The 72,089-nt window shown below is 35.2% G+C and overlaps 1 protein-coding gene across 1 annotated transcript; it reads right to left on the bottom strand.

Moving 5' to 3' along the window:
• Positions 1-30,423: 30,423 nt before the first annotated feature.
• On the bottom strand, positions 30,424-57,319 carry LOC138703491 (E3 ubiquitin-protein ligase MIB1-like). Its single transcript, XM_069831394.1, has 6 exons — positions 57,103-57,319; positions 54,202-54,330; positions 48,105-48,286; positions 46,044-46,239; positions 44,396-44,615; positions 30,424-38,925 (listed from the first exon to the last, which is right to left on the bottom strand). Exons 1-6 carry the CDS (start codon positions 57,316-57,318, stop codon positions 38,666-38,668), a joined length of 1,203 nt encoding a protein of 400 aa, XP_069687495.1. The 5' UTR covers position 57,319; the 3' UTR covers positions 30,424-38,665.
• Positions 57,320-72,089: the final 14,770 nt, after the last annotated feature.

The raw sequence follows: 72,089 nt of genomic DNA on the forward strand, positions 1-72,089 counted from the left end.
GCATTTCTTATATAAAGAATTGAAAATTATTATCCGCATATTACTAGTTCAGGGAGATAACTTAGCGTAAGATTCGTTAGCAGAAAGTTGACAATACACACGGTACATGACAAGTAGTTTTGTTTTTAAAGCCTGTGACAAATTTGGCCAAAGATTAAATGTTATTTGCATTACAGCAGTAAATAATTTGTACTTCTGAAAGTAAATAAACGACTACTGAATAATTTATACTTTTTCCTGAATATGAGATTTATGTTCCCACTATTAAATTAATATCGATACTAACAGAAGCATGCAACACTCAAATTAAATTCGTTTAAATTAGTCGTTCATGTGGGCAAAGGGAAGACCACAGCGTAGATAATGTGAAGCTAAATTCTCAATAGAACGAAACATCTCCAGAAACCTGCAAATTAAAACATTCACAAAATTGGAGATTTGACACTAAAGAAAGAAATTTAAAGAATGTCGTTAAAAGGCACAAATTATTTTTTTCTTTCTCGCAAGACCATACAAAACATTCCAACTATATATGATGGTAATCAAATTAAAATAATAATGGATATATCAGATAAATAAAATAAAATAAGTATTCTATTTTGATTCAAAGAAGAACAAATACCGTATATAAACATAGTAGATTATATTAAATTTGATGTGGGTATTAACAGGTATCAATTAGCAGTACTAACATGAGAACTAAGAATAGGGTATAACACAAGAAACGGACATAGAAATTGGAAGATTAAAAGTAAAATTTAATATTATGAGTCACAGAATCCTCAAAATTTAATTATGTATCAGTTACGGAGTATAGTAATATTAAGTTTACAGAATACACGTTAATTATTAGTATAAACTTGTTTTTATTTTCTAAGATTCGAAACTACTGAAACTGTAAAATAATGAGAAATGACGATCATGTTAAGACACTAAAGCACACACTGGGACTTAACTCTAGTTATAAATTCAGACAAATTATGAATAATATTATGAATTTCCTGAAAGAAATAAAACTGTTATTAGTAATTGATGAACAAATTAAGTTAGGAAAATAATGAACTGGATACTTCCATATCTTCAGATGGACATCTGGATCTTATGCTGTTCAAAGGGAATGCAGTGTTAAACATAAAATACAATGACGATGAAATTTTCTCACTTTGTTTATTATTGTAACCTCATGAAGTATTAGAGATAATTAGAATTTCAAATTAAATAATCATTTGCTTTAAATTTAGGATTTTACAGCGACTAGACACGGAAAACCTTTTTCCAGGAGAACACCGGAAAATTAATGACTCACAAAATATGAAACGTAGGGTACAAAATTCGCGGAATCGTTATGTGAATTGAAAATTGAAGTAACTGCTGGACCTAATTACGAACTCTGATACAGAAGTATTATTTCATTAGGTTAGGCAAAGAAGTTTAAATATTTTCAAGTAATTTAAATAATTTTAATTAAACGTTATTTTAGAATAATTTTGACAGGCTTAAATTTTCTTAGGAAGTCATGTTTTATTGCCTTTTTGTATTATTGAAATTTCTGATGTAGGTCAACTATTGAATCAAAACTGCTAAATGCACAAAAAGTTCTCGAAAAATATTTGTACTACTCAGGAAACTCTTAAATAATTACGGCAACTTCAATTATAATTTAAGAATTCATATGGTTCTCCCAAAGAACTTTCGCTTGCCGACTACATCTTACAATTATAATATTCTACACATATATTTCAACGCTGCTGGAAACTAAGAATTTGTATATGCAACCACAATGGAAAGTATAAAATCTCTTATCTGGTACTTAACTTCGTCCACTTCAGTGCGACTGCAGATACATCCAGGAAGAAAGTCTTTTTTTTCAGTTGGTTATTTTGCGACACATCAGCTGAACTTGAATCTAGGGATTCTCTTGTCTAGGGACCTTCTTGTCTTCTCAGTCATACGTCTCGCCTAAATTTGGAGCAGCAAATAGATTACACTTTATCACACGCCTTGAAACATTTGGAAGATAGTTGTATATTAAAAGTTATGAAATTTCAGTAATATGAACGGAATCAATTATCCATAAAAGTCAAATTTCCACATGAAATAAATTGACTTTCTAGCATTAGAAAGTATAGATATAGCTTCCTATTTCAAATATTTTCTGAATTTATAGAGCAAATGCAAAGGAAATATCCATTTGTTTTCAGAATTTAAGACAGCTATTGCTTTTTATTAGTAATCTGCCATACTCATAGCCAGTTGTATTTGTGTATCTTATCTCACAGTTCTGATTTTACGAATCCAAAGCAGTACCAGAAATATTAACTTCGATTTCTTTACAAGAATAAACAATATGAATAATTTCTGTAAAAGTAATTATAATTGAACATTAATCTTATACAGTTCACTCTGTTCTGCAGTAGGCCTAATTATATATCAACTGCAGCATAAATATAAAAACAAACCCCGAGTTATGATAGTTTCATACTTTTTTGCGTTATTGTATTTGCGAATATGATATACGGTATATACAGGGTGATTCACGATGAGTTGCCGCCACTTTTGGAGCTTATTTCCGAAGATATTTTGAATAAAAGTCATATAAACATGTGTCCTATTATCAATATTTTCAGACTTACATAAATTTCAACTTGCTTTCAAAATACTATTTTCCTTTAGTTTTAAGTGCGAAAGAATATAACAAATAGAGAATGAATTATTGAAAGCATCATTTCTTCAATTGGTCAGTTTTCTGAAACTAACTAAAGATTTGTTTTGAATTCCTTAGTTGCTTTGTACAGAAATGTTTTTCGACTTTTAACCACAAAATTACATTATTCTTATGCACATACCACAATAATAATTGTCACAAATATCGCCACTCGTGTAAATTCCTTGAGACGTAGCTACATTAGGATCTAAAATTGAACTGTGAAGCATCAAGTCGTTATATGTACTGTGTCTAAACTTGGACATAAGTGCGATTAATAACGCGTATAGAGTAGGTAAGGGAAATAAAAGACCAATTATTGTGAAATTGAACAGTTACTTTATCAAAGAGCACATCATTGCCAATACGCGTCAACTCAAAGGCACAAATATATTCATAGAAAATGACTTTGCAAAAGAAATTAGAGAGAAACGAAAGAAGTTAATTCCAATATTAAAAGAAGCTCGAGGTAAAGGATTTAGGGCAACTTTAGTAAAAGATAAAATGAAGATAAACGGAAACATAGTTAACGTAGAGTCCTTAAATAATCAAAACATTGAGGATTTATTCAGTTGCGGTAACAAGAACAGAAATAAGGAAATAGAGACTTGTGGAAATAGAGCATCATCGACACCACACGTAAACAGAAGAAGTGCATCACGAAACAGGAAGTCTAGAAGCGCAGAGAGGACTGATAAGAAAAGTAACTCATCAAGTGGGCAGAAGAAATCAGAAATAACAAATAGAAGAATTGATGAGCTTACGGGAGTGAATGATATTAGAGCATACCTAAGTAAACTAGAGAACACTGTTTTCACAGATCCCTTTAGAAGAAAGAAGAGTGAAGGACAACCTAGTATGGAAGAAGATGCAGGAACCAGTGAAGATGCTGTTTGGGGAGCTGAGGCACAGACTGAGAGAACAACCAGTGAGGGTAGGCTGAGGCGCGCAAGTGAAAACTCAACAAGGAGAAGCGATTGTGGATCAACCGGCAAAGTCAGCGATCAATTTATAAGAATGCCACATGCCGTTGGTAATCCGGAGTGCGCGAGAGGAAGTGCTACAGTATGGAGGAACTGTGCGTTACCGACCGATGGAGTAGAAGAAGGTGACGAACAGTTATTAAAAGGTAATTTGACAAATAGAAACTCTATCAGAAATAAAGTAGATTCAATCAAAACTATAGATACTGAACGAAACTACCTACTAAGAGATAGGCATCAGCAAAGACTAAATTTTCCTAAAATTAGAAACACTTATTATTAATTAAATTAGATAAGCAGACAGGTTTTGTAAATAAGATAGAATTACGTCAAAGTTTTAAAATAATAAAAATTGAAAATAGAGAATTAAGGTAGTTATTAATGTATTCCGATAGCTATATTACTCGTATTTAGTAAAGGTTCAGAAGATAATTTTGATTTTATAAATTGCTTTACTAATATGTTTTAATTTCAATAATACTGCATTTATAATAAATTTAGTAGGCATTATAATAGTAATGAATTGATAATGAGTACATGAGACACAATTATGAAACTAAATTGAGGTTGATTATGTAAGCAACTTGGCAAGTTTGTGTTTAAGCGGGTATGTGTAGTCTTCATTGAAGTTACGCAAACGTTTCTGCTGACAAGGAAATATTGTAAGAAATAAAGATTAACCTACATATAGAATGTATCGAGTCAGCTATTTCAGGTTCATGACTTACATTATGTCGACATCTGATCACATTTTTTTGGAATAATAAGTTATTATGTAAAGTAAGATCTAAATAATTACAATTAAATTGTGAAAAGGGCAGATAAATAAGGTTTAATGTCTTAATGGTTATCATTATTGGTTTAAACATGCACTAAAACCAGACGTAAGTGCAAGTTTGAACCAATAAATTATTGAGATTTGCGTTAAAATAATAAGTCTAGGAAATTGTATATTTAGTATGTAGAACTACATTTGTTTATAGATCTTTTGTTATATTATTAAGTTTTGTACTTGTGAACTATATCAATAAATCAATCAATCAATATATGTACTGTGTTCTATAACAATTTTATTGTTGTGGTAAGTGAGTAAGAATAATACAAATCACTGTTTAGTTTGAAATTAGAAAAAATATATTTACGAAGCAATTACAGAATTTACAACAAATTTTTAACTTTAGAATTAAATTTAAGAGATATACTTGTGAATAGTTCATTCTCTATATTTGCAACATTCTTTTGCCCTTCAAACTAAATAAAAGGAGTATTTTTGCCAGTAACTTCAAATTAGTGTAGGTCTAACTCTGTAATCATAGAGAATAGGATCCATGGTAATATTACATTTTTTGCTCAAAATGTCTTCGGAAATAAGCTCCGTAAGTGGCTGTAATTCGTCTTGAATCACTCTGTATATACCTCCCAACGTAACAGCAAAGGAATGTAACAGAAAAATTACACCACCGTTTTAAAGGCTATGCTCTTACATTCCTTACTTCTTTCTTGCAACAAAATTGTAATCGATTTAAGAAATAAAATTATGTGACATATTAACTGAACTTACCGATAATTACTAAGTGAGGAATAATGTTTCCTGCAATCTGGGCCCGAGGCAACCATTCCCTTCGTCTAGTTGCTCTGAATCTCTCACCAACAATCCTCGGCATAAAATAAGTAATAGTGTATCAGAATTCATGCCACGAATATAAAAGGCACAACAAAAAGATTCATTCAAAAATTATATTTTCACTAACACTTCAAGTTGTAATTGCAATTGTTATGTAACCTTCCATAGTATGTTTGTTAAATATTTTCGAAATAAATATAGAGTTAATTAAAATTTAGCAATAGAACTTAGTACACAGTAGCAAATGATCTCCTTTGTCAACGAAATATATCTAGTACAAATTAAAACTCGCATTGATGAAATTGCTATATAAAACAACTCCTTTCACATCTAATCTTTGGGGCATTACTAGTATTTACAGCTCTCACAATATGAAAATCCCACAAATTTGAAGAATTTACCGAAACATACTAAATTTTTAATGAAAACTTTTCATTCATCTCGACTATAAACCCGAAAATTAGCGATTTAATTGGAGTTAAAGTATTCCTACACTTTCAATTAATTTGTTTAATGGGACATTGGAGCCTGATTAGTTATTGTAACATTTCAAAATATATTTTTGCGGTATTTACATTTATTTATGCCCTCTCTTGTAAAATATAAGTATGATCAGTCATCCTTGAACCAGAATTTAATGGACACACACTTTTTTACTTTTTAAGGTCATATTTCGTAATGTGAAAAGTGCAGTAGGACCTGTAACTTTCACCATCAATACCACTACTATCACCACCACAACCAATATCAATTCTAGCAACTCTACTAAACACCTAATTACGATAGAAGTTAGGAACATATTCACAACTTCGCTATTATCCAAAATCTCTTTACAAAATAATCTTCAATGGGTACTTCTGAAACCATAGTTACTAGATATAGACATTCAGATCTCTCACCAAATTAGTCGTCTACATGCAACATAAAACTTTTACGGGCCGACTACTGCACTTTACCATTGACGAATGTAAAACGTGACCATTTTTTTTGTACATCAAAAAGAAAAAAATTAAAAATTCATGGTGTCATTTTCTAAATACCAGATTAATGTAAATATGAGCCATTCAGAGCAAAAGTGGTGTAAGTAAAAATTGGATAATGAGGTTTAAAGTAAAAATTATGTAAAATACAGCGCAAAGTAGCACTTAATATGTCGTCCTTGCTATCCACTGACTACCGACAGTTTAAAGGAATTGAAAATTAATTGCTATTTTGCGCTGTATTTTACAGAATGTTTAATTTAACCCTCATTACCCATTTTTGACTTACACCATTTATGCTCTAAGCGGCTATCATGGTCATTTCATAAAAAATTAAGAATATGTCAGTGATGTCATTAATTTTTAGGGCTTTGAATATAATGATGTTATGAAAATAAATTAAACTGCCAGCTATGACCACTATATCATTAACATTTTAATCATACGGATGACTGACAAACTGGTGGTAGTTACACGTTATAAATAATTTAAAATATTGTAGACACCCAATATGAAGCGTCATTGAAGCTTAAGGCAAACCATTGTAAACCTGAACCATATTTCAATATCTTAAAAACCAATTCGAATATTATGGGATGCTCATAAACACACTTCATTCAAAAAAAGAAATAGTTTTATATTCGAATGCAACGACTGAAATTCATGCGAAATTCATTCGTATTGAAGAAAATCTTATTCTTAATCCATCTCCCAAGTTTTATGACCTCAAAAAACTTATGGATAATTAAATTAATAATATTAATTTTTGTTCTGACGTTCGAAAATCGCTTGCTGTGTGTGGCGGTCGCAGCGTTCGCGAGACGACAAAACGATGAATAATCTCAGACAAACACTGTCTGTACGTCTCCCTGACCTGAATGCTGATTCTGTACGACGGAAGAGCCTACCTACTGAGCTCCTTTGTTCCAGTGAGTTATTTTTATTAAAAATTGACATGATATTTAAGTCAATATCGTGAAATTTTCACAGTGAAATCGATATACCCTAAATAAAGAAACCTGTTTTTTCGTTTACATAAATGAATTGCATTCTGCATTTTACATCTTTGAAATCATTTTTAAAATTATTTTACGGCGGGTAACTATATAAAAAATTATGTACTTTTTTCATTTTGAGAGCATTTACAAACTAGGCTTTCCTTTTTCGAAATGCATTGAAATCACTTTTCCATCTTTTTATATAGTAAGAAAACTTCAATGAATGAAGCCACGTTCTTTGCTAAAGCAATATTTTAAATGCTGACTGCTACAAAACTATGAAGAATATAAATATATAATATAGAGTGAAATTCATATCTATAACATAAAGAATAAGCTACGATATTTTTTACTTTTGAGACATCATGGTTCAAAAACATAATTTTCTGCACGTAATGACCCTACAGTTTTCCACTTCTATGCCATCACACTGACAAATAATTGATTATCAAAAGCATATCTAAACCACGAGTCTCTAACAATTCATTATGTTTTAATTTATATTTTTTTCCGTCAAATCAAAAGTTCCTAAAAGATGATAAGAAAGGCAACTGCAACACTGTCCTTTCTACTTTCATTTATCACCAATAATAATGCTTTTTACTTGTGTACGTTCATTTTCCTGAATTCAAATGAGCTCCTGGATATAAGTGTCAAATGATTTCATAATTTTGGATTTATATTATATTACTCCATTCGTATGAGTTCGAAAACGTCATGTTCGGATATTGGTTATGAAGGTCTGCTTATCAGTGCCAATCAAGACCAGTCCATCTCATCTTAGTCTTTACGATCACTTGACCACTGAACGAGATAAATTAATGAATGGTAAGTCGCCCTACAGTGTTAAAAATTACTAACGATTTTAGAAAAACCAGCTGAAAAGACGTGAATTCTCGTAATAAGCGTTAAATGTAGTGGCAATATCTGAAAAATTTCGAACAGGAAAACAAAGATTAATATATAACATGGAATCTGAACATTTTAGCATTACTTGTGATAGCAAAACGGAGAGGTGAGTAAAAAGGACGGAGTGCATTTCAAAGCGGATAATTTTAAGTGGAAAGTTGGGGTCAGTAACACATACTAGCTCCGAACTTACAGGTGTTTTGGATAATGTCAGATGCAAGAAAGCCAAAGTCTGTGGCATGTGAATTGTATATGTGGAGTTGAAGCAAATGTACTAGAGGTCAGAGTCGTGTGAACCTGGGGTCACAGGCGCATGCCCTAGGAGTCAGAGGCATATGAACCAGGGGAAAGAGGTGCGTGAACCTGGGTTAGAGGTTTATGTCCCAGAGCCAGAGGGGCATGTCCCTGGTGAAAGAGGCGCTTGGTCGGACGCCATTAAACGCATATCACGGAAGCGCTTGCCTGGATGACTCAGGCCATTGGCCCTGCCCTATTACCCAGATGCGCTATATAGCTCCGTGTATACATGCGCCATGACCCGTTATCCAGAGGCACGTAACACCAAGGTCAGAGGCGCGTAGCTTCATTCCAAGACATAAGCACGTAACCCCGTCGTCAGAGATGCTTGGCCCCGTCGTCAGAGGCGCGTGGCACTTTCGTGTCCGTCCTCAGAGGCGTGTAGACCCGCCGTCAAAGGAACGTAGCCCTACTCAGCGGAACGTAGACCCAAATCAGCAGAACGCAGACGAATATCAAAGCAGTGTAGTCGAAAAGTCAGCGCCACAAGACTTCTTTATGCGATGAAACAAATTCACCAGGTGTCAGACAAAGTTTTACAAGAGGTCAGAGTAGTGTGAACCTGGGCTCAGAGGCGCATGCCCTAGGAGTCAGTGGCATATGAACGAGGGGAAAGAGGTGCATGAACCTGGGTTAGAGGTTTATGTCCCAGAGCCAGAGGGGCATGTCCCTGATGAAAGAGGCGCTTGGTCGGACGCCATGAAACGCATGTCCCGAAGACCAGAGGCGCTTACCCGGTGACTGAGGCACTTGGCCATATGCACCGTGACCAGAGGCGCTACGTAGCTCCGTGTAAACATGCGCCATGACCCGTTATCCAGAGGCACGTAACAACAAGGTCAGAGGCGCGTAGCTTCCAAGACATAAGCACGTAACCCCGTCGTCAGAGATGCTTGGCCCCGTCGTCAGAGGCGCGTGGCCCCTTCGTGTCCGTCTCGTCAGAGGCGTGTAGACACGTCGTCAATGGCACGTAGCCCTAGTCAGCGGAACGTAGACTCAATTCAGCGGAACGCAGCCCAATGTCAACGCCGTGTAGCCGGAAAGTCAACGGCGCACAACTTCTATATACTATGAGACAAATTTACCAGACGTCGAACAAAGTTTTACAGGATGTCGGAGTAGTGTTAACCAGGCGTCAAAGGCGCATGCCATAGGAGTCAGAGGCATATGAACCAGGGGAAATAGGTGCGTGAACCTGGGTTAGAGGTTTATGTCCCAGAGCCAGAGGGGCATGTCCCTGGTGAAAGAGGCGCTTGGTCGGACGCCATTAAACGCATATCACGGAAGCGCTTGCCTGGATGACTCAGGCCATTGGCCCTGCCCTATTACCCAGATGCGCTATATAGCTCCGTGTATACATGCGCCATGACCCGTTATCCAGAGGCACGTAACACCAAGGTCAGAGGCGCGTAGCTTCATTCCAAGACATAAGCACGTAACCCCGTCGTCAGAGATGCTTGGCCCCGTCGTCAGAGGCGCGTGGCACTTTCGTGTCCGTCCTCAGAGGCGTGTAGACCCGTCGTCAAAGGAACTTAGCCCTACTCAGAGGAACGTAGACCCAAGTCAGCAGAACGCAGACGAATATCAAAGCAGTGTAGACGGAAAGTCAGCGCCACAAGACTTCTTTATGCGATGAAACAAATTCACCAGGCGTCAGACAAAGTTTTACAAGAGGTCAGAGTAGTGTGAACCTGGGCACAGAGGCGCATGCCCTAGGAGTCAGTGGCATATGAACGAGGGGAAAGAGGTGCATGAACCTGGGTTACAGGTTTATTTCCCAGAGCCAGAGGGGCATGTCCCTGATGAAAGAGGCGCTTGGTCGGACGCCATGAAACGCATGTCCCGAAGACCAGAGGCGCTTACCCGGTGACTGAGGCACTTGGCCATATGCACCGTGACCAGAGGCGCTACGTAGCTCCGTGTAAACATGCGCCATGACCCGTTATCCAGAGGCACGTAACACCAAGGTCAGAGGCGCGTAGCTTCCAAGACATAAGCACGTAACCCCGTCGTCAGAGATGCTTGGCCCCGTCGTCAGAGGCGCGTGGCCCCTTCGTGTCCGTCTCGTCAGAGGCGTGTAGACACGTCGTCAATGGCACGTAGCCCTAGTCAGCGGAACGTAGACTCAATTCAGCGGAACGCAGCCCAATGTCAACGCCGTGTAGCCGGAAAGTCAACGGCGCACAACTCCTATATACTATGAGACAAATTTACCAGACGTCGAACAAAGTTTTACAGGATGTCGGAGTAGTGTTAACCAGGCGTCAAAGGCGCATGCCCTAGGAGTCAGAGGCATATGAACCAGGGGAAATAGGTGCGTGAACCTGGGTTAGAGGTTTATGTCCCAGAGCCAGAGGGGCATGTCCCTGGTGAAAGAGGCGCTTGGTCGGACGCCATTAAACGCATATCACGGAAGCGCTTGCCTGGATGACTCAGGCCATTGGCCCTGCCCTATTACCCAGATGCGCTATATAGCTCCGTGTATACATGCGCCATGACCCGTTATCCAGAGGCACGTAACACCAAGGTCAGAGGCGCGTAGCTTCATTCCAAGACATAAGCACGTAACCCCGTCGTCAGAGATGCTTGGCCCCGTCGTCAGAGGCGCGTGGCACTTTCGTGTCCGTCCTCAGAGGCGTGTAGACCCGTCGTCAAAGGAACTTAGCCCTACTCAGCGGAACGTAGACCCAAGTCAGCAGAACGCAGACGAATATCAAAGCAGTGTAGTCGAAAAGTCAGCGCCACAAGACTTCTTTATGCGATGGAACAAATTCACCAGGTGTCAGACAAAGTTTTACAAGAGGTCAGAGTAGTGTGAACCTGGGCTCAGAGGCGCATGCCCTAGGAGTCAGTGGCATATGAACGAGGAGAAAGAGGTGCATGAACCTGGGTTACAGGTTTATGTCCCAGAGCCAGAGGGGCATGTCCCTGATGAAAGAGGCGCTTGGTCGGACGCCATGAAACGCATGTCCCGAAGACCAGAGGCGCTTACCCGGTGACTGAGGCACTTGGCCACATGCACCGTGACCAGAGGCGCTACGTAGCTCCGTGTAAACATGCGCCATGACCCGTTATCCAGAGGCACGTAACACCAAGGTCAGAGGCGCGTAGCTTCCAAGACATAAGCACGTAACCCCGTCGTCAGAGATGCTTGGCCCCGTCGTCAGAGGCGCGTGGCCACTTCGTGTCCGTCGTAAGAGGCGTGTAGACACGTCGTCAATGGCACGTAGCCCTAGTCAGCGGAACGTAGAATCAATTCAGCGGAACGCAGCCCAATGTCAACGCCGTGTAGCCGGAAAGTCAACGGCGCACAACTTCTATATACGATGAGACAAATTTACCAGACGTCGAACAAAGTTTTACAGGATGTCGGAGTAGTGTTAACCAGGCGTCAAAGACGCATGCCCTAGGAGTCAGAGGCATATGAACCAGGGGAAATAGGTGCGTGAACCTGGGTTAGAGGTTTATGTCCCAGAGCCAGAGGGGCATGTCCCTGGTGAAAGAGGCGCTTGGTCGGACGCCATTAAACGCATATCACGGAAGCGCTTGCCTGGATGACTCAGGCCATTGGCCCTGCCCTATTACCCAGATGCGCTATATAGCTCCGTGTATACATGCGCCATGACCCGTTATCCAGAGGCACGTAACACCAAGGTCAGAGGCGCGTAGCTTCATTCCAAGACATAAGCACGTAACCCCGTCGTCAGAGATGCTTGGCCCCGTCGTCAGAGGCGCGTGGCACTTTCGTGTCCGTCCTCAGAGGCGTGTAGACCCGTCGTCAAAGGAACTTAGCCCTACTCAGCGGAACGTAGACCCAAGTCAGCAGAACGCAGACGAATATCAAAGCAGTGTAGTCGAAAAGTCAGCGCCACAAGACTTCTTTATGCGATGGAACAAATTCACCAGGTGTCAGACAAAGTTTTACAAGAGGTCAGAGTAGTGTGAACCTGGGCTCAGAGGCGCATGCCCTAGGAGTCAGTGGCATATGAACGAGGGGAAAGAGGTGCATGAACCTGGGTTAGAGGTTTATGTCCCAGAGCCAGAGGGGCATGTCCCTGATGAAAGAGGCGCTTGGTCGGACGCCATGAAACGCATGTCTCGAAGACCAGAGGCGCTTACCCGGTGACTGAGGCACTTGGCCACATGCACCGTGACCAGAGGCGCTACGTAGCTCCGTGTAAACATGCGCCATGACCCGTTATCCAGAGGCACGTAACACCAAGGTCAGAGGCGCGTAGCTTCCAAGACATAAGCACGTAACCCCGTCGTCAGAGATGCTTGGCCCCGTCGTCAGAGGCGCGTTGCCACTTCGTGTCCGTCGTAAGAGGCGTGTAGACACGTCGTCAATGCCACGTAGCCCTAGTCAGCGGAACGTAGACTCAATTCAGCGGAACGCAGCCCAATGTCAACGCCGTGTAGCCGGAAAGTCAACGGCGCACAACTTCTATATACGATGAGACAAATTTACCAGACGTCGAACAAAGTTTTACAGGATGTCGGAGTAGTGTTAACCAGGCGTCAAAGGCGCATGTCCTAGGAGTCAGAGGCATATGAACCAGGGGAAATAGGTGCGTGAACCTGGGTTAGAGGTTTATGTCCCAGAGCCAGAGGGGCATGTCCCTGGTGAAAGAGGCGCATGCACCGTTTCCAGAGGCGCTACAAGTCCCGGGTCTTAAACTTGTATCCCGTGGATCCAGAGATGTTAGAAAGAAGGATAGAGACGCGTGCCTCTCATTGAGAAACTCGTATCCCTGTCATCAGATATGCGTCTTACCTCCGTCAGAGGCGGGTAGCTCCATCATCAGAGGAGGGTAGCCATAAGGTCAGAGACGGCAATACCTAAGTCTAAGGAGCGTAGTTCCATGGTCAGTGCTGTGCAGCCGCAAGATCACCAGCGCGTGCCTTCTATATGCGAGATGTGGCGAACGTGCCAAGGATCAGTAGAGCGTGTTGCCTAATCCCAGATGCGTTTGTCCCGATTGGTAAGTGACTCATAATTCTAAATGCGAAGTTTAACTGTCAGAGTGGCAATTGGTATATATATTTATGTAGTGTTGTCCTATCCATACGTTTGTAGAGCTGAATATTGACTATATACCGCGGTAGTATTGTAGTAATGGCATATTTTGTGTGCTAGCCGATATTGTTGTATATTTAAACAAAGAATACAGTTTGGGACCAGAGGTTAGGATTGTAGCTAGGCTAGTGTTAACATCCTGCATTATTTCTAATAGTGCTCTTATTTTGTAGGCTATCCCTTTGATTTTATACGACCTACGATTGGAGTAGCCTAGCTTATCATTGATCGAATAATTTTTATACGCTTTATTTTAAGACGCTTTATCAACTGCTATGATGACGGTCTGAGCGAGATGGTGATAATCCCAGCAAAATAATGAGTCCAGGGTCCAACGCCGATAGTTACCTTGCATTTGCTTTTAATATCTATGGGGGGGGGGGGTGGAGTGCCGGAATAACCTCAACCATATATGATATCCCAACTAGAATTTGGGCCCGGACCCGCTCTTTTCACGGCCAGACAAGGTGACTGTAACCCCACAAGAATTGTATGAATCAACCTTTAAACCTGATTTCTTCTATTTTATAAATCAATATGTTTAAATTATAACTCCTCGTTTTATCATTAGAACAGCAGCCTTCTTTAAGGATATGTAATTTTAATTCAAATGCACTAAAGTTTCCTGAAGAAATTTCAAGTCACTTACCTTAGTGAACTAAGGACCATACGCTTTGCTCCACCAGGTACGCTGGACTAATACCACATTTCAGCAACGTGCACTTCTGGCAAGCAGCGAAGTTCATCCAGCGCCTTGTAGACGGAAGCTACGTGAAGTAGGCTTAGGCCTACATGCTATGAACAAAAATATAATGAATAATTTAATGCTTTCCGTCACTGACTTAACATTTAATATATATATATATATACTTACTGGCTTTTGAGAAAGCCGGAGGTTCATTGCCGCCCTCACATAAGCCCGCCATTGGTCCCTATCCTGAGCAAGATGAATCCAGTCTCTACCATCATATCCCACCTCCCTCAAATCCATTTTAATATTATCCCCCATCTACGTCTCTGCCTCCCCAAAGGTCTTTTTCCCTCCGGCCTCCCAACTAACACTCTATATGCATTTCTGGATTCGCCCATACGTGCTACATGCCCTGCCCATCTCAAACGTCTGGATTTAATGTTCCTAATTATGTCAGGTGAAGGATACATTGCGTGCAGCTCTGCGTTGTGTAACTTTCTCCATTCTCCTGTAACTTCAACCCTCTTAGCCCCAAATATTTTCCTAAAAACCTTATTCTCAAAAACCCTCAATCTCTATTCCTTTCGCAAAGTGAGAGTCCAAGTTTCACAGCCATAAAGAACAACCGGCAATATAACTGTTTTATAAATACTAACTTTCAGATTTTTTGACAGCAGACTAGATGACAAAAGCTTCTCAACCGAATAATAACAGGTATTTCCCATATTTATTCTACGTTTAATTTCCTCCCGAGTGTCATTTATATTTGTTACTGTTGCTCCAAGATATTTGAATTTTTCCACCTCTTCGAAGGATACATCTCCAACTTTTATAGTTGCATTTCGTACAATATTCTGATCACGAGACAATCATATACTTTGTCTTTTCGGGATTTACTTCCAACCCTGTCTCTTTACTTGCTTCAAGTAGACTTTCCGCGTTTTCCCTAATCGTTTGTGGATTTTCTCCTAACATATTTATTCATAGGTATTAACGGTTTCGTCACTACATGCGACATTTTCAGATACCGTAATCGTGTTCACAAAGTAACTACCTCTGTATACACATATATGCCCTTGATGTCAAAAGTTAAAAGTTTAGCCTTAAATATATAAATATAAAATATAAAACTACAAGTCTTCATGATTTAAAAATTAAAATTGTAAATACGTTAAATGTGAAGACTTGCTTACATGTAAATTTGACTATTTTGTCATACAGATATTAGTTTGTTATATAATGAAAAACCTGATATCTTGATTGCTCATGTCAAATACACAAGTATTAAATTACAGTTCCGGCGTTGAAGCGTTTGTTTGAAACCATTAATGTTGATAGTAAAGGTGTCGCATTAGGGGAAATGTTTCGTATTCTCCATATGTTCTATGTTGAAGTTCATAACGTGGAATTGAGCGTTATAAACATATTTAACCTTGGTCTTCAATCTGGGAAGAATGTTGCATGAAATTATGAAGTTAGAAGATTTCAAAACTGAAAACAATTATTTACTCCTTCAAAATTAATTGTAAAAAAATATAAACAAAAATGTTTTGTCCATGAGTAACAATTCTGTTTGAAATTAGCATATTCATTCACAATATTTATATTTCAATGAATCTCATTCTTCTGTTCGCCAGATATTTCCATGCGAAATATTCCTCAAATGTGAAGCTAGAATTTGACTTCATAAGAAACCCGCTCTTTTTTTTTGTAATCGACACCAAAGTCGTTCTTCAATATGGGGGCCCAATTTTAATTGCTAAAAACACCAGCAATGATAACTTACAGACTGAATGATGACACGTGCAGTAGTTTCTTGTACTAAAATGTAGATGGATGAGTCTGGAGCCAATGAATGAAAGAATTAATTAATTAAGGGGAAACTTTAAAAGGTACGCGTCGTTGCAAACTAGTTTAGGGCTGAGAAAAAAACTGAAAATGTGAGTTCCAAAGCTGTTTGCCACTTATCTCACTCCCGTGTTTCGTTGCTCCACTGAAGGAACTCTACGAACTTCTTTAGGAGAAATGCCGAAAATGGACGTAACTAAACAGCCTGCAGTCAGCATTCCGGCCGCATTTATGCTATCGAGTTACGCTAATTGCTTTTGTCAATTCTGGTTTCTTTAGTTCACTTTTTATTTCTTCAGATTTTAATCTTACGCTCTTTGGGGAAGGAATTTCCTTTTTTAATTATTTCAGGCTAATTTAACTGTGAACTACGTTATTTTTGGGTTCACCGATATTTGCTGTAGTGTAGGTTTTGGTTTTCGAAGGCTAGTTTGTTTTTTTTTTAAACATTATATCAGAATTTGGCATCTATTTAAAAATTCTAACAACTTGCGACACCATAACACGTTAAACGGGGAAAATTTCTGTCATTCATTAACCTATTCCATGTTTCAATGCGAGAGATTACAGATTGCCGTTTCGCTATTTAAGCAATGTTGGTTTGCATTCGTACATAACAATTGGACAACAGAAAGATTTATTTCCATTAGGTAATTATTTTCTTCTGTTGCAAAGAATGAAATAAATTTCGACGAAACTAGCGCTGAGGTAATTCCCTTCGTACTCCGCTTATATGCCGCACATATACGAATCTCTGACAGGTTAGGTTTGGTTAGTCTAGGTTTTTATTGTGTCTTGCATATATGATCGAATGCATCTCCAAAAAATACATACGAATCCCCATAGCGAGTTGTATACTCCTCGTCATGTGGGCCTATAAATGGCGAGTTGTAAAGTAAATTTTTAGTACCCGATTTTTCGTGTTTTTTGTTTTTATTCTCTTTTTCAACATGTTGCAAAACCACTAAAATTCAGGATTTTTAAGAAAAAAGTCTATAAATTTGGGACAGAAGAAAATTACCTTATAATTTATTTTGTAAGTATGTTTACAATGCCAGAGTTAATAGCAACAAGTCATAAAGAAAGAAAAAAGGATAGCTACAAGTCAAAGTGAGACAAATGTTTGCATATAGAACCACCTGACAACTTAGCTATTAAATGTATGTTATTGAAACATCTTTACTCACGCTGTACCGTTCCGATGACAACGGCTCATGTCTTTCTACAAATGACACTTTTCTGCTATTTCATTAGGTGATTACTCAATTTCGTCATCTAATGATAACGTGTGTACGAAATACAGTTGATTTAATTTGGGTCACTCTGCTCCACTTGATAGACGTCCGGGAATGCAGATACATTCAGACCCATCGTGTGAACTCATTCAGGAATGCAGAAATTCACAACTGTTGGAAGAAGAAAGAAGTCATTTTAGAATTAAAGGTTCTCAGAATTAAATTTAATAGTATACCCAATATCACCATGTTATGTCGACACAACCCGACTTTCTTAAAATGTTACTGAAATATAATATAGTCTTCGACATCTACAAACCGTTCGTTGTGAATAGAACGACGCAGGGCAATTCACAACATCTCAAATGTTCTCGCCCTCGTGAGGCGAATGGAGAGGCAAGAACACTCCTTGTGAATCCTGCTGTCGAAGGATCGCCGACGAAACCAGACCAAAGAATTGGGATTGGTTGTCTGTACTGTATTTTTTATAACTGCAAGAGAATACGACGCGCATTGGAAGTTGCGGAATTTTTCCTGTTATCTTCATTCAAGTATGAACAGGCTATCTTACGTTCCGTTATTGCACAACACGTTGTTGGGCCATATGATGTAAGGCCTACTACTTTCATTTCAATGACATGGTCATAACATATTAAGCCATTTTAATGTATGATTTTATAATTTACTTCCTACGACATACGAAGAGCAAGCATCTCCACGAATTACCAATAGTCCTTGCTTAAGCTGTCTATCACCTCTCGAAGACTAGTATTTTAGAGGCGTCCAATACTGTATCCACGATATAGGCCTATACTAAGGGTAGTCAAATGCGTCCTTGTAAGAAATTTTGCGGTAGATACAAACATTATCTGCAGCATCTCAACAGAGCAAGTCTCAAGTCTAACAAGCTAGAATCTTGCTCCAATTTTTGTACTTTAAATCGGACAGTGGTTTTAGCCTGATCTGAGAACGCAAGAAGAAAGTATAAACAATTTCTTTTTTAAATTTTATTTCAAATGCGGAAGGCTATGAGTGTTTATTTTTAAAAATTCATGAAACTCTGCGAAACAATATTCATTCGCTATCATTTACACTTAATTTTGTGCACTATCAATTAAAAATTAAGAAAAAAAATACTAATATACGAGTATATGATTATGTTTAATTCCAAAAAAAAAAAAAAAAAAAAAAAAAAAAAAATTTATAATGGTAGAAGTGCAGTATGCTATTATCTCTCCATCACCAGAATTTGTTACAATTGACTAAACCTCGAAATACTACGGTTAATTTTATTCAACACACGAACACAAAATGGCTAACATTCAGAGTACTTTCACCAAATTAGTTTCTACATGCTACATACATTTTCTATAATTTTACCGCACTTATACCATTGATACAAAATGGTAGTCAATTTTAAGTATTTAAACCAAGGTAAAATTTCCAATCGCAATGAGACACTTAAGATCAATCTCATGAATCAAGTTCATTTAACTGCTTACTCTTTCCATGCGTCGTATTAACGAACAAACGTGACTAAGATTTTTATCAGAACCTAAACCGAATAGTATGAAATATACGCCAATAACATACAATTTTCTTCTCCACTAAAGTAAATTTTAACTTGAGGGGCGGTTTGCAAACAAGAATGTTTGCATAGCTGAAGAAAATGTCGCTTAGACAAAATGGAGTCTACGATTAAAAGATTTGACGTCGACAGAACACGATTTTCCAGAATAGTCTGGAGTCCAGTGTTTTTCTGGAATTAAAGCACATATTATTAATCTATAATGAGAAATGACTAAATGAAAGCAGATATTTTATTTCAAACAGCTTATTCATTTCGAACAGATTTTAATATATTCATTTCGTTAGACCAAATTTAATACTTCAATACAAAGATTCGAAATTTTCATTGGCCAACTGCAATAGAAAATGGCTAAATTATTAAAAGTCGATCCAAACCATAATTTCCTTTCATTTCATTTTACTTCGTTACAAATCAGTTTTTATTTTGAAATAATACTGTAACTCCATCTGAGTAAAAGAAATAATTACACTAAACACGGTTTAAAATAAGTTATAAATTCAACAGTTACTGTATCTTACCGAACCCAGGACCTACCACTCTGCTCTTCGGAGTACGTTGGACTAAATGGAGTCCAGCGTTCAGCGACAGGAAGTAACGACAAGCTCCTCGGTTCAGCCAATGGCATTGCAGACGGAAGTTACGTAGTAATCGCTGTTGAGAAAAATTAACATATATTTCATATAACACAGTATATAGAATTGCTTTAAATGTTTGTATATACTGTTGAAAATAATTTCAAACGCAGTTATTTAACATTTATATCTGTCTGCCTTTTAAATCTCACATACTTACAAACTATCATAATAAAATATTAAGTCGGAAGTCAACCCTATTCAAACATCCTCTATTGTACATTCGACCCCGTTCACGTATACAGAAATAACCAGCCCCACTGTTTGAACGCACTCAGGGGTGCACAAGTTTATTCATCCTATAAGTTTTAGAAATAAATGGGATCAGAATAAATTAAAAATAGGAAATTGTGTGGAATACCTACCTCAGGGGTGCACAAGTTTATTCATCCTATAAGTTTTAGAAATAAATGGGATCAGAATAAATTAAAAATAGGAAATTGTGTGGAATACCTACCTCTTGTATTTGCACATTATTTCACAATCGTACGTGGTACACCATCTCTACTGATGTCTAGCGCAGGTGTCGAATTTTTTTAATTTCTCGGTAAGCACTAACATAATGGCTAATGACAACTTTCAGATAAATTATTCAGAATAAACAATTATTAATTCTGAACATTTTAGTCGTCGTCATCTTTGAATAAATGAAAACCCAAGTCTATAAGTGGCAGCAAGTTGTCTGTCGAGAGACGCTGAATCGTAAAATTTAAACTTTATGGTAGGTACGGTACTGTAACATCACATCAACAGTGGACCATAAATTGTTTCAAGACCCCTAGACTGAAAAACTGCTTCGATTTCTTGCATTATGTTAATTCATTAACAGTGATCTTTCACTGCAAACCAATCACGCTCCAATCTTTTCTATTTAGTAATAAGTAAATATTGACATTGTGACAAAAGTTATTGAAATTACATGGGAGTTAATAAAAGCATGTTCCATTTTAAATTATATATTTGAGGGGCTCGGGCGTAAACAATGATAACAGGTCAAAAATGAGATATGTAGCGTATAATAATACGTTATCATATATTCTGCGTCTAATGCAGTAGTTAGTTTTGCAACATCTCAACAGATGGCAGAAGTATACAGATTTTACTTTCTTGGTACCTATAAAAACTGTTGCATGTATAAATGTTTACCTATCTAATAACTTCAAAACACTAAAAATGTGACTTACTATGTTTTACTCCCGAACCTCCCATATATTAACACATAGTGGACACGCAAAAATTCCCTAATTTTTGCGATGTACTGTATGTAAACGAATTAATGCAGCAAATGGAATCTAATGTCTCTGGTTATTCAGTTTATTTAATTCAATTAAAAAAAAAACAATTATCTATACTCAAAGATATGTTTTTTTTTTCGATAAGTCAGGTATATAGGCTATTATATCATTAGATTATTGAACTTATCTTTACTAATGAGTGAAATTTATTACGATGTCATTTAATATAATTCAACTAACGTTCTCAACCACCAGTGGTTATCTTCAAGTTGGAGTACAATTATTACATAACGAACTTGTGTCGAGGTATCATACCAGAAGAGCGTATCAACAAATGCAGGGTTATTGATATATTTTAATGAACCTATTTATATTTGAAGGATAGGATAGGATATTCTATTTAAACGGCTCTACTATATTATGCTTGCAGTTTTGTTAGTACGCTCTTCTGGCATGATGCCCTCGATACGGTAACAAGTTCCTGTCATAATACATTGGAGTTAACTTATTTTACGTAAACGTTTTCTCGTGGAAATCACTATCTATATAATGCTAAAACTGTTAAAATCATTAAAAATATTTAAATTATGATTTTACATCAGGATGACTAATGCATACGAAGAGAAGGAAATGACTGAATGGGGTAATGATATTACCACAGTCTAGTATATACAGTCGCGAAGCTCAATACGTAGTAAATATGCAAACATTAGGTAGTTGCTCACCACTAGGATCGCTAATATCGCCTCATTACAGGCAATGCAAAATAGTACCGTCACAATCTATTGTTTCTAGCACCCTCAAAACTCAAGATTCGTGACTGAATATAGTAGACTGTGATATTACGCCTCATGTATATTAGAGAATATGATGATGTGTCATTGTCATATGCATTTTACAATTACGATGTTATATTCCATAGTAGACACTAGGCCTACCATTCAAATATTACAGCAATGAATTACAACTTTAAAACTATCTACAAACATCAGAAGCATATTGTGCAAGGTAAGGTTGAAGTACGATGAATATACAGGATGATCCGTTTGGATATGGATAAAATAAAAACTCCGTAAAACATTTACTACTGAACTTCATTAGTTGAAACTGAAAGATAGGAGATTCCTCAGAGCTATATATTGGTATTCGGCCGGGTTGGCGACCGTGAGACGTCGCGAATCGGGCATAGGAATCTGTAAAGTAAGTCGATGCATTTGGGTGGAGCTGATGACAAGCGAATGAGCGGGAATGTGTTCCGGGCTGCATCGGTTAACGGCCGCTAAGTGGAAGACGCGCGTGGCAGAAGTTGAAAGATAGGGTGGAATTTCAGACGCTCGTCTTCAAGTACGGTGATGCTTTCACCCAGAGCGGTAATTGGACTGTCTCCCTCCACTCACCACTTGCGCTAAGGATTTGTTTCGTCTCCTGTACTCTACAGATTCCAGAAACGGAGTATAGAATATAGAGTTCAGATTTGTAGCATAATTTTTACACGACTACTGGAACATTTTTTTTTATTTTTATGTTCAATATTGTTTATGTTTCTATAACCCGTCTGAAAAATCATTGTAGACAGCAGGTAGAGTAAGCTTGAACATGAACATGCGATCGATACTGCATTACGTCACCCTGTTCTGACGTACTATGCACAGTGCTGCAGTAAAGAAATGCCTCAGTTCAGTTCGTTCGGTCTGCTAGTCGGTATCGGAAGTGTGTGTGTACACAAGAGCGAATGGAAACTCCGCCGAGACACTCAGCGAATAGGGATTATAAAGAATGGACACTTCGCGTCGGTACCTTTGATGTAGCCGGACCGATTTCAATGACCTTCAAGCCAGCTAGAGCGTCAGATTCTGCTTTCTCCCTAGAGTTGGCGCTGACATCACACCAGCTAGCAGTCGACACAGCGGAAATATAATACATATAATTAATACATCTAGGTACATTATGTACTCAAATGAAATAAATTGGATCCATAAAATAATAAATCCTTCATTAACTGTAATGTCTAGACTCTAGAGTTCCTTTATAATGAGAGTTCAGACGTTGACCCCTACAACAATTAAAATATGTAATGATTTGATAGCGCTGAAAATGGAAAAACAAAACTCTTACGAGAAGTAAAACCATATACCTATATTATATTATATACAAATATTAAACGAGTTCGATACTTAATTTTATAATGCATTGTATTATTTTATAATATAATTTATGATATCTGAAATATAAAATATTATTATTACAACTAGTTTGTCACTGAGAAATAAGGAAAAGATGTTAACTTGAATTTATTTGAAGCAAAGCGTTACTGGATTATGCAATAAGGTAGGCGATGTTTGGATCCTGTGCCTTAATTCTATTCTCAATTATTATCTTAGCGTATGCTCGATTACACTAACCTCTAGCGCTTGAAAGTGGAACTAGCCGCTGGCGCACAGAGAAACAAAATACAGGAAAATTCGCTCAGTGTCCATTCTTGTGATATTCCATAATTTAACAGTGGTCTGTATAGCAAGTTTGCTGGTCGACCAATATTAAACATAAAAAAAAAGTGTCCATTCTTTATAATCCCTATTCGCTTAGACACTCGTCACGCGAAGTCTTACACTCGCAAAGCAGAAAGATTATATATAATGAGCTAAAATTTTGTAAAGAAGAGAAAAAGAAAGGTCTTATCATTCTATTAACGAACGCTGTGAAAAGAACAGCAACGGCGGTGGGGAAGAGTGAAAGAACAAAACATATTATAGCTAAGGAGGTGAGGAAGCAAAGCGCATTGGAGGACAATTTTCAACTCCTGGTGAAAGCCGCCCACATCCAAAGAAAATTATACTTGATGATTTTGAAAAACTGTGTCATCCGCAGAACTTTTTTTGGAGTAAAGAAATTCCGACTCTACGCAAGCTTCTGAATGCTGTTAAGAAAAAGATACATTCTGGAGGCTGTCAGTTTTGAAACAGATTACCGCACAATCAATAAGCGAAATCAGCAAATAAGTCTGGACAAAATGCTGCCAACCTGTTAAACATATCGAAGACGAATATTGGCGTCGTGACGCGTTAATGGAAGAGGAAGTAGAAAGGGTAGTAATAAATATAGGCATTGTGATTAGGGATGAAGAGTGTAAAGAAGATGAGATGGATTATGATAGGCCAGGTAGGAGCACATACACAGCAGACGAAGGCAGTTCAACTGATAGTGCAGATGAAATTGAGACCTCTGCCACGGGCATACATGTACTTCTGGAATGAAGTATGTTTATATACCGTACATGACAGAAAAAGTAAATTCAACTATGGTATTGGTAATTGTATTTATGTTCATAACAGCTGTTGATGTTTTTATTGCCAGACTGTCCAAACATTTCTACAGCTGACTCGCCACGCATCGAGACTGAGCGGATCGCATTCGCGATACACGAGCGCCCTCATCTGAAAACTGCAATGTTTCATCAGACGGGTTATAAGTATGCCTACAACATAATTTATTATTAATTAAGTGTATTTTTGTTTTATTTCGTAAACTATATTGCGATCCCTTCCGCTCTTCACACGACCCCGTAGAGGTCGCGACCTGTACTTTGGGAACACTGCATTAGACATACTATCTTACTGATGTAAAATAATAATTTAAATGTGTTTAATGATTTTAACAATTTTAGCATTATATAGACAGTGACTTCCACGAGAGAATATTTATGTAAAATAGGTTAACACAATTAAATGTGACAGGAACTTGTTACCGTGTAATTAAATGTATTCACCACAGTCTACTATATACAGTCAAGAAGATTGAGTTTTGAGGGTGCTAGAAACAACAGACTGTGACGGTTCTATTTTGCAGTGCCTGTAATGAGGCGATATTAGCGATCCTAGTGGTGAGCAACTGTCTAATGTTTGCATATTTACTACGTATTGAGCTTCGCGACTGTATATACAAGACTGTGGTATTCACATTGACGTTCAAAGATATCTCATCTCTAATATATTATTATAATCGATAGTGATCGATAATTTGTTGGTGTAAGTGTTGCTTCTGTAGTTATTACTTTTATGTATAGATGGCGAAGATAATAGTCAGTGTTGCCAATCGTACATAAATATACCCACGTTATAGAATTCAATATCTCATCCCCGTCTGCTGATTGTAAAAAAAAAAAAAAACACACACACACTGTATTTAGCTGGAAATCGCTGTTGTTGTCAATTATGAGAATAATTTATGTTTAATCTACATCATCATTTTCCCAGACACTTTTTTAACCGCCCTAATAATGCTGCCACCTATTGAGAACTAGTAGAACTATTCAAAGTTTGTCAATTTTTTAATATCTTTAGTTTAAAAATATCCCTTGGTTAGAAAGTTCACTTACACGATCATAATCGTAGGTCAGATATCTTTTAACGCCAGTGTACACTTCTGGAGCGTGAACTGCGATAAATGGCATATCCTTCAGAAAAATCATCTTTGCACATGACACTGCATGTTGAAATTGTGCTAACAAAGCACAGTATATCGCAAAGTATTGTTCCAGGTCTCCATCTGATAACACATTCACGAATATTGGGCAAAAAGATCTGGATTTCAAATCTAATTTCATAAGCTTGCATTGCAGCCCGTGGTATCCCAAGTTCTGCAAATCAATGACGTGTCAATTTCAGTGGAGACTGTTCATTCGAAGCAGTGACTGTGGCCACTCTGTGGACTGTCTGCAACAGTCTGAAGCAGTGGTGAGCAACTCAGCTGCTCTCACGAAGCAGTGTGTGTACTTGCAAGCAAAAAAGAGCAATATTGGCATTGTAAACATCGGAATGATCTGCCCTCCCTTACTGCTGAGTGCTCTTGCACAAAAGCACGAGTTGGTCACTACTGGCTCAAAGCAAATGCACGTTTCTCCCAGACAAAGGGGACTTTATTGAATCATTCCTGGAATGCATGCATTATTTATATCATTGTACAGCCTGTCAGTGGCGGTTCCTCGGGGGAGGGAAGGGAGGAACGTCCTCCTCACATTTTTCTTCTTTTGAAAATATATGCCAAATAAAGTATGCCTCTTGAAGTTCGAGGAAGATTCGATAATTTTTAAGTTCACAGCTATAAGAAAACCTCGATTGATCGAGTTTTAAACGACGTGCGCTCATATGCTGCTAGAAAACTGTGAGAAAGATGCGAGATTGTTTGTGTGGAGGAAAGGCACTCCATTCCTCCTTTACTGCAGTTAACACACATAGACAACAGCGCACTAGCGGTGAGAGAAAGAAGCAGAGTTTTAAAGCAAGTAAATGAACGGAGAGGGAGGAGATCCTCCTCTGAATCAGCGCATGGGCGGGAAATAGAAACCGACTGGTCGTGCAGCAAGCTCACTACCGCTGCCATCTAATGATGCTGCATTCAACCAGACTATAGCACATCTAGGAGGAGGCACAATAAAAACAGTTTTAACGCAATGCTATGAAAGACACCATATAAACTTTTTTTTTTAAATTATAAATCAAAAATATTATTCATTGCACTTTACATAGGTTACTATTCATGGTTTGAAACTTTCAACGATATTTGAAAGTTAAAGTCGGGTTTATATAAAACAAAGTGGAAGTAGTTTTACGTTAGTATCACAGGATCTTTTTGGCCCCTGAAATTCACTTCCATTCATTGTGTACTAGACAGGGTAACGGCCAAGTTGTCAGTTTTGTACAAGTATATTTGAAATTGAAAGCAGGCACTCCAAACTACAATATTTTTTACATTAAAAATTAATCGGCCACCGGCAGCTTTAAACAATAATGGTAGTATGACTTTACAAGAACTGACATTCTTCAAAAGCATGTGATATTGAACTTGTAAAATGTACATGTGCCAACACGGACCACGTGGGTGGGTGCAGTGTTCTCGCTTTCCTCAGATTATTTCCCATTCCCATTTCCGTAAACCGGTTCCGATAACGTACTAGTAGCTATAGTCTCGTCCAACACGTGTGATGCTGTAGTGTGCTCAAAATATGCTGCGAGGTTGTGAATTTCCTTGTAATTGTTAATTTGTGCAATTATTCAACAATGAATGGGAGTGAAATCAATATATATTTTGGACAATTTAGGAAACTCAGTTAGAAGAACAGATTATTATTGCTATACAGAAGGGAAGGCCAACCCCAACACTACCTGGTCTTACATGTATGCATGTAGGCTAATTTGTAGCAAGATTCATTCAAGAAGGTGTCATTTCGTGCTGTTAACTTCTTTCCTCCTCTTAAGAAATACGCAGGAGCCGCCACTGCAGCCTGGTCATTGCCATTTGTGAACCCACACACTTCACACCAACTGTTCGTCAATACTGTAACCATAGATATGTCCGCCATGACGTGACATTAAAAGCGAAAGTGAGTAGTTTATTTTCAAAATTACCCTAGTCCATTCCCATAACCTTGTGGGAAATCATGAAAAACGTTTTTAGGTCTAAAATTTCTTACCAGTTAGGCAAGAGACATGAAACCAAACATGCTGGGTGCATTTAGAATCAAATGGGATTCTTTGATTCCAAAGCTGAAACTAATATTTTGTCGCAAATTTTGCTGTTAAGTATTGATACTAAATCTTCGTATTGTAGTAGTAGAATATCTTGTAAAATTCTTCTGTATATATTTCAACTAAGACCATAATGTATTAAGATTTTTTTGACATGTTCCATATTCTAGCTGTGAAGCAATGTACGAATACCATGGAATGTAAATAAATACAATACCTGGCCCCGGAACAATTTTTCCCTCGAAATTATTCAAATTCACTTTACAGGGAGTTATACCTGAAAGCTTGATTTCCATAATACACGTCACTGTACGTAACAGAAAACCACAATTTAAGTCACACAGAGTTAGTGTGCACTCAATGTTGGTTGCTTGACGATTATCAGCCCACTTTGAGGTCTGTGGATATAGAGGGAAAAATTGGATCGGTGTCGGGTAGAATTCCCGGGTAGCTCAGTTGGGAGAGCGTTGGTACGTTTAACCAAAGGTCCCGGGTTCGATACCCGGCCTCGGAAAAATTTTTCCCTCGATATTATTCAAATTAACTTTACAGGGAGTTATACTGAAAGCTTGATTTCCATAACACACGTCACTGTACGTAACAGAAAATCACAATTTAAGTCACACAGAGTTAGTGTGCACTCAATGTTGGTTGCTTGACGTTGTCAGCCCACTTTGAGGTCTGTGGATATAGAGGGAAAAATTGGATCGGTGTCGGGTAGAGTTCCCAGGTAGCTCAGTTGGGAGAGCGTTGGTACGTTTAACCAAAGGTCCCGGGTTCGATACCCGGCCCCAGAACAATTTTTCCCTCGAAATTATTCAAATTAACCTTACAGGGAGTTATACCTGAAAGCTTGATTTCCAAATACAATACAATACAATAAGTGATAGCATTCTATTTGGGCATGCAATCGTGTAGTCGGGTGTGAATAAGCATAATAATGCAATAAATAAAACTCTTTAGTTAGACAATACGCTTATATTGCAGAAATAAAATGCAATAACGTTAGTACAAGAAGGCCATGATTATCTTGTCAATGACAATGAACATTACTAATGGTGCCAAACCAACTACATTACATATAATTATATGCAACAATAAAAAAAAACTGATGTTCTGCTACTATTTGAGCCAATATTAAGGAACAACTTCTTCATAGTTCATCAGACTACATTAAATATCTCAAGTCTCAATAACGTAAATGAAGATTTCTGTTATAATGAAAGGAAACATGTAATTCTTAACTGTCAATAAAATATAAAGACATGTTATTCTATTTCAAATCCTTCACCAAGTTACAAACTGAATTTTGTCACTGATGCAGATTTAAGATTACAATATGTATACAATGATGATAATTATCTTTACTTAATATAAGGCGCTATCAATGCAATTCATTTCCTTATTTTGGGAATTATCAAGATTGCTTATAGTTTCCGTGAGGGTAGAAAAGGGCATGAAATGAATTCAGGAGATCAACAGTAAAGGGGTATAAGTGCACTTTAGTTACTTTTGAGGAAATGTAATTAAAAATTATTATTAAGCTTTCGTAAATTCCGTGAAATTTTTTATTTCAATATGCGATGTGGTTAAAAGATTATATTCCTTTGTCACTAAAATTTTAGATGCTTTAGCTTTCTCTGGGTGCACTTAACTCATTTTTTTTTAGAAATGTCACTTGTATCTCTTTGCATCTGAGTCCCTCAATTAAGAAAAGTGAAAAAGATTTTTGTCCTTTTGATAGTTAAGCTGCGGTTTGTTTATGGCGATCACTGCCAGGTGCACATTGCTGAAGATTGTCAATAATCGATATTTAGAGAAGGCCATGTAGTTATGGCAGCAAAACAAATGAAAATTGACAGCGATGTATGCTGATAAAGAAACCACTTCCTGACGATCATCGCTAGCATTTATAATTGCCGGCAATGTGCGTCCGGCGACGATCGCCGTAAACAAACAGTACCTTTAAATACAGTAAAACCCTCGATAATACGCACCTGCTTATTACGCTGTCCCATGTAATACGCGTTTTTTGTCTGGTCCCTGCACATTTCATATACAACGCCTTTATAAAATACCCCGTTTGTTGCGCTCAAGTCCCGCATGATACATTATTTTTGTGGAATATTTTCGATGTAGTTTTCAGCAACATACTGTAACAGAAATGAAACATTTTGGCCATTGAACTCACTGGTACCATTAACTTGAAAAATACCGGTATTCGACCCTATACCTGCGTACTTAAACCTTCATACTGTACAATACACCACCCTCTTCTTACGCTCTCTTATTCGACTCTTTACCTGCGCGCTTAAAGCCTACATACAGTTACGATACCCCACCCTCTCAAACAACATTCCTCACTCGGCCGTAAGAAAATTCTGGAAATTTTTGCTGTCAGTTTGTTGTCCTTTAATTTTATTGAAGTGTCTGTGAGTGTGATTACAATGAGTGTTAAACAAAAAGCGCTTTCTGTGTCGGAAAAATTGGAAATCTTACGAAAGTACAATGAAAACAGTACTCTTAATCAGAAACAACTCTCTGATTCATTAGGAATCCCATCATCGAGATTAAGGATAATAAAAAATCGTGACTCAATCACTGCAGCTGTGATGTCAGGAGGAAGTAAGCGCAGGAAAGTGAAGTGTGGTAAACATGACTTGGAGAACATGCAAACGGCAAACAACTATAAATGACTTTCTTCGAAAGAATTAAGTACAATACATATTGTAAATAGTACAGTAATTAAATTACATAATGGAGTAATACTATATTACCTTTCATGAATTATGTATTTCAATAAAGAAATAAGTTAATGGATACTGTATACAAGTCAAAATTAGTATACCCATCTCATATGTGGTCCTGGTTAATACGCGGTCCCTTGAACAGTGTCTTATCGGGGTTTTACTGTATTATAGAACTACAAAATATTATTATTGAAGAGCATAAAAGTGGTGTAACACTTTATTAATGATTCTAGTTGAAGTAAATAAAAGTATTATATTATATAATACGAATTTTGCATCTCTACAAGGTCTGGCCGAAATAGGATAACACATTTATAGTGTAGTAATGAATGCAGATTTTGAACAAAATGCTTAGAAGATGGTACAGTGTAATCTACGATCCTATCTCTATTAAATGGCCTCCATTCATACCATGAATAAAATAAACAAATTATTGTCTGTAGAAGGAAATGTGTTTCTGCATGAAGTAAGAAACTGAGTTGATATCAGTCAATTATTTGTGCCATTATGTAATGAGATTTCAAATTTTACATTAAACATTACATAGTAATGCATTATGTTTTAGAAAATGAAGACTTTTTAATTTGTTCGTCAGAACGAGCAAAACAAAAAAAAAGAAAAAGAGTATAAGTCTTTACCGGTTATGTCTTAATTACTGGAATTTAATCTCGTAATTTTGACAAATATGAAAGAATCACCACCAGTTAAGTGGACAAGCTGGATGAAATTCAACAGCTATTTATCGTCCAGTATCTAGAAGGATGATGAAAAGAAAAAGAAATCAATAGTAGGTAATGAGAAAGATTAAATAAAGAAGAAGAAAGAATAAGAGAATAAGAATAATAAGTAAAAAACAAGTAGCTGCATCAGGTTAACTGCAGTAGTAAGGATGATCTTGTGCATAAAGAAATTAATTTATTTCTACTTCATTCTTAATAGAAAAGAAAAATATGTGAATCCGAAGTTATGGTCAACATAAATTGACCTTTTCAGCATACGCATAACTAGCGGCATCAAATACCAACATACCACTTCACTGAACAGTAAGAAACAAGCTACCGGTACGAAATATTATAACTCTTTCCAAATTTTCCTTAATTGTGACATATTTTTGGCAGTTCATATCAAAGCATCAGTTCAAATAGTAGCCTATTATTTAAATAACTGTGGTGTCTAGTATTATGGATAAGAATTACATAACAATAACCTTTGTATTGCATGGCAGTGAAAATATGATACTTTCATAAAGTACAGAAGTATTTAGCATTTGCATGATACTTTCCATATTAAAATTGATATATAGCCCCAGTTAAAAATAATTACAATTAAATCCAATTAATGCACACTGGATAGTTCATAAATACAATATTTATGAAATTGTATTAAAATGCAAGACTTTTAACTAATTTCATTTTCAGTTCCTGAATAATATTATTATATTTTTAAGTGTTGCCTCTATATTTATTTATTTTCTAGAAATCCTCTCACCATTTCTGAGCTGCCACAAAGGGCAAAGTGTACTTTAAGCACAAAAAATATATATACAAGTTCACTGAACCATTGATTTTGTTTTTAAAATGAAACTCCTACAAATACAATCGAGATAAGTAATACAAAAAAAAAAAAAATAAAAGAGCTAATGAGCTTAATTTCATTTAGAATATAGGTGATGCTTCAGTAAAGCAACTGATCCTGATACCGGTATTTCATTTCGCATATAGGTGAAGTTTCAGTAAAGCAATTGATCCTGATACCGGTACTGGTATTTGATTTCGAATAGAGGTGATGCTTCAGTAAAGCAATTGATCCTGATACTGGTATTTCATTTCCAATATAGGTGAAACTTTAGTAAAGCAATTGATCCTGATAGCAGTACTGGTATTTCATTTCGAATATAGGTGAAGCTTTAGTAAAGCAATAGATCTTGATAGCGGTACTGGTATTTCATTTCGAATATAGGTGAAGCTTCAGTAAAGCAATTGATCCTGATACCGGTGCTGGTATTTTACTGTTGAACATTATGGAATCATTATAAAGTTACGGATTTGCTTACAATTTTATGCATTCCTCTTAAATGAAACTGTACTGTTTCATTTTTATTCCTTTAATAAAAACATATTTGACAGAACATGTTGTTAACTAAAGCTGAGTTTTTGGCAACAAAGCCATTAACTCTCTTGTTCTCCTAAGTAGGAGAGATTTGACAGAATATACACTACACAAAAATCACATTGCTCTTTGACAGTGTTGTGGATTTAATTTTGTCTAACAAGTGTAATTATATAAATTTATAACACCACTAATTATAATTAATTTTGTAAGTAACAATAACAGAAATAAATATTTTTAATTTTTTATTTAGAAATCAAATTAGTTTCAGGTCTTCCAATGTTATAAATATTATATTTATATCTGAATGTAAATGCAGTTGAATTACAATAAAACTTAATATCACTGACATTAAATTTAGTGGGGAATATTTTAATGTACTTTTCCTATAAGAAAAATAAATTAAATTATACTAGATATCGAAAAATGTGATGAAAAAGTATAATTTATTCTTATTCTGCTTCCAATACAGCCATAATTAAACCATATTACTTACTTGTATATAGTCATGCAGAATAAATATACTAATGACGAATGTAAGTATGAACATGTACGTTATGTAGCATTACAACAATATGAAATCCAAATAAACGCTGAATTAAACTGTAGTTCTCTGGAGTGTGATTTCAAAATCTTTATGCATGACACAATCACAAGTTATGTATAAAATTCCCTTCATGACGAATAAAACAGAGCATATTTTCCATAGAAATCAGTAGTGAACAGAGGTGTAAATTACAGAGAAATTTGTACGACAATGTTTCACACATCTCCTAAAAATATGTGACATTCTGTTACGTCTACATTTTCCCATGAATAGTGAACATTTATTAAATATTAAATTTTTATGACCCAAGTTTCTTTCCGTCCTCTTTGCAGCTTCTTTGTCTCTAGATTTTGCAAATCAAGAAGGACCTCATCATGTATACTAGACACAATTTCGTACACTGAATTAAAGACGAATTCTATTACGCCAATAATGTTGCAACAATAGCAATACTGACGAAAACATGTCCAAATCTGCATCAATGACAGAGGTTAAAGTAATTATGTAGATTGTTAATACTTTTTACAGTATTATATTAACATTTGTGAATAAGTAAATAGTGCATGTTTCCGAGTTTCTAGTTACAGTACAAATGTTGGGTAAAGGCTGGTAATATTGTGATACGAGTAATATTGTAATAGTTCTTTTTGAGCGAGGAAGGACCAGTTTTGTGCATAAACTTGTCCACGAACATTCCCTTAATACGTTGGCGCAAAAAAACCCCGATTTTCCTCTCGCTGAGTAAAATTGTAATACATTCTCAAAAAGAACTATCACAATATTATTCATATCACAATATTATTCATATCACAATATTACCAACCTTTTCCCTAGACATGATATTCATAATTTTGCATAAAAAGAGAAAAGCATTTAGTACCAATTAACAAATAAACAAACTTGGTTACTTTCCTATTCCAGTAGAATATGTATTTATAATTATATAAATTAAAACACAACACAAATTAATTTCATACTAGTAAAATTGTAAATTTACAGAAATAAAAATTTTTCTCTCAATTATAATTTATAATGTACAAAAATGATGATGCTTATAAATGAAGAGAAACTGATAGGATCAGTCTATTTCATTAATATAAATCAAACTTTGGCTAAAGGAGGACAGCTTAAATGTATATTCATCATGTTATAAATATAAACAAATGTCTGCCACTCGCTATTGAATGTGTGGCAGCTAGTTTGTTTTTGAAGAGAAACAATAAAATAATACTATAATGTAATAATGATATTTTGTTGCTTAAATAAATTTCTCGTAATACATTGCTTTCTTCCTTTGATCATCATAACAGTTTTGCTTCTTTTTCTACTATTTTTAATGTGAAAATATGACTTGATACCTTGTAGTACATCTGAAACCTGGAGATGGAGTTTTGTAGCTTTCAGTATTTCAATTGAATAAAATGTAGCTTGTGAAAAACGCTTTTATTGAAAGCTTCAAGTGAGACCCTTTCCAATTAGCAATCGGCACATTAATTTATTTAACTTTAGACATTATAAAATAATGATACATTATGAAAGTATACAAGCCTTTTGTCCTAAGGGACGGAACAACCAATGCAATGTATTTAGTATAACTGTAAATACATGTTTTTTTTTTATCAGAAACATGAAAAGCACGACGCAAAAATTAACATTTTTATATCTGTATACAATCAATGCAGAAATAAAATAGAACAAAAATAAGAGCGTTACCGGTACATGTTTTTCAGATTCCATATTATTATTAACTGATGCATATCTACGTAATTATTTGCATACAGTAAAACTGCAACATTTCATATACAACAACAACATACAAATGTTTCTTGTAAAATATTACGTGCTTTTCTGTTGTATGCTCCTGTTGCACTCACTGATACTTGAGAAAGAACAGTGTGCTCAAATGGTACTACAACCACAACTTGTATATTTCTTGTTGAAGATAAACATATTATGCTACAGTTCAATTACTGTGGAATTCTACTTGAAACCAGTTATTTCTATGAAGAGAAATAAAATTATATTCATTTTCTCCACATCAATATTACAGCATCAGATTAAAATATAAGAAACACTATCTCATATTTCTCAATGTCATCAAGAGCTCTAAATAATACTTCTATACCATAAGTTAAATTACCAGCAATCAAAGTTTTGTGTTATGAAAGAAATAACATTAAAACATGTTGTCAATATGTTGAACAGGTTATTATAGTGTTGTGGAGTATGAACTATTACATTATAGCAATGTGGAGAGCTTTCATGAACATTAACCATGCCTTCAAGATTCTCTTGTGATGAAAAAAAGTTTTTCATATCTTTCTTCAACTCCTGTGGCTATATTCTGGTAATCAAAGTATGAAAAAATGAAAGAATGCATTCCCTACGTATTTTAATGTATCTGTGAAAATCTTAGACAAATGGTTTGTATGTAAAAATGCGTAGCTGATGTAAAACTCAGAATGAAAGGTATTATGCCTACTAAACAAAATATGACTGTGTTTTCAGTGTTCTGTAATAGTAAGTCTTGAGTTCAAACTAAAATATTTTTGTAAGATCCAGTTGGTGGAAATGACCAGTATCAGTTACAAATATACAAGAAAAAATAAACATATATCACTGTATATGGAAAAAAAGAAGAAAAAATGCAGTTCTAAACAGAAACGCTTTTAAATATGCAAAAAATAGAATGAAAAAAAAAAAAAAAAAAGACACACACCAGGGAAGGCTGCATAACCTATTCCACGGAAGAGTATGAGAACTAGGAGAATAACAAAAAGGAAAGACATTACTTGCCCATAAAACTATCATGTTACGGTATTTGATTATTAAATATAAACCTAAAATAAAAGAAATAAACAGCTTTAAAGAAAATCACTAGTCTATCCCCATCAGAATTTTTCCTGATTATATAATTTGCAATGTAAAAACGTACGATATACAAATAAAATGTACCAGTACGTGATATACACAATTCACGTAAACCTGAAAGATGTCACATGGTTGTGTACAGAATGAGCACAATGCCATACTCAAGTATTCACTCTTATCAAACACATACACTGGACTTGAAATCAGATCTCTTGTCTTAAAACTATAAGCTAATCACTATCCCTCTTAATCTCAATGTATTTATTCATTCGATTCTGTGTTCACGCAGGAGTAGAAATAAACATCACGGTCAAGGCTTCTTCCCAGACAAAACACAAGCTAAAAATCATAAATAGCTTTATCTGCAGTTTACTATGTCTCCATCTTTGTAGTTCTACAGTAACTGTAGGCTACTCACAAAGTACCAGTATAGTATGCAATTCAATTTATGCAAACTGTGGTTATTTATAACCTCAATATTTTTATACCAGTATCATACTTGAAATTATTTTTATGGTTTGCACAGACTGAAATGGTCACATATTCAGAAATTAGAGTGCTTTTTTTTATATTATATCAACTTTGTATTTTAGAAAGAAATATCAGTTAAAAATTAATTCTACGAAGTATGCAGAAAACTTAATTAATATTGAATAATTACATATAATAATTTGTGTTTACTGATTAGTTACAGTATATATTCCAATTTTCAATATTTTTTAAAATTTAGAATGAGATTAAGAGGGTCAAATGTCATGCAGAAAGCAAAAAAAAATCTTGCATTTGCAACTAAAAATACAAATGAAACACGAATACAAGTATATGAGAGGTACACTAAATTATACAAGTTTGTGTTAATTAAAACTTAAATGTTATATTGTCTTCATAAGTTCAGATACCTTGAGATTAAATAAGATATATTCTTACATTCAGAAAGTAAATCTTGTAATAGGAAATGTAGAATGGTACTTTCAACATATTATCCCCTGCAAGACAGAGTATCGTAAGCTCCTCTTTACCGAAAATGAGTTATGGTGCTTAGAATAAACTGCCCATAACTGCACATGGACTGTAAAAGTTCCGTGAGCCTAACAATTTTTTTCCCTCTGATAAGTTGGTTTAAACTTTGAATACTGTATTCACCAACATGTTGGATAAATATCGTAACTACCTCCTCTCCTGTAATGTTAGCAAAATAGTGTTTGATACTCTGCCTTGCAGACGATATGTAATATTGATGTAGTTTGTTGTGCTATACTTGTTAACACATACTCTTAACCGATCTTCGTTACTTGTAGAAAATGATAAATGAATGATCAGCGTATGAAAAGCAGCTTACAGATAATCACAATTTCCACCAACAATAAATTGGTTTTCTCATATCTGTGCTAACTTTCAAGACAAAGAAATACAAGACATTTCTTACTTAACAGGATTAGTAACTAGTGAAGTTAAAAAAATCTTCAACCTTCACTTCACTTTTATACATTCTGTTTATTCTATCAACATGGTTTGGTATGACAAAACAATGCTACCAAAACACTCGCACAAACAAGCAATTTTCTGATATGAGACACAGAAGCCAAATTTTAGAAGTTATCCATCTCTATATTCCCTAAATACAATAAACATTTTCAGTAATTCATCAAATGAAATGTATTTATCATTTGATGATAACAGTAATGTTACACCTCCTTAGTTACAATTGTAGCTAACAAATTTAGTTCGCATTTAATATTTAATGGCATATTCATAATGCATACAAGAATGTATTTTCGTAGCTGAGTACTCATGCTGTTACTTGAAATTATTAGTTAGGCTACCCGATATTTGTCATAATTTAATTACTATTACATTGTGTTGAAAAAGAGGTGAAATTGGGCTGCATAAGACACACATCTACTCTCAATTTTAGGAGTAATGCAGACATATTTTAATGTGGCCTTTATATATTACAAAAAATGGTAGGCCTATTTTAAAATGTATTTATACATTTTTAAATTCCCATGTTTAAATTATATTATATACTGGTATTGATTTGTATGTATTTCCCTTCAAATTAAAATAACATTGAAAAAGAAATGGAAATAAATATCCATTTTAGATACGCTTAATTAATTAACCTAACAGAACATAATTTGTTTTCAGATCTGATTAATTATTACTACAGGTACCAATAGTCCCTTCTTCAGAGACTATGAATTCTCTTCTGCAAACTAAATTTGACGAATTATTACCAATAGTCCCTTCTTCGGAGACTATGACTTCTCTTCTGCAAACTAGATTTGACGAACTCTCAAAATTGCTAATAAGTGAATGCCATATACAAAACTCAGTGATATTCATTAATAAACTTAAAACATTTCTAAAAATGATAGTAACTGAATATAATTTCAAAGCAATGTAATATCTTTTGAGTACATTTACTTTTTTCTCGAACATAATACACAAGATATACGCATAAGTGAATTCTCGAAAATCTTAGTGTGGTAAGTGAATTTCGTCTTATGATACTTTTTCATAAATTTATATAATTCTAAGCATGCAGGTAAATATAACTTTGAAAGCAATGTGAATATTTTTTTAGTAAATTTAATGACGTCTAGAAATTTTAGTAAGTGAATATCACTTAATAAGTATATTTCTCTTGAAAAGTGCGGATTTTCCTGGTAATTGACTTAATTTTCATTCAATAGATATATCAATTACTTTATCTAGTAGGCATACCAACCATACGAAATACAATGAGCGAAATTTCATATAAGAACTGTATGAATTTCTAGGCATTCATTTATCTTTCTTGCCTGCATTATACATTCAAGTAGCATGAATTACTGAATTATACCAGTAAACAAAATACTGAGCTTAGTTTAATTTGAGAGGTTCTATTTCTTTTCCAGAAACATAATCACTAACGTAACATTAATACATAATATGCATCAGAAGAACAAAACATAATTGCTACTGATGCTTTCCTTACAAATAACTAATTATAAATTCCACACAGACTGGTTTGTAAGATGCAAGCTGAAGGTCTGGGGCATGGAAGAAGGACGCAGGTTAGTACAGAAGGATGCGTTTCTCAACCTGCTTGCGACAGATTGGACATTCAGACATCCGGTCTCCACACATCTGGCATGTACCGTGCCCGCACAGGAAGATCATGTTTTTGAGTCGGTCCAGGCATACAGGACACATGGTCTGCTCTTTGATATCCTGCAACTGCTGCTGCAATTTCTGTATGTCAGAGTTGGATGTGTCTCGGCTTCCATTGTTCATTAGTGCCCCAGTCAGGCAGACAGGTTCTACTGGAACGCCACCTACAAAAGCAAATATTAACATTTATTTCCTTGTTGCTATGTTGTTCTTATTATTGTCATTACTGTTACTTTTATTATGATTGTCATCACAATCTAATCTGAAAATTACGTCAATTTAGCATAAGGGGATTAGCAGGGAATTGTTTCGTATCATATTTAAGCAATAAGGAACTTACTTATGGCTTTTAGAGAACCTGGAGGTTCATTGTCGCTCTCACACAAGCCTGCCATAGGTCCTATTCTAAGCAAGATCAATCCAGTCCTTACCATCATATCTCATCTCTCTCAAATCCGTTTTAATATTATCCTCCCATCTATGTCTCATCCTCTCCAAAGGTATTTTTTCTTCTGGTCTCCCAACTAACACTCTATATGCATATCTGGATTCACCCCAGATTGTACAAATTGATTCAGTAAAATCAAAATCCGTTGCTATGCCCCATGGTGTCCCTCAAGTTTCAATTCTTGATCCAATCTTATTTCTTCCACACATAAATGATCTCCCATTAAATATAACTGAAGGAAAAACTGTGTTATTTACAGATGATGCAAACATAATACCGTACTGAATGATATTACTTACTTACTGGCTTTTAAGGAACCCAGAGGTTCATTGCCACCCTCACATAAGCCCACCATTGGTCCCTATCCTGAGCAAGATTAATCCACTCTCTATCATCATATCCCACCTCCCTCAAATCCATTTTAATATTATCTTCCCATCTGCGTCTCGGCCTCCCCAAAGGTCTTTTTTCCTCCGGCCTCCCAACTAACACTCTATATGCATTTCTGGATTCGCCCATACGTGCTACATCCCCTGCCCATCTCAAACGTCTGGATTTAATGTTCCTAATTATGTCAGGTGAAGAATACAATGCGTGCAGTTCTGTGTTGTGTAACTTTCTCCATTCTCCTGTAACTTCATCCCTTTTAGCCCCAAATATTTTCCTAAGCACCTTACTCTCAAACATCCTTAACCTATGTTTCTCTCTCAAAGTGAGAGTCCAAGTTTCACAACCATAAAGAACAACCAGTAATATAACTGTTTTATAAATTCTAACTTTCAGATTTTTTGACAGCAGACAGGATGATAAAAGCTTCTCAACCGAATAATAACAGGCATTTCCCATATTTATTCTGTGTTTAATTTCCTCCCGAGTATCATTTATATTTGTTACTGTTGCTCTGTTCAGCTGACAGAATGATATTAGGGAAGAGAACTTGCAAATAAAAATTAATGAGACATTAACAAAACTAGAACAATGGTTAGCAAATAAAACTGTCTATATGTCATTTAATCAATATCTATCCGAACAGATTCGCATAGTACTTAATAATATCATGATTAAGGAAGTAAAATGCACTAAATTTTTAGGTATATGAATATATTCCAGTCTGACATGAGAAAAGCACATACAACATCCAACTGAGAAGCTGGTCACTTATGTTATGCTTTTTCGAGTCCTTGCGAAGAAATCACCCATGCACTTTTTAATATCAGTCTACTTTGGATATGTTCATTCAATATTATCATATGGCATTTTTACTTGGGGATCTTCACCAAAATTAACACAAGTACTCAAATTTCAGAAAAGAATACTTGAAATCATTAAACACGTCCCTATTCGTATAACAATTTTCAGAGAACTAAAAATCTTACCTGTGCCCTGCAAATATATTTTAAAAATAGTGTTTTTTATTCATCAAAACATAGATTCCTTTAAAACAAATTCAACTTATCATGAATATAACACCAGAACATACATTTGAATTATCACAGGCTTACCAGAAATCTTAATAGCATATCACATAAAGGCAGCAATTTATACAATAAACTTCCACAAAATATCAAAGAACTTAAGGTGAGAAAATTAAAAAAAAAAGGTAAAGAACATTTTTTAAACACATATACAATTTTGCACATATGAATATCTTCATTTAAAATTTTAGTAATAATTAACATTCTCTCCTTGATACTGGCCTTGATCATTTTATGTTCCAGGTAAGCCAGAGCTGAAGTCAAGACTGGGAAAATGAAACAGAGAGACTGGATGGAACAGTGTCACACATGCTTGGAGAATGGAAGATCGAGCTTGTATAATTAAGAATGACTTTGTTTTTTTATGTTATTTAGTACTGGTATTAAATTGTATTGTAATATAATGTATATTATCCTGTGTAATCTATATTGTTGTTCACTTTCAATGTATAATTAAAGGAATTGTAGTTTTGCATGGAAAGCTTATTTAGAATTAAATTAATTTGTATTATATTTTATGTTATTTCTCTTGTGTACAGATGATGCCATGAATGCTTGTAATTCTATCGGTTAATAAAGATGTAATCTAATCTAATTACTGTCACCACTACTACTACTACTACTACTACTACTACTACTACTACTACTACTACTATCTCCTCCCATGCACTGATCAAGCATGAATAAAATACACATTTTGAATTAAAAATTACAAGATAAATTTTGGTATTGCATTAATATTCTTTATGTACTTTCATTGAAAAAGTAGACAATTATTTGACATTTTCTATTTCAAAAGTATCACTTCATTATTGTTTCTGTCACAATTTCCAATGATTTGCAACTGTCATGAGTAAAGATAGGATTTCCATGCATATGCATGTTTTTATATAAGCTTGCTGCACTTCTCTAATTTTGTAAATATCCGTTTCATGGCTTAGTGATTCGAAATAAGAATAATGTTTCCATGCATATTTGTAATTTTTGGCCTTTTTAGAGATAAATTCATGCATTGTGAATGTTTTTAAAATAGTACGTTTAATAAAGCTTATTTAGAGGTTTAACTTGCATATTACGCCAATATTAGTGCATATTTTATGTTAAATGCATAATATCGAATTTTATAAATGTTGCCTCTTAGAGGTTGGTATTTCTGAGCTTACAATGTTTGAGTAAGATATGAAAAAAATAAGTGAAAGAACTAATGGTTTGCAAGACTTCTACCTGAGAATTCCTGGACCTTACCAGCTAATACTCATCATTGTACTGTCACATTGGAATTCCAAGCGCCAACTCTTGTTCTATACAAGCCCCCACCCAGAGACTAAACACATTATTAGGAGAATGCCACTTATGTATCCCTCCAACACTCAGTGCTGATAGTGTCGGCAATAGAACTAATATGCTTCCTCTTACATGTCTTTAATTTGGACTGATAGTAGGTCTCCAGTAATTATATGTGCAGTTGCTTTGTGAATTGCTATATTAATTGTGTTCTGTTGTGAATCGTGAAGTGTTGTGATAAGATAAGATAAGATAATGTTAGAGAAGACAAGATAAGGTGAGATAAGGTAGGGTAAGATAAGTTAAGATAAGATAAGATAAGATAAGGTAACATAAGATAAGAGAGGGCAAGATAAGATGAGATAAGATAGGGTAAGATAAGATAAGATAGGATAAGATAAGATAAGGTAAGGTAAGATTAGATACGGTAAGATAAGAGAAGACAAGATAAGATAAGGTAGGGTAATTTAAGTTAAGATAAGATAGGTTAAGATAAGATAAGATAAGATATGAGAAGACAAGATAAGATGAGATAAGGTAGGGTAAGATAAGATAAGATGAGATGAGATAAGGTAAGATAAGAGAAGACAAGGCAAGATGAGATAAGGTTGGGTAAGATAAGTTAAGATAGATAAGATAATATAGGTTAAGATAAGATAAGATAAGATACGGTAAGAGAAGACAAGATAAGATGAGATAAGGTAGGGTAAGATAAGATAAGATAAGCTAAGATAAGATAGGTTAAGATAAGGTAAGGTAAGATAAGATAAGATATTTATATTATATGTATTATTATGTATATATGTATAATGTTTAGGGCCTTTGTCAGTGGCGGCTCCTGCATATTTCTTAAGAGGAGGAAAGAAGTTAACAGAGCAAAAAGACACCTTCTTGAGAGAAACATGCTACAAATTAGCCTACATGCATACATGTAAGACGAGATAGTTTTAGGGTTGGCCTTCTCTTTTGTATAGCAATAATCTGTTCTTGTAAACTGAGTTTCCTAAATTGTCCAAAATATGTTTTCACTTCCATTCATTGTTGGATAATTGCACAAATGAACAATTACAAGGAAATTCACTAACTCGTAGCATTTTTCGCGCACACTTAAGCACCATACGTGTTGGAAGAGACTAGCTACTAACACATAACCAGAACCGTTTTACTCACGTGGTCTGTGTTGCCACATGTACATTTTACAAGTTCAGTATCACATGCTTTTGAAGAATGTCAGTTCTTGTGAAGTCATACTACCATTATTGTTCAAAGCAGCCGGTGGCCGATTAATTTTTATGTTAAAAATAATGTAGTTTGGAGTACTTTCAATTTCAAATATATTTGTACAAAACTGACAACTTGGCTGTTATCCTGTCTAGTAGACAATGAATGGAAGTGAATTTCAGGCAACGAGTTAGAAAGACTCTCTAACTCGTTGATTTTAGGGGCCAAAAAGATCTGCGATGCTAACGTAGAACTACTTCTTCTTTGTTTTATATAAATATAACTTCAACTTTCAGATATCCTCGAAAGTTTCAAACCATGAATAGTAGCTTATATAAAGTGCAATGAATAATATATTTTGTTTTATAATTTAAAAAAGTTTATATGGTATCTTTCATAGTTTTGCGTTAAAACTGTTTTTATTGTGCCTCCTCCTATATGTGTTATAGTCTGGTTGAATGCAGCATCGTTACATGGCAGCGGTAGCGAGCTTGCTGCACGACCAGGCGGTTTCTATATTTCCCGCCCATGCGCTGATTCAGAGGAGAATCTCCTCCCTCTCCGTTCATGTACTTGTTTTAAAACTCTGCTTCTGTCTCTCGCCTCTAGTGCGCTGTTGTCTATGTGTGTTAACTGCAGTAAGGGAGGAATGGATTGACTTTCCTCCACACAAACAATCCCGCATCTTTCTCACAGTTTTCTAGCAGCACATGAGTGCGCGTCATTTAAAACTCGATCAACCGAGGTTTTCTTACAGCTGTAAACTTAAAAACTATCGAATCTTCCTCGAATTTCAAGGCATATATTTCATTTGGTATTTACTTTCAAAGGAAGAAAAATGTGAGGAGGATGTTCCTCCCTTCCCTCCCCGGAGAAACCGCCACTGAAGATAAGGTAAGATAAGATAAGATAAGATACGGTAAGAGAAGACAAGATAAGATGAGATAAGGAAGGGTAAGATAAGTTAAGATAAGATAAGATAAGATAAGATAAGATAGGTTAAGATAAGGTAAGGTAAGATAAGATATTTATATATTTATTATTATGTATATATGTATAATGTGTAGGGCCTTTGTCTAGAGGATTTTTTAAATGCTCATGACAGTAATAAACTATAAAATCTAATTACATAAGAATTAAACAGATATTAGGTTTGTGTTTTATGAAAAGTACAATCACAAAACCTTTGTTTGGTCTTGATCTTACCTAGAGGTCCCACAATATCTTCCTCATTATCAGCCTGGACATCTGATATAGTTCCAATTCCGCCACAGCAAACAATAAAAGGCACCATGTGATCAATCTGTGCTCGGCATTGAACACATTTCTTCATAAGTGCAGCACAGCCTTCACAGGCGCACATGTGTCCACATGGCTTAAACAATACCGAAGCTTTCTTGTCGGAACATACCACACACTCTTCGATCTGGAAAAGAAGTTGTAGACTCATAAGACAGATAATAAATGCAGAAACGAACATAAGAAGATGTGTTATTTTAATCCAGAAACTAGAGTAATGGTTTTATGCAATAAATTCGCACAAAGTGTAAAACTAGTGTTCGCGCTTGCATTCTGCCAGAAAAAAAAAACACTGACTAGTAGTATTATCAATATCGTTAGGGTGGGTCGGAGTAATTTGGGTGTAAGTTACAATTTATTGCATACAACTTTACCCAATCTTCAAACACATGCCTATTTAATATATACTGTCTATTCCACAATTGCCTATCAAGGAGTGTTAAAAATCTGAATTGATCACACTGATACTGCCTGGTAAAAAAAACTTGTTTTTTATTTACCAGTGTATGAAATGACATACCACAATCTAAGCAATATTGTTGGGGAACCAGCTATGATACAGTAACCAAATTCATGTAAGTGTACATGTTTTTAATAAATTTAGTAAAATATCATTAATAATTTGTTAGTAAATTAGAATTTACAAACCTGGGGTAATTTGGATATAAATTACAATTTATGGAATAAAACTTTACCTAATCTGCCAATTTAATATGGTTAGTCTATTTCACAATTTATGTTGATCACACTGATATTGCCTGGTAAAAAAACTGTTTTTTTTTTTTTTTAATTTACCAGTGTATGAAATGCTTTACCATCAAAACAATATTGGGGAACCAGCTGTGATACAGTAACCAAATTCATCATGTGTATGTTACACATGTTTAGAACATGTTTTAATAAATTTAGTAATATATCATTAATAGTTTGTTAGTAAATTATAATTTAGAAACATAAGGTAATTATAGGTTAATTGGTAACTAAGTTTTCGTTCCAGATCATGCCATGGACACAAATTATGTATTGGTGAAAGACAAATAAATCCGAAGTGTTTTCTGTCAATGAATTTACTCGGAGATATTTTAAATTAACAAAATAACCTCATCAAGAACTTAAATATTGGCTGACATTTTTTTTTACCTTGTTAGGTCTAATTAAAATTTTTAAATGCCTACCAAATCTCTGAATTCTGTTCTAGGATACATACACTAACCTATGGTTGGGATAATTTGATTTTATAAGGACTTTAAAGCATGTTTCACTTCAATAATACACATTATACTCAAATTTTCCCATCCATGAGGTAAACTGAGTATAGTTAAACTTAGGGTTATTATTATAAGAGGGCAATATATTTGAAAATGCAATAGAATCACTCTAGAAGGTCACAGTGCTACCATATAAAAAACTGACTGGAAAATTTTTATCTTGGTAACAGACTATGGGTCTCTAAACTTAAAAAAGAGCTGTTTTTATACCGAAATTACCCCAACCCACCCTAATCTTTTCTTAGACATAAATTCACTCATTTTGAATTTTAATATCATGATGTTACCTTAACTCTTCCTACAACTGGTTCTCTGCATACCAAACACTTCTTGACACGAGGAGAACAGACCGAGCAGCAAGCCACGTGGCCACACGGCTTGAACAGCGTGTCACGCTTGAGGTCAGAACACACTAAGCACTCATCCAGTGTAACACCATCCTCTCCATTTGGTCCGTCTGTTCTCCTGGGCTCTATCTGGTCACTGAAACAAAATAAAACATTACAATGAAAAACTCGTTGAACCAAAGATGGACTAAATAATATTAAGGACACTCTCTTGAGACCGGAATGAGCTCTGATGTTTAATCCATGAAGATGAAGATGATGAAATACTGACTACATTAGGTCAAAAAAATTACTGCCTTGAAAATGAACAATTTAAAGATCGATTGGCTCAAGTACAATGCGATACCTACAGGGAACATATACAAGCATGGAACTGTATTATGCAACAGCATGGGCATGCTCTGTGGTAGAACATGAGAATGTAATTCAGATCATATCAAATACTTTGAACCATAAATCCGAGGCAGGGGATACTAACAAACAGGATGAATAAGTGTCTGAAACTGTTTAAAGTGTCAGAAATGTTTAATTAACTTGGATCTTTTCAAGTAAATGAGGAAGGTGTACTGGGGCTGAAGACCTCAGAGCTGACGTAATCTGCTTTCATATAAACTATAATCTTCTAGTTTATGGATGAGATGGAGCAGGGTTCCTTTCAAAATAGTTATCTTATGATAATGTACATAAATTACACCGCGTTTTTCACTCTTGGTAACAATTTTCTAATTCACTTTATGTTAACCCCTTACCACATTCTGGGACAGATATGGCATACCGGTTTTATATTCATATAATTTATAATATAAGCATATAATATTTCAAACTGATTACTGGGACGATATGGCACACGGTCAAGAATTGGATTTGACCATATGTGACATCAGTTGAGAAAGAAAGAACTACTTAAGTTATTTGAATGTTAAATCGGTGTGTGCAAGACTGTCGCATGCGGTAAGGGGTTAAACTTCTTGTCTTTGTGTTATTCTAGCTGGCATCAATGTCTTTTGTCATATTTGTTTTGACAATGTAAATACGAAAAAATCAGTAACATCAAGATTGGACGAGTAAGGAATACGTTCACAATAATTTGTCTCTTGTTCAGAAACTTACTGTACTAACAGGTGGAGCACATAGTTTATAATTCTGATGTGGAGCCATGTTTCTTACAAGAACATGTTTCAGTTTGGTATTGTATAAAATTTCCAACAAATATTTACAACACTCCCACTAAGCCATTCTGACTTATATATTGACTGTAAGCTACAAATTTGTAGTGAAAATGCCCTTAAAATCGAAAACGTGATGAACATTAATTCAAGAACTTCGTAGTCGACTCTGTTAAATATCAATTGTATCAGTTAACGAAATTTTTTATTTATCTTTAGATTAACTAGCGGTATGTTTACAATAGAATGGTTGGACAGAACAAGACTGTGACCAGCAAATGTTTGTTCCTTGGTAACTCAAGATTAATGATTAAGGAAGCATTTATTTTTATGATCACTACTTATTGGAATGTACATATAAGGTAAAGTGAAGGGTAATGTAATATCCTAGTGATAAAACACAAATACCAACATGTAGAAGGGTTCGCAAACAACCTTGTTCTATTGTTACGACCTTGTTTTGATAAACCATTCAATTAAAAAAGTTTATAGATACATGCTTACATTTTCATTTTGAGAGTGTACCCAATGTGAAGTTGACAATTTCATTTACGTGTCTTTGTTTTTGTGGCATTTTAGATACATGCTTACATTTTTATTTTAGAGTGTACCCATTTTCATTTTGAGAGTGTACCCAATGTGAAGATGACAATTTCACTTACGTGTCTTTGTTTTTGTAGCATTTTAGATACATGCTTACATTTTCATTTAAGAGTGTACCCAATGTGAAGATGACAATTTCACTTACGTGTCTTTGTTTTTGTGGCATTTTAGATACATGCTTACATTTTCATTTTGAGAGTGTACCCAATGTGAAGTTGACAATTTCACTTACGTGTCTTTGTCTTTGTGGCATTTGGCAAGGGCTTTGCAGAGGTTAGGATCAGGACATAGATCCAGTGGTGTCTGTCCTTTCTTGTTTTTTATCCCAAGGTCAGCTCCATTACCAGCAAGAAAGCAAGCAATAGATGCTGAAGACTTCTTATCCGCACCCTGACTGCCTAGGCCCATCAAAAGCTGTAACAATACGTGTGTAATGTATATTACGAAAATTATCACATGGCAATGAATAGAACACACGTGAAAATTGCGAACTGTCCCAGGAAAATGGGGACGTCTGGTGACCTGATATAGCACCCAGAGACAGTGAATATACTTGATGAAACTTAAAAAATTACATGAACTACTAGTGAGTGACTCGCACCTTAAATGATGATGATGATGATTATGTTAATAATAATAATAATAATAATAATAATCCAAAGGATTCAGAATATCTAAAGGAGTACATCAAGGTTGTTCCCTTTAATCAACACTATTTATATACATCCAGGAAGTGTTAAAAATTTGGAGGAAGAAATGTTCATAAATGGAAATTCAGATTGCAAATAATATGATTTATACTCTGCATTTTGCTCATCACTAAGTCGTTATGAACCAAGATATCAGCACAACGGAAACAAAGCTACCAGGAAAAGATACTTTGAAAACCTTCCCGGAATAAGGATGTAACCAACAAAACTGTAATTCATGTTTCACGAGAAAGGAAAATAATTTTAGGAGCATATTTCATTACGCTTATATTTACTATCATAGCCATTTGACTAAACAAGAATGCAAGTTTGTTCAGCAATTGAACGCAATAATTTGTTATAAATAAATACTTTTTAATTGCTTTTTCCACGTACATCACACGTTTTGAGAATCTGATGTTACATCCCTCTTCCAGAGAGGTCTTCAATTGAAGGTGGAAAAACTATGAAATGTCAAAAATAAAGTCGAATATCACAATAAAGGAAAATATGCTATATCAACACTATATGAAATTTTATAAGGGAAAATTGCAATTAAAAGATAAAAAATAGACAATTATAACATTATAACACTATTGTTAAACTGAAATGTATAACCATTTACGGGCAAACATTGGCCACTCAAACTGTTTACAATTGAAATTAATTTTCGTCGTCGAGCAGCTCAGTTTCGAGAAAAGATAAAATTGAAAAAATGATGAGAGTGAAATCTACAATTTTGGATGAGATAACATTGGAACAATCAAGATGCTACAGTCATGTAAAAGCGATGGAAGAAGACAAGATACTAAAATGTGTTTCAGAATGGGAACCTCAAAGGAAGAACAAACAGCGATAAGCTATTAAATCTAGAAGAGGACCAGTATTACAATAGAGAAAAATGGAAAAGGGCTATCGGATGATGTGTTACACACTAAAAAGAAGGATTACTTATATACGAGTACATATAAACGCAAGCATACACAACCACTTATAACATTTTAAAAAGTTAATGTCTACTAACTTGTTTTCGTACAAAGTGTTTGACACAACAACAAATACTATCGATAGTTATTCTAGAACTATGTGCAGTTTCTCATCGGAAGCAACCTGGACTGCTATGTTTCATACTCTGAAGTTACGATGTTCACATAGGCAGTCTATATAGATGGAAAGGTTTTCCACACACAAATAACGATACCGTGTACACAGCACACAGTTCCTGACAGTTTGCACAGTAATTAATAAAACTGATACGTTAGAGAACTGCCTTCAAACGACTCGGAGCAACCACGATTTGACGTCTCTTTCTCTCAGCAAATTTATAAACCTTCAATCAATTTTAACACAGCCTATGCTAAAATTATTACCGGTACTTACTGCAAAGAGTTGAAAATATCGATGCTAACGAAGATGACACTTTCTCATCACACGTTTCGTAACAATTAATTTTTTTATTCTACAGTGTGATCCGTTTTGGAAGACAAAGTTACTAGTACTATTTATTTTTCAGTAATCTGTAAATACACCGTGATTCAAAATGAAAAAGCAGATTTCAATTTTGTATTACAGACAAATTATCAAAGATAGAAACACATTGCGCATATCACTGGACAGAAAAAAGTTCAAAGTTTGGACACAGCTGCGCTGTTGTTTGTTTAAGCAACATGGCTACTACACCAAAGAAAAAATAATTTAGTGTGTTAGAATTCGCGAGATGTCTCAGGTAAAGTTAAGCGCCATAATGTTCGAATTTGGGGGACAGAAAATCCCAGTGTAGTCGTCGAACATGAAAGAGTCTCACCGAAAATGAATGTGTTTTGTGTCATATCTGTTAACAAAGTTTATGGACCTTTCTTTTTTTGCGGAGCAAACTGTGACAGGAATGTCATACCTAGGGATGCTGAAATATTTGGTTGTTTCCTCAACTGCATGACAATTACAATGGCTTCATTTTCATGCAAGATGGTGGTCCGTCTCACTTTCACCTTGAGGTGCGGCGTTATCTGAACAACACCATTCCACAACGTTGGATTGGAAGAGGTGGACAACAAGACCTTGTTATTATTCTTGGCCTCCCAGGTCACTAGACCTTACTCCCTGTGATTTTTACCTGTGGGGTACATAAAAGACACAGTGTTTGTCCCACTTTTGGCAGCTACTCTTGAAGATCTGAGAAATCGAATTGTTGAAGCTGTCAATTCAATAAACAGGGACCAGTTGATGCGTGTGTGGAATGAACTGGACTACCGTTTCGATGTTTCTCGCGCAACACATGGTGCTCATGTTGAGTGTACAGTGGCTGTAGGATAAAACTTTGAACCTTCCTCTATCCAGTGACATGCACAATGTGTTTCTATCTTTGATAGTTTATTTGTAATACAAAATTGAAATCTGCTCTTTCATTTTGAATCACGGTGTACATCCTAGAAGAATGGAAGTTTCAACCACACTGTAAAAACAGTCCTCACAAAACCTTAAACAAAGAAATTGGGTGATGTCAAGAGAATTTGAACACCACATAATTGACTCATCATAACCGCACCTGTTGATATCGAATGTTAATCAGAAAACCAAGAACTACTTTTCCTCAATAAGATGGTGCGCCAAACAGCTGGAACTCTGTACTCTTGGTTCTCCTGTCGCAGCGGTGGTATGGAGAGCAATTAATGTAGTACATTTCTGGAGATTCACAACGCGTAAAGGCTGGTTCACAATAAACCGGAAACGAGAAACGGAACGAAAACGAAAACGGTAAAATTGTTAAAATGTATACATTTAAATGTGAGCATTCACAATTAACGAAAAGCTTGCCGGAGCCCGAGATCGGGAACGGAGAGTTGGCCAAGTTTCAACTTTGGCGTTCACGTTTCCGATCACAGCCCACTAGATTCATTCTATTGCCATCTAAAAGCTATTTTGTCGTCGTATATTTTGTAGCAAGAAGACCGTGACATATCCTATGCATTATTTTGTTCTGTGCTGTGCATCATGGAGCAAGTTTTATTTGATGAGATTCTAATATTGAAATCCTCACATTTACGATAAGCGGCTTGCCTCTATAAAGATGAGAAAATGAAGGAGAATACGTGGCGTTCAATAGCTGCATCTCTGAATACCGATCGGAAGCGAATCATATTTTATTACTGTATTGGTTGTATTACACACTACATATTCACGCTTCAATTCAATAACTACTGTTGTTTAATTTTTGTTCTATTGCAAATGTTTCTTCTCTAATTATTTTACGTTATGGTAGACTTAAAATAGGTTGTGATAATAAAGATGCATGGGCATATTTATAGTACCGTACCTAATGAAATGTTTCAGTTGAAATTTCGAAGTTGGTTAACCTGTGTTTATGTTGGCTGCCTTGTACTCATGAGAGAACGCCGTTGGTCAATTATACCCAAATAACATCAGAATGCGTAATATCGACTTTACATATCGTTATTGACATACATATCGATATGCATAGTCGTCCACGTTCTCGGTTTATTGTGAATCAAAAATTTTCATATTCACGTCCGCTGCTTCTCGTTTTCATTTTGGTTCTCGTTCCTGGTTTATTGTGAACCAGCCTTAATGCTTAAACACGTTTCAGCGGTAGTAATAGAGTTTTAGATCCTTGAAAGTTGTGTATGGCATAGCTATCTCTGCCGTCTAAGACTTGGGACTTGCTGTCATAGCAACGCTAACAATAGCTTCGGTTTCGAGAACGCGCCTACGTTCACCAATGTGTGGAAAGTTAGCGGATCCACATTCTTTAAACCTGCGATGGCATAATATTATAAACTTATAATTCGAAGGTCTCCGAACGTCATATTCACAGCGCAAACAACTTTTCAAATTCTGTATTAAAAAAAAAACACACACGTTGACTTCGATGCCTTGCAGTGAAAATTTTGTTTATTCAGTCGTTGCTGATTTCTTTTGTGTTTTAACGTCATATTGCTTCATTCGGCTAGAGTTGTAGCCTTGTAGAATACTGTTCCGGTAGTTTTAGTATAGCCTAATACGAAAATCAAGTATACTACAGTAAAAATGGTAGTAGAATTTGTAGTACTGGCCAGAAAAGAAACTTGAATGCATGCATAGGAATCTCGAAGTATTTTTCTTTAATTAAGGGTTACAAAATCATACAACAGCCAACGAAATGTCTTTGTGGGATACCCAAATATGAGTGTTATAATTGTTGTGAATGGTAATTTGGGAGTATGTGTAATATATCAAATAGGTATTTCGCTAGAATTTATGTTACTTCTCTTAAACAATCACTTATAGTTTGCCATCAATAATAAATTAGTAATATTCCCTATTAGAAATAGATGCTTCTGCAATACGAATTCTGAAACTCGTACATTTCCAGCAGTTACCGTACCTGAATGATCGTATATTAATAGTTTCTATAGGTAAAATCATATCATAGTTAAATTATATGAATTAATATTCAATTTAATTTAATTAAAATGACATTAACAATAAAAGTTTAAAGTGTTATAAATAATCATATTTCGGGTAGGCACAGAAATGTTCGATTATGCAATTTTCATTGTTGTAGTAGGTTTTGTTTTATTTTAAATCTCAGCTATATAATTTGCTTCAATACTCAAATTAACTTTATTATATTTCGTAATTCATAATCTAGTTGATTTACTTAACTGAAGTGTTCAGCTGCCACCACTTTATGGTAATCGATACGCAATATTTGCATTTGGCGTCCTTCTTGTTGACGATTTTTGTATCGCAGAGCTCTCATATTTTATACCTACGACGAATTCTGGGAATTCTTTTCTCAACAACGAAGTGCTCCGGCCTACAGACATGTTTTACTCGTATTTATGTATAAACTCACTTAGCTTCTAGATTTTTATGGGTTAAAGTATTAAATAGTCTCTTGAAGGACAAATTTCCGTACTCAAGAAGAGAAGTAAACCCAGGATCTCATGATTTGTAGTCACGAATGTTGCTTGCTAGGCCACGAAGCCGTATGTTATTCTATCTGCTTAGGCCTATTACATCGCCATTTTAATAGAATTGATAGATAATATCGCCTGTTGTTTATGCAACTAGCACAGCCTTGGTGTATATACGGTTGCATTGTAGTCTACGAATGCTACTAGGAAAAATACCGTTTTCTACACAGTCATTTCGTATTATACGATAGTCTATCGCAGCTTTACAGCTACTATAATCACTCTTGATATAACTTCAATAGCGTTTTTTATCGTAGGACGTTTTCCCAAACGGACCAGACAGTATTTTCCTTTAAGGTAAAAGATGGACTGGGTTTCAAATCGAAGTTTGTTGTTCCCGATATAGGCCTATCATCATCATCATCATCATCATCATCATCATCATCATCATCATCATCATCATCATCATCATCATCATCATCATCATCATCATCATCATCATCATCTTTTTCCTCATAGGCAGCATATGGTCTTGTATTTTCTATTCATCTCTTCTAAGATAAGCGCAAAGTCGAAATAAATTTCTGTCTGATTGTGAAACCAAGTTCGATGCGCAATATGACTTTGAAACATTGGAGAGATAAAATTCTTGTTCACACTCTAACTACAACGGAAGTCTGAAATCTAGCATGAAAATCGAGAACTTTCCAGCTGTGTAACTCACCTTTCCAACGTCTTGTACATCCTGTAACTGACGTAACTGCGACAAAGTGTGGTGTCGCAATGCTTCATGAAGAGGCGTGTCTCCATCCTTGTCCGGAATATTGAGGTTTGAACCTTCACGCACAAGCAGCTGTAAGAAAAGAGATCACTTATCACTTATTTGAACATCACTTCATCATTTTAAATAAAAATGTAGATAGATTCCCACGCTTTATGACCTCGACACCACAACTTTTCCAGTTGTATTTACGGAAGTATCAATTGTATTTCACATATATAAATTTTATTTGAGAAAATTTCGTTTGTATTTAAGAAGTAATCACTTGTAGTTCAGAAAACATAATTGAACAATAACTAATTTTGTTACAATGACAAGAATTTGCATAATTATGTTGCTGATATACAGTAAAACCTGTTCAAATCAGAACCTGAATAATCTGGAATCCTGTCTATTTCGGAACAATTTATTGGTCTCGGCGAAATTCATATGTATTATGTGTATTTTTTTTCTGAATAAAACGGAAACTGTCCAACGCGGAAACGGAAACTGTCTGCTACTGTTCAAAACGGAAATAATATTTTGGACACACTACTTTAATGTAAACTATATTTTGAAACAGTTTGTGCTTTCAAGGAATGTACGAAATACGTAGGTCACTAAGATAAAAACAAGTTTTCTTTACAAAATTTTTGAAGGTACGAGGGTGTGTTGGCCTGTGATCATAAATTTGATTACCCTATTGACTAGGCAGACGAGTCCCTTCAAAGATGTTTAATGCTTCACTCCTATATACTGTCGTAGCTGGATAGAACGCAAGTGCATTAGTGATTTCGTGATACAAAAAAGTTGCGTAAAATTGTTGCACTATCATTAACTGATGAAGTAAAAGTTATCGAGGAAAACGAGAAACGAAGCGTATAGAAAATAATGTTGAAATTTAGGAATGGAAAACTCAGGTGTAACTTAACACTTTAAAAAATAAAGGCCGTATCATGAGTGAGTGGCTTGCGGTCAATAATGGTGACATAAAACGAAATAAAAAACAACTGGTAACATAGAAATAAATGAACTGTTGTGGGAGTGGATTCTTCTTGCGCTTTCAAAGATCATGCCAATTTCTAGACCTATTCTGCAAAGTAAACCCTTGAACTGGCAAAGAAATTAGATAATCCAGAATTCAAGGCTTGTAGGCTCCTAGTCCAATTAAATAATGTGCTGTGATATACAGTACAGTATTATAGTATAGTGTTAGATATTAAATTTAGTGTCATTAATAAACTTTACAGTGTTTAATGAGTGAATTACGATAAATTTATACAGGAAATGAGATTTTCATCAAGATCATTCACCAATTAAATAAAAGACAGGAAGCTGATTTAATGTCAGTAGTGTTAAACAGAATATTTTATAATTCCTACAATTTGCGGCATGCCATTTTGTTTTTCATATATATATATATATATATACAAATAATAAAATATTCCATTTCAACTTCACACCTGAATAACACGGAAACCTGTCCACAACGGAAAAAATAGGACCATGTCACTTCCGTCTTGAACAGGTTTCTCTCAATCGAATTTGAAATACAATTTATGTTTTCTCAAATTAAAATTAGGGGGCCTATTAATCTGAAATACAAATTATATTTTATCAAATAAAACTTATTAATCTGAAATGCAATTGACATTTTATGAAATACAAGTTATTAATCTGAAATGCAATTGATGGCATTTACATTAAATTCTTCATCTCTCTTTAAATTCGAAGAATGGCTCTGGTGTTGAATCGACCTTCTATAATTTGAATATCGACTTTTTCTTTTGATCAAAATGAGATAGAAGGCTGCCTGCCGATCAGGAGTTGTGCTCGGGCGCGGATTCGATTTCCGCTTGGGCTGATTACCCAGTTGGGTTTTTTCCGAGGTATTCCCCAACCGTAAGGCAAATGTCAGGTAATCTATAGCGAATCCTAGGCCTCATATCGTCAAATATCATCTCGCTATCACAAATCTCATCGACACTAATGACCTCGTAGTTGATACAGTGTCGTTAAATAATAAAGTAAAACAACAATAGTTTGAGTGTCGCATCATCCTATGTAGAGATATTTGTAGTAGCCTACCTGGCTGTCCTCGATACATTAATTATTTTTAAACTGAGCAAAAATGTATTTAGGCTACGTCAACACAATATTATGCCGAAACGGTTGGCGCCACTGCTGCTTTTAATTGTACCAAAAAGCCACTTTATTAGAAATCTTAACAGCAAGACAATTAATTGGATTGTGGCAAATAGCTTGAAGGTCCACCTTTGTGGTTCCAGTAGAAGTACGAGTATTTCGGGCTAAAATCAAGCAGAAAAGTGGACATTATTTTTCCATATAAACTGGGTGGATGTCCCTGGCCTATCGTTTGTTGTGTACTGTCTATAAATAAGTGGCGCCTTGAGTAGTGTTAGAAATGAAGGAGTTAACATTTACCCGAACTATCTCGGGTAGTGCTAGGAATGAAGGAGTTCATATTTACCCGAACTATCTCGAGTAATGCTAGGAATGAAGTACCGGTAGTTCATATTTACCCGAACTATCTCGAGTAGTGCTAGGAATGAAGGAGTTCATATTTACCCGAACTATCTCGAGTAATGCTAGGAATGAAGTACTTCATATTTACCCGAACTATCTCGAGTAGTGCTAGGAATGAAGGAGTTCATATTTACCCGAACTATCTCGAGTAGTGCTAGGAATGAAGGAGTTCATATTTACCCGAACTATCTCGAGTAATGCTAGGAATGAAGTACTTCATATTTACCCGAACTATCTCGAGTAATGCTAGGAATGAAGGAGTTCATATTTACCCGAACTATCTCGAGTAGTGCCAGGAATGAAGGAGTTCACACTTACCCGAACTATCTGTGTATGCTGTCGTTCCACAGCCAGGTGGAGTGCAGTCTGGAGGTTGACGTTCTGCAGGTCCATGTTGGCTTGACCCTGGTGCACCAGCAGCTCCGCTACCTCCACGTGGTTGTTGAGGGCTGCCAGATGGAGCGCCGTATAGCCATCGTCCTTCTTTTCGTCCACGATCCAGGGTCGAGGCAGTTTCATCAGGAGTATTCGCATGGCACTGCAACAAATTTGCATACACTATTAAGTATGCGCAATGTGAGCCTGCCTGGAGAGAAATAAAGAATAGGTTGCAGCCGCCAAATTACTCAACGACCACTCACATAAATTGAGGGAAAGAAGACACAGGACGGACACTGGAAAGTTTTCTTTTCTCAATCGTACTATCAGGGCCTGGAATGCTCTACCTGCAGACTTACTAAAGGCTTTACCAATAATCAAAAATGTATTTAAAAATAGGATTAAGGACTTTACTAACGGACGGTAATACATTATTCAGACTATTTTGTGATTTTAAAAGTATAGTGAGTAAGCAGAGAAACATAGTGATTTATATAGAGTGTGCAGTGTGTTGCAGTGAAAGTGCAGTGAGCTTAAAAGTAAATTCTGAGAGTTATAGTGGCAGAGAAATGAGCTAGATTTATAGTGAAGGGGTGTGAGTTATAGTGAACGTCCTAAATTGCTTGTAATGGGTTCTAGGCAAGCGATTTGAGGTTAATATAGTAAGTACAATTCTACGGAATAATAAGGGTGTAATTGATGTTATGTTATTTGAAATGTTGTATCAGTGAAGAATTGTGTTGTGTCTGTGAAGTGTGTTGTGTCAGTGAAATGTGTTTGTCAGTGAAGTTCTATAGTTTACAGTGGTAGTGCAAAATATTTGAACAGTGAAATGTTTTTGAAGTGTCAGTGAAATCAGGATAGTGTCAGTGAAATGTTTCATAGTTCCAGTGCAGTGAGTGAATTGATAACGAAATGAGTGTAGTGCTGAAAGGTACTTATGCATGTATAAACATATATATATATACATATATATATATATATATATATTGATATTATTAGTTTATTATTAACTAGCCGTACCCGTGCGCTCCGCTGCACCCGTTAGAAATAAATATAAAGCAATTACATAATTAAAATAGGACATTTGATCAAGAGAACATTCGTGTTTGATAGAAGGATAAATCGTTTAATATGTTACTTAATTTAAATTGCATCCAAATCATTAAAATGCGATCATTTTGGTCCAGAGAGCAATCATTGGTGCAATGACAATTCCTTTAACATGTTTCTAATTTTTATTACATGCAACCATAGTTTAATGAACATTGACATCATTTAGATTTAATGTGTATACTTTATTTTACTTGTTATAGGTTTCCATTGAATTATGGTAATAACTTAATTTTAACCCTTGTTTTCTACGTATTCAGTAAATGGCGTTTGGCCCACTATGGTTCTGAACCCTTCAAATAACTTAAATTTTATTATATAATATTACATAATTATTATATCAAATTATATTATACTACATTATATTATATTATATCAGAAGTTACTGTAATAACATTATTCCATTATGTCCATCTAGAGAAACTACACTTTCCAATGGTGAAATAATAATTAATTATACAAATCGGTTAATTTAGCTTCCGATATTACTTCATACAAACACAGAAACATTCTCTGTAGGCTATCTTTCATAGCTTTCGATTGTTGCTGTCCAAGGCCCCTTATAGACGACGTCATTTGTTTTTTATTTCATTATACGGCCTTAGATGGCAGTTATTTTAATTTTAAAACTCATTTATCTCACTAAATATCAGTCCTATCAAAATTTTTCAAGGAATAAAACTTATCGCAAATTATTTTTAAAGAAACATTTGTTATGTAACATTTTTCACAAAAATCAATAATAAGCGAGATATTTCGATTTATTTAATTCAGGCTCCCTTATAACCTCCCTTTTAAATAATGTATTTTGAATTCCATATAGCCTAAAATCTAAGTTACAACGAACATAATTTATATTCCAATTTTCATCGAAATCCGTTCATCCGTTATCGCGTGAAAAGGTAACAAACATACAGACAGACATACAAACAAAAATTTCAAAAAAGCGATTTTCGGTTTCAGGGTGGTTAATTATATATGTTAGGACCAATTATTTTTGGAAAATCGAAAATTACCAGAAAAATTTCGGCTACAGATTTATTATTAGTATACTGGGCGTTCATTTCAAAGTGTGTCATGACGTCACTGTTGTTGGGTCACCGATTTGAAGCGAGTTTCAGCTTATATGTTAGAGAAGTTGCCTATTATTTAAGGCGTTCTTCAATCTGAACTTGAGAACGTGTACGGTATAATTTGAACGTCGTAGCAACAGATGGCGGTCTGTACGGTCTGTGTGCTACCATAACCTCTTTCGAACTGTGTTTTGCGCCGGCAAGTCGTACGCAGGGTATTTGTTATCATCGGTTGCGTACGGTAACATTCCACAACACAAATCAAATGCTCCGTGTCCATGTTGACCGTCGAAGTTATTAATGTCAACAAATACGTAAGTAATCGTCTTAACCCTCTCCCCCATATCCTGACAGTAAGAAAAAAATCTCACTTCAGTACATGTTTCCAAACAGTTCACATTCTTGCCACTACTGGCGTTACCGTACGTATCGGTAAGTAATCTTCAGAATGAACGCCGTACTTGCTAGGCAACTTCTCTCGCATTTAGGTAATACGCCTTTGCGGAAGTGTAGGAAGATTGAATTCTCTAGGCTCATCGGATAGCCACATGACGACATACAGCGAGCCATGACACATTTTGAACTGAACACCCAGTAGATATTATGAATTGTAATTTATTATTAATTGTAATTATTGAGTGTAATTAGTTACCACTGCCACCGGGTATTTACCCATTTGCAGTGTGAATAAATATATACAAGTATTGTTTTTTAGTTAATTATTGTCGACGACTCCATAACACAACATTGTGCATAAAATAAAGATAAGCCTACAGAATCCCATTAGAGAAAGAACCCAATGCATACGCGGGGCTAGCTTTCCTTATTACGTGCCAGGGAAGCTACTCCTGGCAAGGATTAAGACCATTAATTTTTCATTTAAGTAGTCTGTAAGTCCTCTCATTACTGTTCCTGGCCCCTGACATATTTTAAACAGGGCCCGGGCGCTATTAACTAAATTGAGTCACTGCAGACTACCCCTTAACTTCCCACTCCACTTTTCTTTCCGTTTTAAATTACTGTATTTTCACACATTTTAATTTTAATATTTTCCGCAATTATACATTTTCCTAACGTTTTATTTCAGTATATGATATCTTCGTTTGTAATTGCTGCATTTCTCTTCCCCCTCTTACTATTTGTGTCTGCAATCTCTGAGAAATAAGTGGCCTATGTCTCTCGATACTAGCGACATCTGAGAGCCACGAATGAAATTGACATTATTTTCGAACATCATTTCTCACTTGTGGGTCTTTCCAATTGTTGCAAGCACTTTTCAGACCCAAAGCAACATCTGAAAGAAATGAAGTATAGGCCTACCTACGTCTTTTAATGCAGCAATGAACTTAGCAGGACATTATATAAGGTGACATTGTAGGATATATGACATTACATTTTGGACATGAAAATTAAGGACTAAAACAGAAGTGGACTTAAAGTGAGTGAACTTTAAAAAGTGGACATTGTATCTGTGGGCGATGTGTCTTAGAACCAATTTGTAAACCGATGCACATTTGTTGTTGTTTAGTCAACTGTACGAAGACAGGTTTGAACCCCATAGGTAGGGAAAGGAAGCCCATGCATTTGCATATTTGTTCTCTATCGTTGTGTGAATATGCTGAAAGATTATCTACAAGAATCACAAATTTCTGAATACAATGATATTATTTTTATTGTGCATAAAAGTGCATATTTTACCTTTATTTATAAAAGCATCATATTATAACATTTATGCAGGGAAACTACATATTATGTATGTTTATTTGCCTTTCCCTCATTTTTAAAAGTGTGTAACCTCGTAAACACGACTAATTTATGTTTATGAATTTTGAACGTAACGATGACGCCCTCATAGGGAGCCTCTCAAGTTAGCAATTGGCATTTCTTTACTGCAATCTTTAGCAGATTTCGATAGAACAATATCCAGTTTAACATCAGTTCCAGGAAATGTAGGAGATAAAGTGAACGAGAAAACAGCAAATATTTTTTCCAAAAACCCTGGCTATTATCAACTTAGAGAAATTCATGATATTCAAAATTTCAAAACTTAAAATTTAGCGATAAATATAGACTAATAATACACAGTGAAAATTGTTTAGATCCCAAAAGTTGTAAATGTCCACCTTTGAAAGAAGCCACGTATGTCAAATATCTGAGTATCATTATTGATCAGAACTTAAAATGGCCTCATCACATTACTTAGCTTTGTAAGAGGCTTCGTAAAACAATTTATAAATTCGTTAATCTTCGATGCTACTTACCTATTAGAGTTCTACGAAATGTTTATTTGGCCATTATTCAGTCTATCATTCAATATGGTATAATTGTTTGGGGTGGAAGTACAAAAATTAATCTTAGTCCGTTAAATTTACTACAAAAACGAATAATTAAAATTTGTTTGAAGAAACGTTTCGATTATCCAACTAAATTAATTTATTCTGAATTTAATGTATTTAATATTGAACAAATTTATAAGTATACGCTGTTAAAATTTTATCATAAAAATCGTAATAAGTTTGTATTACAGACACACAATTATGACACAAGACGAAATATTAATTCAACATTAGTAGAACCTAAATGTCTCACATCTGCTGGTCTAAAGCATAGCATAAATTTTGGCCCTCGGTTGTACAATGCTTTAACTAAATTACACCCAGAACTTCTAACATGTAACCCACTAACATATAACAAGAAAATTAGAAACGTGTTAATATCTTCAATTTGATTAAATAAATTTATGGCCTATGTGTATGAATTAATCAACCTATATTATATTTGTATTCTATAATTTTGAAATATATATTAGTCCTACTTTTCACGTCCGATATTATTCTTCTCTAGTGTTAATATTATATTATATAATTCCATTGCCGCTGTAATTATATTTTAGTTCCTATTTTATTTCACTTATTTATTTATGTTATTATTATTTTTTATTTTAATATTATATCTGAACTGCGACCGAGCACGAGCGCTGCTCATTCGGTCTCAAATTTTGTTAATACTACTGTATCTTTTTCTATTCTCGAAGGAGAAACACTCCCAAATTTTCTATAGAACAGCTCACAGCTTTTGTGTAAACCCCTCTTACTTCTTGTGGCGTAGAACGAAGTTTTTCGCGCTACAAAGCTATGCTGAGAGACATCAGGCGAAGAATGACAACAGAAAACATACGTCACTGCTTAGTTGTGAACTGTAACAGCATAAATGGAGTATTCAGCAATAAGGCAAGCACTTCAAAATCCATATACTAAACGTAAGTTACCTATGCCTTATTATTCTGTTAAAATAATCTCAGACTGATAATGCATATTTTGTAGCATATTTATCTATTTTTACGGCATAAATGCGTACATATTCTTCACGTTTTTAGGGCATGAACTTCCTTTCCCTGCTCATAATGACACAATAAGGCATCACTCATGAAGCAACTAAGCCAGGAGGTAATGGGATAGGATAGTCAGTTACTGTCCCCCTCCATTGCATATATCGCTGCTTATTAACATAGGCCTATTACTCTAGTCAAACTTCAGATGTATACAAACAATTGTTCTTCCTCTGACACATATCGTGAAGTGAAATGTGCTGTCATAGATGGACATTTCAGTAGAACCTCAATAGATGAATATTTAATGATTGGAAATTTATAAACAGATCCGACGTGACATACAGCGAAAACAAATCAACATCAATTGTTTCCATGGTAACAGGAACAAATGAAATACAAAGTGAGACATGGACGATAATAAGATCAATGAAGAGTTATTACTTTTACAGTAATTAACTTGGTAAGTTACGGAAGCATTTTCGGACATCATATTATTAAGAAAAAATGTTTAATTACATGTCCTCTATCACATCTAAAAATTAGGAATAGTTATTCTGAAACATCCTGTACATCATCATAATCATCATCATCATCATCATCATCATCATCATCATCATCATCATCATCATCATCATCAACTTTGCAGGGGTTAGGCATCTTGCTTCTTCCGTCTTCACAGTGTTAGGACCATCTTTTCCTCGGGCGCCCTACATCTCTTCTTCCTTGAGCCTGGTAATTATTTACAAGGACTGTGATTCTTTCATTATTCATATGACCCAAATGGTCTCTCCAATTATCCTTATACTCTTCTATTTTTCCAATTATGCTGTATATATTTAATTCTTCTCGTATAACTTCATTTTGTATCCGATCCATCTTTGTACAGCCTTTTATCCTACGTAAAAATCTCATTTCAGCTGACTGAATCTTGCTTCTATCTCTTTCTTGTATTATCCAGGACTCACTTCCAAACTTTAATACTGGTACAGGCATAATCTTATAAAACTTCAACTTTGTATCTTTTCGAGTTTTATTTTGGAGAGTTCTATTTATTGTCACACATATTAATTGAAATGTATTCTATTTATTTTCAATGTCTCTGTCTCTGTCATAACTTACATTGCATCCCAGATAATCAAAATAAGATACTTGTTCCAATATTTTGTTTTTCTTATGGATATTTTTCAATTATATTCTTTTCCAATTTGATTCAGCTTGTATAAGGAACGTTGTAAATTCTCTTCACTGTTTTGTATTATTGCTATATCATCTACGTATAGCAATACATTGAGATATTTGTTTCTATTAATAAGTATACCAGGAGTTACTTCAATCTTCCATTTATTAATTATATCATCTACAGTAATCTCACTAGAGGTTTTGATTTACCTAGAGAAAATCAAAACTCGAGTGGGATTTAATTGACTATTACACGATTAGAAGAAAGTATATAAAGATTAGAAGTAAAGAAGTACTCCAATACAATAAAATATTAATTGAAAATACAACTGTCTTCAAATGTATTATTGTACCATCTCAACATTACAAATATTACGCTAGATGCATGCTAGATGGCAGTAGTGTGTTATGATTAGCTGTTATCTTGCTATCAGTTGTGCCAACTATGGAATCTTCATTGAACTCTGTAAACGATTACTAGCAATGCCATCTCGATCTAGATCACGATGGCAGTGTTACTAGTCAAGAAGGCTTTGTTGATTCAGTTTCGTTTTTATTAAAAGAGTTGCATTCCACTTCAATTATCCGAATCCCAGTAATCAACGTCACTTGATAGATGATTTTCAATAAATCTTAATATTAAACAATCTCTGATACGTGACTATCCATAATATCATATAGCAGAAGCTATAACATAACCTAAATAATATATAAAAATGTTACAAAAGTTTTAATTAACGACGATGACATAAAAAATAAATATGAATAATTTTAAAAGGAATAATTATTGAATGTACAATTTTCAAATTTGAATGTTTTAGTGGTTGGTGGTTCAGTTGATGTTATATTGGACGTGTGCGCAAAAGAAGTGGAACTCGTTGATGTACATTGTGTATCCTCAACTTATTCAGGATTTCCGAATGGTGTTCTTCTTTTATTTGTAAATAGGATTTCAGGGAAGATGCATAGGTATGACCAGTGATCTTTATTAATTCTTGTTCTTGAATGCCAATGCGAGTCATATTTGAAACTGCTGTGCATCGACTGGAGTGGTTTGTATTTATTTATTTATTTATTTATTTTTGACTTCCAGACCTGTGCAGTTTGAAATGTTGGCAAACAAAGAAACAAATGCTAGGGACGCGATAAAATTGTGCGATAAGCAGCCATGATTGGTTGAAATATGTCCTTTCGTACTCGCCAATGCGAGTCATATTTGAAACTGCTGTGCATCGACTGGAGTGGTTTGTATTTATTTATTTTTTTTTTTGACTTCCAGACCTGTGCAGTTTGAAATGTTGGCAAACAAAGAAACAAATGCTAGGGACGCGATAAAATTGTGCGATAAGCAGCCATGATTGGTTGAAATATGTCCTTTCGTACTCGCCAATGCGAGTCATATTTGAAACTGCTGTGCATCGACTGGAGTGGTTTGTATTTATTTATTTATTTATTTTTTTTTGACTTCCAGACCTGTGCAGTTTGAAATGTTGGCAAACAAAGAAACAAATGCTAGGGACGCGATAAAATTGTGCGATAAGCAGCCATGATTGGTTGAAATATGTCCTTTCGTACCGTTTTATTGGTCAACAGTAGTATGACGTAGTAAAAGTGTAATAGTCAATATAAATACAAAATAGTGTAGGTGATAGACTGCAACCTTCTCTTACTCCCTGGTTTATTTTTATGGGTTCTGATTTTAATGTGCCTGCATTTATTATTATTCTTGTATATCTATATAGACATTTAACAGTTTCAACAAGATGTTTAGGATAGCCATTTTTATACATTATTTCCCACAATTTATTCCTATCCACAGAGTCGAAGGCTTTTTTGAAGTCAATGAATGCAATGTGTGTACATCCTGTATATTTTTATGCAATTACCTTTTTGAATGATTTTACCACTTTCTCAAATTTATCATTGAGAACTATTTTAAATTCTATTAATAAAAATAAGGCAGGACGGGGAGATATTGTGTACAACGCACATGTTCAACAGAGCACCGCGTCAGCTGCACGTTTTAAAATAAAGCAGCGATGTTCAGCTGCTTACGCTGTATTTGTGGAGAGGTAACGAACGCCATGCACAACTCGTGTAACGCGTGCGTTGCAGTTCCGAGCAAACGGAAGAGGCCTAAATTCGTTCCACTTGGCTAGTAGCCACACTAGGAAGGGATTGGCCACATCTCTCATGCTGCATAAATTGGAAACGCCCTACAAAGAAAGAATAGCATTAGACCTTTAAAAAATCACGGTCTGAAGGGAATAACACTATGGTTAGGATGATGAGCCTTTCTTCGTCTCCCACCGCACTGATCCACCTCCTTCTTCCGTCAAACAGTGCTCTCTCAACTACGGCTTACATCCTAGGAACTAAAGTAAGGGGTCAGATCACAATTTAAGCTGCAGTCGCATTTGTCACATTGTGTGACTAGTGCTAAAATAATGTGAGAACAATTTAATATTAATTAAACATTAATTACCTTTGTAATAAATTACGTAAAATAATATATTATTTTATTTTTTGACGAATTACTTGTCAATAAATTTATTACGCACAATATACTTAACATTACTTCAATCGGTAATTATGTATGGACTTATAGGATGGGATAGCTTATTTAAAATCAATTTAATCCACTTTATTTATTACAGAAGAAAATAATTAAAATATGTCTTCATAAACCTATTGATTTTCCATCTCAATAATGTTTTTCTTTTTTTTTTTTTTTAAGGTTCTTAAAATAAGATAAATTTATTATATCATATTAATAAAATTCATACATAAAAATCGAAATAATTTTGAATTGTATTCTCTTAGTTATAAGACAAAAGGTATGAATTATTTAAGATTATTTGAACCAAAATGCAACACTGCTACAGTATTTAATCATAGTAGTAATTTAGGCCCAAAAATTTATATTTAAATATTCTCATCTTGTCAATTCTAATAGTTTCAGTATTAAGTTAAAAAAGTTATGTATGGATTTTACAAATAATGAAAAATTGTAGATTTTAAATTCATACATTCTTATTGTGTAGTAGACATTTAAAATCAGGAATCCGCCCCTGAGCACGAGTTCTACTCTTTCAGGGGTGTGCTAAAATTTTATCTGTATATACTATATTTAATGTTACAAGTATTAGCAAAATAAATAAATGAATAAATAAATAGCCTAAATAAATAAATAGCCTAAATAAATAAATAGCCTAAATAAATAAATAAATAAATAAAATTTATTATGGCATGAGGAGCTCAAACCTAAATCTGGCCCAAAACTGTACAAATTTTTGTAAAAAAAATTCTGAGGAATTTGGTATCAAATGCTTACTGATTCACTACAAAAGATGTAAAATTAATCAATTTAAAGTTCCTAAATCTTTTAATTGACAACGTAAATTAAAAATTGTGTGATTCAGATAAGGCTGAATTTTAACATATATTTTGCCCTCAAAATGTCACTGATGACAGCAGCTAAGGTGACGATGAAGTTATGAAAATATATAAAGCGTTAAAATCGACAGAATGTGGTACAGTGGAAGATCTTAAGTTCGATATCCTGTAGTTCGACTGCTTACGTAGGAGAATTAGACACGCCCCTATACGGGCACTAAGAAATGGGTTTGCCATTTGAATGGGAATTGGTTCTGTGTCTTGTAGTGATACTTTTGTTAAAGGAAAACAAAATATTTTATTGATTAGGACATCCATATTTAATCACTGATTTTAAATTAATGAACTCTTATTTTTCTATTTGAGAATTGTGCCGTTTATGAGACGGAACTGTCGAAACCCAGTGTGGTACTAGAAGCTCATACACAAGTCTCGGGGAGGGCAGGAAATGCAAGTACAGTACTGTATTCGTAGTTGGATAACCGATAAGAATTTGTATTCATTTCACCTGCCACACTCACTACTCTTATTGGACTGAACTTTCAATTCTGTTCAGTCGAACTTAGGAGAGTCCACTGTATGTGAATGAAATGTTAATAAAGAGTTCAGTGTTAAAAAAAACACTTAAAGCAGATATCAGAATCTGAATTTTAAGGAGCTGTTGCAATTTATGTAGGCTAATTCGATAAACTAAGGGGACAATTCCCACTGACGAAAGTTTTTGTCAAATATGACTTAAGGCGATGAGCTACTGAAATTTCTAAAGTATACAATTTTTTAGCTAGAGATTTGAAAATTTTTACTGAATATGCATACCAGTATCATAATCACACACTGTAAATTTAATATTTTCTCATAAACATTACAAAAAACTTATTTTGTTCTTTTTAAAATGTCGTAGTGAAAATCCTACTTATAAAAGAATCATTATTCTTTATTCTAATTTTTCTTAATGGTAACCTTGCATATTGTGCAATGTAGCATTAATAATGACCTACTCTAATTTGTTCATTTGTAATATAATTTCTTCAATGTTAAAGCATTAATGGAAAAAGTAATATTATTTTACATTAATTTTTAGCAATAAAATTATGCTGAATACAGCCACTCAAATGCTCCATTTCACAACAGAGATATTAATGAATAAGTATGCCAAGTTTCATCATTCTAGCTTAACCACTGAGAAATAAAATGAATACAGCGGACTCTCCTAAGTTCGACTGAACAGAATTGAAAGTTCAATCCAATAAGGGTAGTGGGTGTGGCAGGTGAAATGAATACAAATTCTTATTGGTTATTCATCAACGAATACAGTACTGTACTTGCATTTCCTGCCCGCCCCGAGACTTGTGTATGCGCTACTAGTACAACAGTGGGTTTCCACAGTTCCGTCTCACAAACGGCACATTTCTCAAATAGAAAAAGAAGAGTTGATTAATTTAAAATCAATGTTTAAATATGGATGTCCTAATCAATGAAATATTCTGTTTTCCATTAACAAAAGTATCACTACAAGACATAGAACCAATTCTCATTTAAATGGCAAACCCATTTTATAGGGGCGTGTCTAATTCTCCTACGTAAGCAGTCGAACTATGGGATGAACTTAAGAGCTTGCACTGTACTTGTCGTTGAAAAACGTAGAAAATTTCTTTTTTGTGATGATTAAAGTTAAAGTCTTGGTTACACATAATTCGTACATTAACACTGCATTTGCTAATTATATAAAAGTATACTTATAATTAAGATATTGAGATAAAATTTTCACGAAACCATACATTGTTTTAGTGAGAAAATAAAAAAAAAAAAGATGAAAATTTGTCAAGATTTGACTATTTTCAGTAGCGCAACGCCTTGAAACTAATAGTAATATGCGTTACAAGAGCGGTATGTTGAAGTTTTCATGTTCGAGGAAAAGTTTGAAAAAGCGAAACGTAGTTGAAAGAAAACATACCGCTCGTGTATCGTACATTATTTTGTGCGAAGATCGTTTATTACATACCTGAAAGAGGAATTTCTAATTAGTTGCAATGAAATCTCCATCTTGGTTTCTGTTCAATGACGGCAAATTTGCAAAACAAAAATATCTATCTGCAACATTGTTGCTTTAAAATGTTTTCAGTGTTTACTATACTCCAGCAGGCCGTGATATACGTCTGTCTTTTTTTTCCCCCCAGTCTATAAATGCGAACTTAAAACAAACGGTAAGGTTATGTAATGATTTATTTTTCATTTTAATAATTTTAACAATATTATTTATATAACATATTGCAGTAATAACATCGGCATCTGGAATCTTGTTGATTTTTTCACGGCTTCCTTAATGTTACTTGCATCACGAATGCAGTAACTTTAGTGGAGTTGTAGGGTTTACTTAATTTTTGCAAATATTTAAAAACAATAACTAACAGTGCAAGTCACACTTGTGGAATAACGGATAGCGCGGCTGGCCGTGAAACCAGGTGGCCCTGGTTCGATTCCCGGTCGGGGCAAGTTATCTGGTTGAGGTTTTTTCCGGGGTTTTCCCTCAACCCAATATGAGCTAATGCTAGGTAACTTTCGGTGCTGGACCCCGGACTCATTTCACCGGCATTATCACCTTCATCTCATTCAGTCGCTAAATAACCTGAGATGTTGATAAAGCGTCGTAAAATAACCTACTAAAAACAGTGCAATTTAGGTGAAATTCCAGTGGTAAGTTTACAATTTATAATTATTACTATATTGAACGTCTCTAAAAAGAATATGTTAAAAGCCTAAAGCAGTAAAATGAATATGTCACTTAAGCGGTAAGAAGAGGGAAATTGTTATGTGTGTTAGGTTGGGAATACTGACTGTGGAATTTTAGACTCTCCGCGGATTGGTTTTGTGCGGAAACCAAGCAAATACGCACGATCTCGCACAAAATATGATAAAATATGCATTTATATCACTATAAAAACCATGCCATCGTCTTCAGAAAAGCTATAAATGTGTTTAATTTAACTAAAGTTTATAAAAAGAGACCAGGATAAAAGTATGACATGTCATAGAAACCGGAGCCTTACCAATCAATGACTGTGCATTCCACAGACCGTTAAAGCAGCGCGCCTTAGCAGCTAGCAAACAAATTTGATGTGCATGTGTAATTATTCTTGCCTGATACGTTAATTTCGAGACAATACAGTTGATTTTAAAATAATAACTAGTGACGCAGCGAGGAGGAAAATCTAGCGGAAATCAAATTTCGTGTGCTCGGTCGGTCGACGCGAAACAATTCTGGACACTAATCAAACAACAATCTGGTTTGTGAGAGTTTGATAATAGGCCTGTGAATTTTCTCATGCATACGATCATCGTGGAAAATTAATTCTGAACAATCACTCCGCATACGTAGGCATATGTACACAATTGCTAAGGCGCAGCTTCGACGCCGCATGGACGTCACGACTAAGGATATCAATAAATCATGGATATGATTGTGTGGTCGTTGTAAATATGATGTTTTGTGATATCTTAAGAAGCTACCCGATGAACCCAAAGTTCGCGACTATTATTATTATTATTATTATTATTACTTACTTACTGGCTTTTAAGGAACCCGGAGGTTCATTGCCGCCCTCACATAAGCCCGCCATTGGTCCCTATCCTGAGCAAGATTAATCCAGTCTCTACCATCGTATCCCACCTCCTTCAAATACCATTTTAATATTATCCCCCCATCTACGTCTCGGCCTCCCCAAAGGTCTTTTCCCCTCTGGCCTCCCAACTAACACTCTATATGCATTTCTGGATTCGCCCATACGTGCTACATGCCCTGCCCATATCAAACGTCTGGATTTAATGTTCCTAATTATGTCAGGTGAAGGAAGCAATGCGTGCAGCTCTGCATTGTGTAACTTTCTCCATTCTCCTGCAACTTCATCCCTCTTAGCCCCAAATATTTTCCTAAGAACCTTATTCTCAAAAACCCTCAATCTCTGTTCCTCTCTCAAAGTGAGAGTCCAAGTTTCACAACCATACAGAACAACCGGTAATATAACTGGTTTATAAATTCTAACTTTCAGATTTTTTGACAGCAGACTACATGACAAAAGCCCCTCAACCGAATGATAACACGCATTTCCCATATTTATTCTGAGTTTAATTTCCTCCCGAGTGTCATTTATATTTGTTACTGTTGCTCCAAGATATCTGAATTTTTCCACCTCTTCGAAGGATAAATCTCCAACTTTTATAGTTCCATTTCGTACAATATTCTGATCACGCGACATAATCATATACTTAGTATTATTATTATTATTATTATTATTATTATTATACATACATACCATACATACATAGGTAGGATTTCATTGCAAACCCAACTTTCTCCATTCTTTCCTATTTTATGCCTTCCTCTTAGTCTCCGCATATGATCCATATATCTTAATATTGTCTATCATCTGATATTTTCTTCTGCCCCAAACTCTTCTCCTGTTCACCATTCCTTCCAGTGCATCCTTCAGTAGGCAGTTTCTTCTCAGTCAGCATCCAACCAATTCTTTTTTCTCTTCCTGATCAGTTTCAGCATCATTGTTTCTTCACCCACTCTTTCCAACACAGCTTCATTTCTTATTCTGTCTGTCCATGTCACACGCTCCAGTCTTCTCCACATCCGTATTTAAATGCTTCTAGTCGCTTCTCTACATTTCGTCGTAATGTCCATGTTTCTGCCACACTCCACACAAAGCACTTCACTATTCTCTTCCGAAGTTCTTTTTCCAGAGGTCCGCAAAAGATGCTCCTTTTTCTACTGAAAGCGTCCTTGGCCATTGCTATCCTCCTTTTGACTTCCTGGCAGCAGTTCATGTTGC

This window comes from Periplaneta americana, chromosome 7, assembly GCF_040183065.1.
Source record: "Periplaneta americana isolate PAMFEO1 chromosome 7, P.americana_PAMFEO1_priV1, whole genome shotgun sequence".
NCBI lineage: Eukaryota > Metazoa > Arthropoda > Insecta > Blattodea > Blattidae > Periplaneta > Periplaneta americana.

Bases quoted from the DNA above. Each gene is read 5' to 3' on its own strand.
- LOC138703491 (XM_069831394.1), bottom strand. From the start codon at position 57,318: ATGCGAATACTCCTGATGAAACTGCCTCGACCCTGGATCGTGGACGAA. The intron at 44,616-46,043 runs GTAACATCATGA...CTTCTTTTCCAG, and splicing joins CAGTTGTAGGAAGAGTTAAG to ATCGAAGAGTGTGTGGTATG. The intron at 38,926-44,395 runs GTAAGATCAAGA...TTGCTTTTGTAG, and splicing joins AGATATTGTGGGACCTCTAG to GTGGCGTTCCAGTAGAACCT.